The sequence below is a fragment of the Uloborus diversus genome, chromosome 9, assembly GCF_026930045.1.
Source record: "Uloborus diversus isolate 005 chromosome 9, Udiv.v.3.1, whole genome shotgun sequence".
Taxonomy (NCBI): domain Eukaryota; kingdom Metazoa; phylum Arthropoda; class Arachnida; order Araneae; family Uloboridae; genus Uloborus; species Uloborus diversus.
This window is the reverse complement of record NC_072739.1, coordinates 50928855-51000943: the sequence shown is the minus strand read 5'-3', so window position 1 is coordinate 51000943 and position 72089 is coordinate 50928855. Positions and strand designations below refer to the sequence as shown.

Sequence of the window (72089 nt, the reverse complement as noted above, 5' to 3'; positions counted from 1 at the left end):
TGTAGAGACCACCCTGCACCTGGAAATCCCAAAGTGGCAGAAAGGAAAATGAGGATATTGCAAGATCGATGGCATGGTAGGTTTGCGTTGGAAGGTGGAAATAGGTATTTTCACCGTCGTTAAGAACACATAGATCGTTGTCTTCAATAAAGTTTTCAATAATTAGACCTCTGCTGTTAGAGTCTGAGCTCCCCCAGAGAGGATTATGGCCCTTAAAATCCCCCAAGATGACAAATGGGGGAGGAAGTTGATCAACCAATGTCTGCAACTCCACGCTTCTCAAGTCGTAAGAAGGTGGAATATATATAGAGCAAACTGTGAACAGCGAGTGAAGGTGAACACGCGCAGCTACTGCTTGCAGGGATGTGTTGGTATTGAGCTGGCTAGATGCGTAATCATTGTTGATTAGCAATGCCACTCCTCCACAACGACGGTCGCCTGACAAGCAGTCCTTGCGGTATATGTCAAAACCTTTCACCCTCGGTCTATCAACGGGACAGAAATGTTTCTTGCAGACAAAATATGGCCGGTTGGTGATATTCGACAAGATCTTTGATGTCCGTGACATTATGCGAGTAACTCTGACAATTCCAAGAAAGAATGCTCAGGGCCATGAAGAGAAAAGGAAGGAGAAACGGCCAGAAGAAGAAAAAGTAACTCAAGAAGGAGGATGGTCCGTCCACCCTTCATCGTCGGATGGCGGAAGATCTTCAAAATCGACATCCACGTCCTCCTCTTGGGGAGGAGGTTGTTGGAGTTTTTCGATTTGGGACTTTGTTAATTTTACTTTCTTACTAGAAAGTAAAAAGTCCTCTATTATAAAATTTTGGGGGCCTCTGTTTAGAGGCTACCCCAATTTTTGCGCGCGTTTGAATAAATTTCTTTTTTTCTACAGTTTTCTTTTGTTTTTGATCAGTTGGTTTGTTCGAAATTAATTTAGTTGAGTAACTTGTACTTGGGATTTGTGTACTTTGTACTTGAATTTCATTATTATTTTTTTGTGGAGGCTTAGGAGTATTGAGCTGTTTATTTTTTGATTTAGGAGAGTTAGTTGATTTAGTGCTGGTTATTGTAATGATTTGAGGATCTGTTAGATTTTCGTTCCTTTTGATAATAAAGAATTTTGCAGATGTAAGCGATTCAGTCTGACGCTCCCCACAAGGGGGAGAACTGTTCTTTGTGTTTATATCCATAAAAAACCAGAGAACTAGGGGGAAAAGATGGGGTCTAGCCCCTGTGTATAGAACCCCACACAGAGGTAAGGCTGCGTACGACAGGGTTCGCCTGCTATCCCTGAAGTCTCCCGTTTAAGGCACCGACTACCCCCGGTACCACGCAGCCATCGGCACGGTTGACACGCTTTGGCTTAGGGGTTTTCGTCCGCATTTGGTAAGTGTGATGAGGGAAGGAAGGGAGAAAAATCCCCTCCCGCCGATATTCTGTTTGAGCAACTGGGGGTTCACGACTCCTCCCAAGAGCTCGGCTCGAACTCACCACACCGCAAGCCCCCCCCCCCCCACCACGACAAGGTAAACGGACACGGGGGGGGCCCACATTTCTGTAATGGTAAAATCTTTCATAAATAAATTCGTTACCACCATTGTAGAATTGTCATCATGATCGTCAAATGGCATTTTCCCCATCAAGGTCCATCCAAGATGTGTTCCGACCGCTACGAGTCCACATGACAGAACTATGACTTTTCCAGTGAGAAGCTTACCTGCTACATCAGTTCCAATTAATAAATCTATGTCTTCAGATTCTGTTTCTTTTGGAATCAATTGATCTGTCAAAATTATATTTCTTTTGTTCAATTCTTGCGCACATGGATCTAACTTCGAAGTTGGTATTTTAGAACATATTTTTTCTTGGTCAAGTACCTCAAAATTGCAGTGATATTCTTTGTTAATACTGCTGACTAATACTCTGTCTCGGTAATGTTTTTCTATGTGTTCTTTACCACCAAACAAATTATGTATAACTTTCTCTTCTTTAAGACGATCATATTGCATTTCTTCAGCGACTCGTTTGCTCAGATATGACCGTTGGGAGCCAGAATCAATAAGACATCTCACGATTTTCCCTCCCTTGTTGCCTCGTAATCTGACGTACAAAGTCTGTAACATAATGTTGGAACTACAAGTGCGGTTATTTAGCACTGTGTCATTGATAGCATTTTGATCGTCATTCTCTTTCAGCACGTCTGTTTTCACTTTATCGCGCTCTTGGTTTTTATTTTCGTTGCACATTATAGTTGCATGTTTTCCATTACATCGCTCACAATTAATTCTTACTTTACACGTTCGAGTTCTATGACCCACTTTAAGGCAGCAAAAACAACAGCCCTTTTTCATTAATATCTTCTTTCTATCATCTAAATTCATTTTCAGCACATATCGGCAAGCAGATGATTCATGATTTTTCTTCTCACAAAATACACACGTGTTCGAATTTGTGGAACCAAAAAGTCCGACTGCAGTTGGAATCTTCTCTTCCTCCCCTCTACTCGGGCGAGGTGGTGAGGAATGTTTCTTCATTCGCTTCGAATCGAAGCTGAAACTTTCTTTCGCTAAGGAAATTCTTTCTTCCCCTTCAACCTCTGTTTTCAAAAAATTCATTAGAGAGGTCAATTTATATAATTCTTTAGTATTTTCATTTTTTAAAGTCATGCTTCTTTCCCCTATTCTAATAATATCTTCTGGTAAACAACTTTCAACTAATGGATACAAAATCGAAGCGTATTTATCGGAAGTAACACCCGGGGAATTTAATGCTCGGATATGTGATTCTATTTTATCATATAACTTGGCCAGGTGCATCTTCTTTTGACCTATTGAATTTGTCAGCACTAGACTCAATAATTCTCTTATATAAACTTCAATGAGCAAGTCTTCCCTACCAAATCTGGCAGTTAAACATTCAATTGCTTGTTCGTAATTTTCCGCAGATGGGGGAAACGAATCAACGAGTTCCCTGGCACGGGAGCCTTCTACAGTAGCTTGAGTTAAATAAATTTATCTTCAGGTGCTATATTTATGTCTTCATGAATTTTTCTGAACTGACCCCAAAAACTGAGCCACTCCTTAATATCCCCATTAAATTTTTTCAACTCCACTCGCGGTAACTTAAATCGGCGTTTACTTAACTCCGTTTCAGTCACAACAGTTGAAATTTCATTATTAGTACTGCGCAGCATTTTTTCAGCTTTCGTTCTAAGTCGTATGAATTTTTCTTTGTACGACTCATACACGTTATATTCAACATCAAAATCCTCTTGAGCACAATCAGAATCATTAGCTAATATTTCATGAATTTCTTTTTCTTTCATATCAAGTACACACCATTTCTCACTCAACTGGTTAATTAAGACTTCTATTTCATCTTGACTACAATCTGTAGCTTTTAAGTATTCTTCCAGTTGGTTAGCGATTCTCGAAAAACCACTTCGTAATGGAGTGCGTAATTTCTTCAAACTCTCCATCATTTACATTAAGAAAAAACTATCTTGATCAAATACTATTAGTTTTTTAACTTAATTCAATATAATTGCAAACGCCCACCCGGGGGCGCCAAAAAATGTAATAATCGGTATCTTGAGTTTAAATTTCAGGTAAAAATCTTACCATTTTCCGATTCTTTCTGGGCGTTTGCATCTTTTGACTTCATGAAGAGTTATTAAAGTTGACTAAAAAAATCACGGTACTATTAAACGAAAAAAATTCATTATATTAACAAGTATTTACAAATTCAAGGAACAAGCTTTAAAAATCGGACTGTATTAAAAAATCATTTTCGTTGCTCTAACGATTCTATTTAGTTTTTATCTTCATCAGTTCACTTCAAATCAGGAAAGCGGTGGGCGAAAGGAAAAGTTCAAGGCTAACCTTGTTCGCGACACTGTTAACTTAAAGCACCGGGTACTAGATATTAAATTAAATTATAGCTTCAGGCATTTAAATTATTTTTTATAATGCGACTGTCCTTTTTCCCCGGGTAATTAATCCTCCTTTTGTGGAGAAGAAAATATTTTCGTGATAAAGTAAAAAAAAAAAAAAAAGATAAAATGTGTGAGATAGTTAAGTTCGGTACTGCTGAATAACAATAAACCAATGGTTCAAGGAGGTTTTTCAAGTATTTTTATCAAACAGTCACCCTTTTCATTCACATTCATATTGAATGGGGTAAAGATCCGCATTGCGGGGTTTTACCCCATTTTGTGGGGCAAAACCCCGCAATTTTGTTTTCCCGCTAAATTATAATTTTCTCAATTATTACTAATCAGACGTAGCTAAAATTTGGAAGGATTATAGGTAACAACCCACGCAATGACTCTAATTTGAAAAAATGGGAATGTATGCCATTTATTGACCATGGTGGTATAAAAACTGAAAATCGCAGGGCTTTACCCTCACCTACCCTACTTAGTATTTAAGGGTTCGTTGAGGATCAGTGTGATTCGTCCCGACGATGTGTATCTTCTTACCGACGGAGAGGAGTTGTACTTTGCGTGAGTACATAACGTTTGATTCACGTCCATTATGATTTATCTTTTAGGAATATATTGCATCTGTAGGTTGTATTAATTGAAGGGTTCTCTTAAAATGTTAATACTAAATCGTCAATTAAAAAATTGTGCTCTGCAATTTCTGATGATTATCTGTTGTAGCGTCCCACGCGCCATTTTCTTCTAACAATCAATTGTAATAATGTTTGTGAACAACTTGAGTTAGGATTGCTTTGAATCATAATTGTACATGTATATTCAACGTGCGAGAGTTTGATGTGAATAAACATTTATGTATTTGCCAAACAATTTGATTTGTCATGTTTTATTTTGAACCTGTTCTATGAGTTCTTGCATGCGTTTGTGTTCTTAAAATCACATTTCATCAGTGGCACAACGCCACATAACAATTGGTGCCGCTCCAGTTCCCTCTTCTAATTTTTAGAAAGGATTAATAAATTATTTTCAAAATTAATTTTTTGATAATTGATGAAACTTGTTTGCACTTGGAAATATATGATGTGGTTACGGTACTCATCTCAATTTCTAATCGTGTGTATTAATTGTTTTGAACTAAGTTCACGAGGGAAGGGGGTGTTAGTAGATATTTTTTACTACTTTCTCCATCGGGTAAGTACATGCTCGTGTGTAAAATTTTTTTAAATGTTTTTAATCTATTGTCAGAAATAAAGAAATTCTCGAAATAGTAAATATTGACAAGAAAAAACCAAAAAGTACAGTATTTCGCCCTTGATATTACGCCATTTGATGGCGACAGTGACATGACATCCCATATTATAGCACAGGTCGAGGAGTTAAAGGAAATTAAAGGGTTGACAAATAAGAAAGCTATTCTTTTTCTAAAAAACAAATTGAGAGGACAGGCACTAAATTTTTCCTCACGAATCCAGATTTATCCAACAACAAATCCTTTAGCGATTGCACCCGAAAATTTCTTTGATAACTCATCATTTGCCACGATACCAGATTTCAATAGCATAAATAGGTTGCGAAAAGAAAATGTCAAACTACTTTCACATGGAATAACGCCGCTTGCGGCAAAAGCATACTCTGAATTAGATGCGAAAAGCATTGAATATCATGAAGTTTCAAAAACTATTAATGTGCATCGACAATGAAATTCGAATAAAGATCATGGAAGCAAACATCACTAATTATGATGAAGCTGTAACAAAAGCGCAATTTCTACAGGAGATTGCGAATCGAAATCTTATATAAGAAAATGACACATCCCAATCGGAGAAAGTACACACATTGATAAAAGTAGTACAAGAGTTTAAAAAAAAAATAATAATAATTTCTCGAGACCATAGTGTCAATTTTGAAAAACAAAAGATAAGATTAAAATTGTTGGAGGAAAATATTTCTCATAACGAAGACGCTGTCAACCGCGCGCAGCACTTATAGGACATATTTAAACAGAAGGAGGAGTTTTCCACTTCTCAAAATAATACCCATCAATTAATGCACTTTTCCAAAAAAATTGAACAGTTGAAACAAAAGCTAGTAAAAGAACAAACAGCTGATGACGTACAAGCGCATATTAACCAGGTAATGCCACATATTTGTTTGCATCTTTCTTTCAGATGCATTCATTCACATTTTCCGGTGAACGGAGCTCGTGCTTTGTTTTCTCCACTCATCAGCTCAGGGGCTCCGCCGTTCCCACGACCTAATTTTCAAGGGGTGTGTTTATGCTTCTGTCTCTTGTTTTTCCGATTCTCGGTCTTTCCGAGAACTTAGAGAAGGTTCCAGAACGTTCGATGCTTTTCCAAGACTTCTGTTTCTGAAAAAAATAACCCAGACTGAGACTTAATGGGCACAGTTTTGGTCGGTGGGTGTGGCTTTTTCCGGTTTTAAAACCGTGTAGACACCCCATCTAAAATTGTTTCTTAACATGGACTACATTTGGATTACTATTAAGCGTTTTTGGCGAGCCATTTTCTGTTTTTAATTTAGAATTTCATGACGAATAAGTGGGCTTCCGACAATTGGGTTATCTGTATATGTTAATGTGTATTAATAATAAATATGTCTACGGTCCCATGTATACGGTCTAAGTATTTGGTTTGCTTTTAACATCAATTTCACATCACAAAGAGGTGTATGAATGCTTGTAGAATCTTTTAGCCATCATAATCAAGTTCATCTCGCCGACCACCGACCGAATCATCATAAGGACCGTCACCACCAATCTATTTTAAAATACTTCCACAAAATTTCAGCGAGATTTCGCCCAATGATGTTTTAAGATAACAGATCTCGACAAGAACGTCTTCAAAAATGGATGGCGTCATTGATTGTGAGTAGGTTTACTTCTTTTTACTTATAGATATGAGTTTCTACTGGTTTTACCATTTCTTTAAACTAGAACATAAGTGACTTTGAAAAAAAAATTAACACAGTCTTGGCGCATAGTTCAAAAATTGTGAGGTCTTCTGTAATATCTTAACAACAATGTTTGTCAATGTTCCACAAAAAAAAAGGCCTTTCAAACTTTTAGTCAGAATACTTCCCCATATTAAGAATGCATTCTCTTCCGAAACTACTAAAGATCATCAGAACACTCAGTTTGGTTTCAAATTGGGTAAAATGCCATGTAAGACTAACGAAATGATTAAAACTGCATATGGCGACAGTGCGATGAGTTGTACGACCATGTTTGAGTGGTTCGCGAGGTTCAGAGACGGAACAGAATCGACGGAAAATGTTGCGAGATCAAGTCGTCCGCATTCAAGTTTTTGGCGAAATTGTAAGAGATGTGGGTAGACTCACAAAATTAAAGAAGGGTCCGGCTTGAGAAGGATGCAGGAAATGTAATAAAGAAAATCATTATGTGCCACAATGCCAAAGCCGTAATATAAAAGAGGTAGCTTTAAATAAAAATAGTGAAATTTAGGGGTCTACATATTCCGAAGCAAATAAATACTATTGAATGGGCAGAATGTTAGAGTGTAATTAACATGAAGATTTCCTTCACATTAGATAGCGGAGCAAAAGCTGTTTTACCTTTAAAATTAGTACAGAAAATGAAAGAATTTAAAAATTTTCCAGCAAATTGAAAATTACTTCATGTACCGTTCATGAAGTAAAAATTACTCTAGAAAAAGAGAAAGAAAGTCAAATGAATTGGATTCAGGGAAATTATGAAGCACTCTGATCAATAAAAGATGAGATGCAGCTAATTGGTGTTCCAGAAAATAGTGGTGCTGATTAGGAATGTGTCGTTCATGAACAAACGGATCAAAAATAACGAATCCTTAAAATGAACGACCGTTCTTTTGAACGATGAGCAGTTTGCAACATTGTATTGATTTATTTGTGATAAAATAGCACTTATTTTGAAAAGTTACATTCATCTTCAAATTTTAACCCTCAATCAATCTCAAATTTCCTTTTTTTCAATGCAGTACAATTTATTCATTCGAACCTATTTATTTTCTGCTTTATTCATCATTTTTCTTTAATCGTTGCAGTTCATTTGCAATTTTCCAATGTATCCATTAGTAATGTTTTGTGGTACTTGTTTAGAGAACTAACAATGTTTGGACATTCCACTTCCTGTCCCGTGCAACTGCTAAAATTCTCACGCTTTCTGTTGCCAAAATTATTTCTAAAAATACCTTGTCACTTTTCTGGCAAGCTTTCTGTCTTCTATAACATTTTTATCACTATGATCTATAATGATTTGAATTTGTATTTTGCTGATTATTACTGTCTAATATTTTTCTCCATTTATAATATTTTCCATTCCTAATATTTTTCTCCAAGTGTTGCGTTTTTCTCCGAATTCATCAATCAGTACTATGGAATTTGTTTGCTGTGGAGTTTGAAGCTGATATTTTTAGGAGAGTCTTTTTTTTTTTAAATGAAGTTAACCGGTACTCCTGCTGCACTACCGATACATTTGTTATATATTTCGTTATATATGGTTTATTGGTAATACTAAAATTTTATATTTAATTTTCTGACATGCTGAAATGGAACCTGCGATTTTTGGAGTGGAAAACATATCTTGCCATTTTGCAACTGAGAAATATCTTACAAAATGAACTGTAATTGCTTTATACCAGGATAATATTTTTTAAAATCTTTTTTTATTCATATGCATATTTTCTTATGTCTAGATCATTTTAGTTATTTTTTGTACAAAGAATATCACTGATCTAATGAAACATTTCGAATGTACGTGATTACGTCGTGCAGAGAGATCATAAGCAACTTTTTAAAATAAACCATGTCGTTCAAATGAACAAGTTGAATGAACAAATCAAAAGAACGAATGATCCTCTGATAAACGGATCATTTAAAAGAACGACATTGCCCATTTCTAGTGCAGATGCAATAGCAACAAATGCACCCGTTTCATCTGATCTTCAAAAAGCTGAGATGGCCAGCATGAGAAAGGATATTACAGCTTTGAAACAGGCAGTACAAGCATTAGAAATTAGGCTCAAGCCTCTTGAAGACAAAAAAGAAGGCCTCACAAATGGAATGAAGGGAAGGACTTAGTTATTTTGCACAGGAATTTGAAGCTGCCTCAACAATAGAAGATGAGTCGCAGCCATGTTCAAGAAAATAGTGGTGCTGATGCAGCAGCGACAAATCCACCCGTTTCACTTTTCACCTAGAATACAGGGCGATCTGTGCAGAAAGCTCGTCCTCAACACTATGTCCTTCTGCACCAATGTTTGTCAAATCTCAAAACGTGAACTCTCATCCATCTCATACGAATAGGGACACAACCGAAATTTTCATTGCCGATTTGTGACTCCAATTATATCTCACCTAATTGTGACAATATCAACATCTCTCCTTATTTTGACTCAGGGTCATGATCTAATCTTTTCAGTGAATTCGAAAACAGCTCAGTTACCTTATGTCCTAGTCACTATGGCTGAAAATACAGATCTTACTTTTCTATGACTGCGGCTCAACACTTAGTCTCTTAAGTGAGAAAGTTTTCAATTCTTTGAAAAATATTATCAAATATAAATATGTAGCACAGAATGTGTAAATAACTACCATTAACTCGACTATACAGTTTAAAGGATTTGTTCAGGTCACCTTTAAAATACAAAATATGTCATTTTAACACATCTCATATATCTTATTCAGTTTCCTGAAAATTATCTGTGCATCGGTCTTATGGTGTATGACTTCCAAAAAAATATTCGCAGCCACATTGTGTCCTGCTGAAAATTCTGTCCCAATTAAAAATAAGTTAATACCTTTTTCTCAAACCTGTTTTTCATCTATCCAAAACGAAAATTTTGTTCAAAATAATTCTGAAGAATTTCTTTACTGTTGACTAACACACACCAACATTTGAGAAAGCAAATGTTGTTTTTCAGTTGGCATACTCTCAATTTCATCGCTTGAGAGCACTTCTACAGGTTTAGAGACCTTTTCAAAATTTCTGAAGTCAAAGGGAAATTAAGTGAACTTCTGTGTTGAAGTGAGTGTGAAGTGATTCTCCTTCTCATAAAAAGGGTGAATGCTTAGTAATTGGAAATTCAATTTCAGACTTAATTTCTAAATCTTCAAATGAGAAAAATTTGTTCTACGCTGCAGTGATAAAGTTTTTCATCACTGCCTGTGAATACGTAATTAAAATATTCCTATTAAAAAGGGAAGAGTAAAAGCATGCTGAAGTAGCGGACTTGAATAATACTGAAAGTTCTAGATTTGTCAGAATCAAGTTTTTGTTGATTTGTTTTCTATTCTTTTGGAAACAAGTAACAAGACAAAGTTTTAAGAGTTGGATGAGCTTTAGAAACAGTTTTTCCAGCTTCAGTTAGAAGATTTGTCAAGAATAACTTTCTAATAAACAGATGGATATGTAGAGGTAAAACAATTTGAAGGTGCTGATGGCATGTTCAAGCATGAGAAATTAGCAAACATTGTTCTCTCCATTCTGCTTATTCCTGATTAGAATGCAGAATGCGAGAGAATTATCAGATTGTTGACCTATAAAATAGAGAAAAAATGGAGTCTAATAAATTTAAAAAGGAAGGACATTAAGTAACATCATGTAATAAAATATCTAAGAACAGTCAGTTTGTGGATGACAAAACTAACATATGGCATTGAAGAAGGAAAGAAAATTTGTTCTGCTTGTCATGCATACAATTAACTAAGCAAAAAGTCTTCAGTTTCTGAAACTGATGATGTTATGAGTGAGTTAGATTTCAGAAAAGATCCAAAACCAGGCTGTAGAACATAAGATCTCGAGTTTATAGATGAGGAGTCTGGTTTTAATTATACAAATAAAGTGCCAGTTTGACATGTGTTGGAAAGACATTGCAAGGAAAAAATTAGTTTTCAATCATCTTCTGATCAAGGTGATAGTATGTGCAAGTGATGGTTCACAAACAAAATTCTTAATCAGATGGAAAGTAAATTTCTCACTGCAAGTAAAAGTGAAAATTTGCAAACTTTGAGAATTTTACAAAAAAGTTGGTCATGAGCACAAATAGAACAGAACTTTTGTGTCAACAATTACATTGCTACAAAAGCACATCAAAAAAAAATGATGCGTTATCAACTCCAGACCCTAAATCGGGGAGATTTTTATCAGTTGAAACAGATGTAAGAGTAAAAGACATAGTAAATGATGAAGTGAGTAAGCAGATACCTGGGGAAAACGACTGTTGCTATATGTAAGCCTATTTATATACAAAAATGACTCTTATTAAACAAAGTTTGCAAAAATTCTACAGCCTTTTAAAATAAAGTTTTCAAATTCGAAAATTGCCTTTTCAAAATTTGCTGAGCTGAGACTCAAAAACTGTATCATTGCTGGTAGCACTCATTCAGTGTGTATTTGTACAGGGCATCAGAACATTAAACTGATGATTGCTGGAGATACCAAGAAATGTATGGCGAAAATTGTATAATCCCCCAGCACAGTCATGCTTTTTTAACGAGTGGTGTGGGTACTGGCTAAAAATTGATTTCAAAGAAGCCTTGATCAAATTCTTTGAAGACAACATGGTTGATTCAATAACTTACAATGGATTACTGTTGATTGCTGCAATTTTGAAACAATATATAAACCATTTGAAGAATTTGTTTAATCATTTTGTAAACAATTTGTGCATTTAAAAAGACATGATTTTACAGCAAAACAGCAATACGCCTTTTTTTTTTCTAAAAAGTCAACATTGGGAGAAAATTAAGCTGTAGCAACATGTGACTTTGCAGAAAGTTACTCAATTGTTTTGCAGTATGAAGCACGTGGACTTCATTGGAACAATTCTATGGCTCCCATATATCTGTTGTTGTTTATTACGATAACAAGATAATAAAACAGGAAATCGGGTTGTAGTACATTATAGTATTGTATTCATCTCAGACTGCTTGATACTCAACACAGTTCTTGTTCATGTTTTTCAGAGAAACTTGATAGTTTATTAACGCCTTTGCGCGTCCCCAAGCAATAAGGAGCATACTTGGGGTTTTGGCTCTTGGCTTGGCTAAACAACCCTAAAGCCCCCATTGTCAGAGAGGAGTGTGGGAAACCATGCCTCGTGAGATGCTCTTTGAACATTGCTAGTGGATGCAGCCACAAGGCTCTCGCTCCCAATATCAATCTGCACAAAGGATACATGCGTATCCTATTCTTATATTCATATAATGTATTTAAAAATAATGTGTAAATAATTAAATTGTTTGTTTTACCAACGACTCATCAATGCAGTCATCAAATTTTACAATACAGTCCACTGTCGGAAAAATAGTTTCCCCCTGAGCCAGGTGGCTCCAGAGCTTTTAAGGGATATTCTGCTTGATTTGAAGAAGCTACTACTTTTCAGATGGCTCAGCAGTTCAATACAAAAACCGGAATTTTTTTCTAAATATTCAATACCATAAGGAAGATTTTGTAGGATTGAGGCCGAGTGACTTTTATCCATGGTAAAGGTGTATGTGATGGTGCAGGTGGAACAGTAAAAAGTCTAGCTGCTAAAGCTAGCCTCCACAGTCCAACAGATAACCATACATGAAGCATTTGCTATCAAGACCAGCTCATTGCATGTTTTTCTGAAATCCACTTCCTTGCATATTTTGTAAGTTTAGAGGGTCCTTCATAACCTGACAAAGGGATATAGCTTACATCCAGCTCAAAATTAGATGAAAAGGTTGGCCCCCTGGATCTAATCCAGCGCATTCCAAGCTTTTGCTATTTCCCGCCAGGAGCGCTCGAATCCAGTTTTTTTCTTTCTCTCTTTGCTTTCTGCATTTTATTTACAATATTATTTTTCTTTGCTAAATAAAATCATTCTATTTGGTTTTGCAATTTAAGACCTTTTTCACCTTGCACCTAAGTTAATGTCTTAACTGCGAAATCTCAGATCTGAAGAGGATATGATTTATTTAAAACTCGTAAAGACACAAATTAATATTAACTACTGGCAAAATGGAAAAAAAACAATTTCATATAACTTCATTGAACAAAAAAACAGAAAAAAACATGAAAAATCATGTTTTTGCATCAAAACCAGTGCTTTCCAACCAAATTAGTGTAATTATGACCAAGGTAATGCATCTGGAGTGAAAATGAATCGAATTCTAGATGGTTATACCTAGAATTTAAAAAAAAAAAATAGTTTTAGAACTGTGGACATGAGAAGTTCTTTGTTTCTCCTGTAAAATTTCCAAAAATGGAATGAGCTGGTTTTGATAGCAAACACCTCACATTAACACCCTTTTAACTTTTTCAGGAGTGCAGAGTTTGAAATCAATCACTTGTGAATAATGAACAATATGTTGAAGAGAAGACATTTTTAAATTCAAAGTTTTGAAAAAGCTGTAGCAGTTATTGGGACTCTAAAGTTACATGCATTTAATCCCTTTGATAATAATTAAGTTGAAGCAAAAACTCTTTTTCTGAAAATACAGAAACTCAAAGTTCAAAAGAGCCCTCATAACGAAAACTTGCAATTTGAAGAAATTGTGGGCTATAATGCTTGTGCCTATGACAGTGAATGGTGGATGGGATATGCAATTCCAAAAGATACGGAAGAAGAAGAAATCCAGGTTTCTTTTCTTCATCCTAGCAGACCATCATCATTACTCATGTATCCAAGAAAAGCAGACATTTTGACCATTCCTAAGAATTTTGTTTGTACAAATTACATAGAGTCATTGCTACAAGTAGAACATACCAAGTCTTGAAAGAGGAAATGGCTAAAGCAACACAAATCTTGCATACGAAAATATGCCTATACTTTGACTTAAAATTGAGTTAAATAGCAGCTAAGTGAATGTGAAATACATAGTCAAAAATGAACAAATATATCTCAAACTGCTTTTTAATGTACAATTTTAAAAACATTAAAATTTATATTGTAGCAATTAAATTTATTTTCTCGTCAGGTAAAACTATATATATATATATATATATATATTGAAAACATATTAAAGAGGGAAAAAATAGAGTACCATAAATTGGCATCATTCTTGCCTCAGTAAAAAAGTTTTTATTGGCATCATTGTTTCGCAAGCCATCAGAATCAAAAGAATCTGCAACATGGTTACAGCATTCAACCAAGAAATTAATCTACTTAAAAATAATTTGAAAACCATTTCCCAAATAATCTCGTAAATAATATTTTCTCTAGTATTGCCTTTAACCAACAATTCGCTTCACTGTAACGGTCTTACTTGTCACATGTATGATTTTTCTAGAGTAAACCAAATGTTTGGACTCCAGTTGATGATGTTTTTGTGAATTAATTTTTTCGGTCGACCTGGAATGTCTTTGGAACTGTTTTTACGGATGACATATTTATTTATTTAGTTTTTATATTTATTGGGTTGATTTTGTTTTTATCGACTGACATGGAAATGGCCCCGATGGATGCGATTTTACTTTTACACCCGGACACAAAGGCAAGACTTTTGATTTTTGCTGGGGGTACGGTGGAGGGTCATTATTGATAGCCTTGGCTTCTAATTGTCTGAGACGAAACCCCAGTGCTTTTTTTTAGGTCTTGGTTCCAAAAATCTGCATTCATTTTTCACATGTGGTGCTTTTGCCCAATGTAATCCTGAATGTTGGTTTTTTCGGAATTGGACATCCGATTCTTAGTTTTAGTACTAAAATTTTTGGTCTTTCAACCTTTCTACTGCTGAAGAGTACTGGCTTCATCTCTGTCATTTATCTGTGTTGTAACCTTGTCTGTTTATTGTTCTATTGAAGTATATATATATATATATATATATATATATATTTAAAAAACTATGGTAAATTTGTTACTAAAAGATGGTGAAAAAAAAGATTCAGTAAATAAATTTTCAAGTTTAAACAAAATTCAATATTTTCTCAACAGAAAAATAGTTAGCACTCATTTATAAGCTTGTAATACTGCCAAATACTTGGGTTTCTATGCAATAGTCACGGTTTATGCTTGAATTCCTTTTTATCAGTCCAAATGCGTTTTACAATTAGAACTAAAGAAAAAAGAAATTGAACAGCTTCCCTTAAAACAAAAAAAATACAAACTAAAACAAGAAAAGAGTGCCAGCAGAGAGCACAATAATTTAGAGAAAAATTGAGTAAAACCAAAGAGCAATCTTTCTGCGACATGCACACTTAATTCCCCAATAGCGTATAAATCTAGCAGTTCTTTCGGTAAAGCTACTACTAAAGCAAATCGTGCTTCTCCAAGGAAAAGAAAGACGAAATTGTATGAGAAATTTGTAGCAGTGGAAAATGAGGAAGAACCAGGGAAGAAATGTCACAACAAGAGCCAGCAGTTAAAGATGTTATGATAATCAGAGATGATGATGGGACTAAATCAAAAGTGTAAGCAAGAAACCTTCTTTCCATTCAAGAAATGCATCAAATGTTTATAGAAGGAAATGCCAACAGCAAGATTGGAAAAAGCAAATTTTTTGAGCTTTGCCCAAAACATGTCTTACTCAGCAGTAAACTTTCGAGCAATGTATATCTCTGTAAGTATCACGAAAATTTCAGACTGGCTACAGAAGCATTACAAAAATATTACGATGTTTTCATCTCTCACAGATTTTTCATTTTTATGCTCAGAAGAAAAGGACCAGTGCTGATATGGATAATGTGCACATTGCTCCAATCAGTTTGAGCATAGCATGGCTGAAATAATTTAAATAATTCAAATTGGTTTGTTTGGAAGACAGATGAGAGGGGTAAACAAAAAAGTTTTAAATGAAGGAAACTTGTACGATCTAGGTGATCTTAAAAAAACTCATGTCACATTTTTTAATCCATGTATATACTAAACGCAAACACCTTTTAATTCTACATCGGCCAGGTATTTGAGTAACCACAATTTAATGGCTGTTATTTCTGACAATTTGGATCATAAGAAAGAGACAGTTGTGCTATATGTAGTCTGTATAATAGAACAACTGTGTAACTGTGACAAAAGATCAGATTTGGTCTGATGGGCCAAGCAGTCGGTTTAAAAATCGCTTCATAGCTTCAGCATTGCCTGTGTTGAAAAAAAAATCACAGAAAAAAACTATCTAAGATTTATTTTGCCACTTCTCATAGCAAAATCCAGTGGATAGGAAAGGTGGATTGATAAAAGAGTGTGCAAAATGCTGTGTTAAAAACGAAAATTTGTAAAAGTCATAGAGATAACACCTGATGATATCGAAAGGCGTTGTGAAAAGCTAAATTTATCAGATGTATTTTCAGAAGCTCTGCACATTGGCAAGATTAAGTTGGTGCACCATCTCAGAACAAGAGAAGGACAAACTGTGGGGTTTCGTGTAGTAAAGGATTTTAAGGAACATGAAGAAAAGAGATAAAAGTTGGTTATGTGGCTAAATTCGAAAATACATTTTATACTGGAGTTGTGACGATTGTTGAAAAAAAAAAAGAGTTTTAAGTAAAAGTAATGCCCACAGTTTGGAACCTATTGGAAATGGGCAGAAAATAATTTTTCATAAGAAAGAAAACATGATCCGAAAAATTGAACCACCTGAGCCCATTAATAATGGGACAGAATGCATTTAAAAAAAGGAGATGCAATAATTTAGATATTTTTATTAATTATTTTGGACATATTTAAGACATGTTTTGTTAATTTTCAATATTTTGATCTAAACTGAGCGGTAACTTTCATTCATTGTAATAAAAACATGCTTGTAAGTGAATTTTGTAATATAAAAGTTACCCAGTAAAAATTTCCTTAATTTTTTTAAAAAATGTTTATATCTATAAAAATAAAATACTAAAGATAACAAAAATTCGATAAATAATGCTTCAAGCTATGCTTTCAACCTTAGAACCACTTGAAAAGTTATGTCATTCCCTTTTAGTGTAACGCAAGTTACCACTATTTTTGGCTGCTGAATTTTGTAAAATACAATACATCAAATATTTTTAGATTCTAATTTTGCTTTTGAGTGTCATTTTCAAAGACAAAGGAACTTTTGCACAAGGTTTACACAACAATATTTGTTTGCACTGATGTGCTAAATGCAATAGAGTTGGTTCAAAAGTAATGTAAGTTACCATGAAATGCCCTAACTGTTAAACGAGAAAATATTTTTTTTCTTCATACCATAAAAATACCATCGTGAAATTTTGAATAAATGTTGCTAAAAGAAGACTAAGGTGTTTTTTTTTTCTTTTCAAGAAAATTAGAATTTTTAATTTTTACAAATTAAAAATTTATTTTTTTATTATTATTTTATAGCTAGGTTTTGTTATATATTTTTTAAAAACTCATAAAATACTGAACATAACAACATAAATTTAATCTTTTAAGCCAAATAGTTCTTCGACAACTGTCCTTAAAAGATTACTGAACAATACAAAGATTATGATGCTTGTAAAGTTTGAAAAACTTATAACTTTGGAGAAAATTGTTGAAAAAATCTGAAATTTTAGTTTTTTCCCCGGGGAGGAATGTATAATAAAAAGACAAAAAAAAAATCATTATAATCGAAAACACTGACCTTAAAAACTTTTTCTATTGGTTGATTTGACATGGGATGACCCATATAACTAAAACTGCAAAAATATAATGCAGGTGGAGTTTTTACTTCATTTATTGTATCAACTAAGATGTAAGAAAATGACGTTGAAATCTTTCTTTTTTCCCTCAGTCAATGACTCATGCTTACTGAAATAGCACAAAGAAAGTAAGCAATAATAAAGAATTTAAAACTGCAATTTTCACTTCATTCATTGTAGCAATGTAAAAAAATTTCATTTAACATTTTGTTTCTCCACACTTTAATTTTCATGCAATAACTCATGTTTACAAAAATTTCTTTAACTGACTGCTATAGTTAAAAATATAAGAAGCAGGGTTTTTTTTTTTTCAGCCCTACATTTTTAGCAGAAGAAAAATAAATTACACAACAAGCAAGTTTTAGAGAACTTACAGCCCTTTTTTAAAAGGATAAAATTTGATCAGCTTACTTTCAGATTGAAAAAATGACTCCAGAAATTAATATATATACAACAACTTTAAGAACAAATTTCATTTCATTAGCTCAGTTACTCTTTAGTCCTTTTTACACTAATAAAAATTTTAATGAACACATAAGGTAAATACACCAGTAGTTGCCACTTCAAGGATTATATTCAAAAAAAATAGGATTCCAGCACTACTAAGCATTGGCCACTACTGGCATGTTTACCTTATAGTGTTTGTATGTTATACCTAAACTAGCAAATCTGAGAAGAGAACAGAACATTACAAAAAGAGACAAAGTAAAGGTGACAAACAAAATGTTTTAACAAATATAGCATCATTAAACTTTATTTTAAGTTTTGTCTACATATTTCATTTTTGCAACAGCTATTTTGACAATGGTGTGAGATGGTATATAAATATAAGCTTGATTTCAAATTAGTATCAAACTATCCCTTAGCCCCAACATATAAACTTTATATGAACTACAAATGAGAAAATTCTCACGAGTCAAAAATATAATAAACTTAATAGAATCTTTTATATATATAATAGAATATAAATGCAATTCATAATGTTAATAACCAGGCTAGCCTTCTAGTTCAAGCCCTAAACCGATTTTGTGTCCACCTTGGTTAAAACTTTTTCCATCAATTAGAGTAGACAGAGTTAGTTGAATTCCCTTTCGAAGGCGATGAGTAAATGACAGACCAATTTGACTGCTATTATTAACCTTAGCCTAAAAGATAAAATTGCATTTATGTTAGACACTTCTATAACAAGAAGTACAGTAAACTCCCGATTATCCACCGAATAAAGTGGCATGGTAACCGCGAAAATGCGAAAACCGCGGGTAATCAATAGGTAAAAATTGATACTTAGGGTACACAATAGTTAAAAAATATTAACACTCACACACATACATTTAAATTATAGCTAAAAAGATTCCTACCTTGCATCTACTAACATTGAATAGAAAAAATTCTTGTAAAATCTAAAAGCAAACAATACCACAACCATAAGTTTAAAAAACAAACTGAAAAGACCCGCGGATAATCCAACCACCGCCAATAATCGGAAGTTGACTGTATTGACTATTTATTGCAACAGTTCCTATAAGAATTATTAAAAAGAGAAAATTTCTATAATTTGAAAACAATTGCTTTAAATATAACTTATTATGATTATCAGATAGTTATTACTTCCTCACAGAACAGAAAGCTCAGAGAAGTATCAACAAATCAAACACAGGCTTGCTCTGTTATTTCTTAAAACTCTTCTAGATTTTCCTGTTTTTTGCAACAGTGAGGCAAATCTTTTTCAACATTAGTCAAATGTTTCTCAGTCAAATTATTTTTAATAATGTAGAAAACACTTGATTGCCAATTTTTCTCCATGTGTGAAATAGGGTAAAGTCACCAGTAACAGACAAGGGTCCAGTAACAGTTAGGATTTAAAAATAAGCCTTTTAGGTGGGTAAAACTGATGTTGATGTGGCCCATAAATACTGTGCAAACATCTAGTGTTATCACATTATCATAGTGAATTTTATGAACCAGTTGGTATTTACAAGGCAGTGGTGGAAGGTTATGAACTGCTACCAGCGATATCAGCTAGTGTTCATTTGAATTTAACAAGGATTTAGTTCTGAAAAATAAAAAACTTTTGCACATTTTAAAGAAAAAAAGGGAATTTTGTCTATTACTCATCCTTTCCTCCATCTGTCTGTTGCTGGGTGTCATCAGATTTTTTGGTGTCTGTTACTGAGGATTGGAGCTTTTTTTGCAAATTGAGCAAATAATAAGATAATTCAGAGGATCCAGAAGCAGCCTAACGTTAGATGAGATAAAGTCTAAGTACATTAAAAGGCCCAGAAACTTGAGTTAACCTGAGAGCGATGTCTTAAGCACATCTGTGACTGGTGCCGTTACCCTATGATTTTTGAAATTGGTAGAAAAATTGAGCATTGAATTAACGTGAATAGTAAAAAATACATTTTATTTTGAATGTTTTAAATATGATATTATGAACAAGAACAAAGGTTTTTTTTCTCCATTTAATTAGAATTTAATAACTTTTATGATGACGTTAAAAAAAATCCTCAAAGGAAGTTGTTAAATTGGTTACTACATTGTCCCAAATTCAATTACAAAATTTTAACTCTTACTTTCTAAAAAGTTTGCTAGAAAATGAATCAAATCACTTACTCTGACTGAAGTATCATCATCTAATTTATAAACGCAACCAAGTCCAAATTTAGTTTCATTAGTCCCAGCTATCCAAGTTAATGTCATTCCTGATTCCAGTTTGTCATTGACTTTTTGATACATCAATCCATTAAACTCCTGCCCATCAGCTCTAAAAAATAATAAGAAAGAGTAAACCTATTTGGTTGATTAGAAGATTAATACAATTGACAAACCTTACTCTATAGAATCTGCAGCGTGGTTAAAACTCTACATATATCAGTTTCGAAAGACGATTTGTTTTCAAAGCAATTGTGAAAGTAAAACTTAACACATAATTCTGCCACTGCCACTCCCAAGCCCAAATGAGAAAAGAGGAGGTTGTGTGATTAACTTTGATTGCTTTAACTTTTCAAGTGCTAGTTGGCATTGTTTGAAAGCATGAACTTTTCTACAATAATAAAATAATGGTGTGCCTTTGTACCCAAGGACACATAAGCATGTGTACCCACAGACGGTGGTTTTTGTCTCCTTGGGTCACACCCCAGTCTTCTTACAATGTGAAGAACCTCAAAATGGTGCCATGTCATCAACGTCCAAAATGTGCTTTCAACAATAATGATGAATTTGAAGTAAAGATTGAAGATATAGTGTTGAAGTAACTCCATACCTGTTTTCATTTGAAGTCAACTTTTCTAGATTTTTGTTGGTTTAATCTAAACTGAGTTTTTGTAATGAGTTAATTTTGTTAAATGTTTCAATTTGCATATAAATTGAAGTTATTATGTAGTTACATAGAGAGTCATACTATCATGAATCTAGTTATATTTTTGTTTAAAAACATTAAGTATTCATAACATCATTAACTCTCTTAAGAGTAATAACTTCTTTTAAAGTTCACTGACGTTAAAAATTAAGGAAAATTTAAAAAAGGGAAAAAACCTTCGGTTAATTTTCAAAGTTTAATTTCTGTTGAATATTTTATTTCATGTTATTTTCAATGGATGTTTAAAGTATTTATATAAAATGGCTTACGAAAATGTATTGAGTATAATTTTTTGACTCAGATCTATTTATATATAATTTTTTTTATATATCCATGGGTACAAAGGCACCTCTCCATGGGGTGAACGGGGCGTTGTACCCACGGACAAAAAAGATGATTTTTAAGAAATTGTTTTTGAAGTTGAAAACTTTGAGATTTTTACCTGACAAAAATTGCCAAATTAGATGGTAAGTTGTAGATTCTGCCGTAAATATTTTCCGATCTATTATCCATTCCCAGACACCAGCAGAAATTGTATAGTAAATTTTGTCCGTGGGTACAGCAGTTTCCCCTACCCATGCTCAGAAAACTGCATTGACGAACTGCCTCTCAAATAGTTTAAGAACAATTCAATGAATATCTCTTGTATTAACTTGGCACATCTTTCTACTCATACCCCGTTTACGTTTGCATTCATCCATCATAGTTTGATGTGCTTAAAGGCGGGAGACACTGTTGGCAGAAAAATACATGATTTAATCTTCGTGACATCAATGAATGCAACTGATGAACTCAAAATTTTTATTTAATAAAAACATTTTTCTATTTTATTTAATGAAGTTCACAAAATATGAAAAAAATTAGTCTACAATTGCAAGACGTCGTGAATTTTGAAAAAATAGTTGCTTTTGGGCCTTTTTTGACCAGTTCTTATCAAAAAAGTCACTATAGTATCCTGTGGTCAGAAATAGTCACGAAAGTAGCTTTTTTTGTCGCCAGTGGCAATCCTATAAAAACATTGCTTAACTGCAGCTACTAATTTTTGCAAAATTTCCACCTGTCATCAAGATTATGAATGGACAAAATTTGGTTTTATTGAGTCCAAAATAATATTTTTCCATAATGAACACATTTTGTAGATAAATGTATCAGTAGAATCAAAAATACTTCAAATTCATTTATGTTTAATAAAATAAATTGAAATGTGTTTAATTGAATAATTGGATGAGTTTGAAAGCACTTACACACTAGAATGGAATACAAAATCCCCTAGAGAATAACCAACACCAACATTAGTTTTCGTTAGCTGATGTCTTGCCAAATCATGTGAAAATTTCGCACCCACCAACCAGTTTTGATAGCTAGAAATAAAAATTTCAGTCAGTACAGGAATAGTTTACTTTACAGAAACAATTTAGATTTCTTGTGAAATGCATAAAATTAGAAATTACAAATAGATGATAAACAAAAAATATTAAAACCAACACTTAAACAAGGTTCATACTCATTTTTAAAAGTAAAAATTAAGGACTTTTTAAGGACTCTCAAAATATTTTAAGGACATGTAAGGGAAATCATTAGATAACTATAGGCATACCATTTAAAAGTTTTCCATGGGGAGGGGGGCAAAGTACATGATACATATTATATATACACATGCACAAATGCATCATTTTTTCCAAAAAGCAGGGAGAGGGACAATTGACTGGGATGTCCCATTATCAGTGAATAAAATATTAAAATTTCATACATCACAGGGATGAGAGTGACCAAAGAGCAAAAAGGAGGAAATCCCCCCCCCCCCCCCAAAAAAAAAAAAAAATCTTAAAATCAAGCAGAAAAGGGATTAGATAAAAATAGCCCATAGATTCCATGACATTCCAAGATTCAACAAAAAAATGGTGAATTAACCAGAACGAAAGTTTTTCCCTATAAATTATGCTTGAAATGATTGGGTAGTAATTAATTCAGTACATGGCACATATTGTTCTTAAAACATAGTATTTATTTCTCAAATTTCAGTCATAATAAAAAATAAAAAAGGGGATAGCTGTAGAAAATTAGTCGTTTATTAAAGCATTATTTTTCAGCATACATGATTGGAGTGAAAGGCAAATTGAAGGAAGATAACTAGAATCTCTTTTCTTCAAGATATTTAAACTAGTGTTTCGTTATTATTGCTTTTAATCTGTTATAGTTACTAAAATCCCATTTTGAACAAATTTGTTATATTCTACTATTTCTCACAAGTTTGTTTATTTCTATATAAATTTAAATTTTGAAAGAGAGGAAGCAATTTCTAACTCCTGAGTCCTCCAATAAAGGGGTTGATGGAGCCAGATTTTAATCTTGGCTGTCTCACTCAATTATATCAATATATATATATATATATATATATATATATATTTTTTTTTGGGGGGGGGGGGGGGAATATTTACAAAAAACATTTGAAAATAAATATATATATATATATATATATATATATATATATATATATATATAATTGATTATCCTTTCTCCTCATAATTTGGTTTTAAAAACTTCATAATACTATTTCATGATAAAAGAAAAAAAAATGAAGTTTAGTAATTTAATAATGAAATTCCAAAAAATTTCAGGCCATAAAGCCTAACCTAAGCCATTAGAGCTTCACCATAAATGTTTTGAAAGCTTTTTTAAAAACATAAAAACAGTAACCACGCCAATTTTAAATACAGAGACTGAGAGTTGGACCACATTGTTTGGATAGTCTTTCGCATTTTTTCTAAAATAAACTTAGGAAATAAAAAATATTTTTGAAATAATGAAAAAAATATACAGATATGAGGTAGCATATGGTAAAAAACCTTCCATTATTTAAAAAGATTGAAATATTTGCAGAATGCGAAAAGATTGAAATCTCAAACAAGGCAATCAATTTTCGGCGAAGCACGTTTAAACGTAGTTGGTATGTCTCCAAAACATACGTTTGTGGCAGATATTGAGGAGGATAAAGATTTGAAGGAGCAAAAAAGAAAAAATAAGAAAAAAGGACCATACTCGATAGTTTTTTAAAAAATAAGAAAATTTTCAGAAAATTAAGGACTTTTTAAGGGTTTTTTAAGGACCTTAATTTTGCTTGATGAAATTAAGGGTTTCCTAAGGGTTTTTTTAAGGACGTACGAACCCTGTTAAAAAAAAATAAAGATTCATTTCACTTCCTTCACAGCATGCACACGCATTTCCCCCAATCCTCCTTTTCAAATTCCTAGCGTTGGCAACCCCCTATCTGAAATTGCTCTCTCCTTGAGGATTGTGGGAGATAGGCTGTGGTTGTTTCTAATCGACCCCATCTCAAAGCGAACATACTTAAGACAAAAACAAAGAATCAGTTTCATCTGTTATTTTGACAGTGCTACTGTGAGTATAGGCGATACATTGATTTGTGAAAATCTTAGAAAGTTACTGTGCATTGTGTCACACATTGACTGGAATTGGCTACAATGAATGCTTTAAAAGATGAAAATATGAGAAAATTTTCATTGATATTTTAAAAGAAGTATGTTCCTTCTATCAAAGCAGCCTAAAAACACCAAGAACTCAAAGCTGTTGGGGATATTTTGATGAGAAACTTCTTTCCCTTTATGGAATTTATAGCTTCATACTACTCCACAAGCTGTGAAGGAGCTACTTTATAATTTGGGGGAGTCATGATCTATATGGATAAAGCTACTTTATCAGAATTGGGAAAAAACAGTATCAACATAAAATATTTTTGGAAGAAAAAAAGAACAGACTTCAAAACAGCAGCTGGAAATTGCACTAAAAAGTAAAAAATTAGTCGCACACAGATTTAACGAACTTCTATTTAACAAATTTCGCGATTTAGTGAATTTTTCTTTTCCCTTGATTAAAATGAAGGCAAAAATCCCTATTTACCGAATGATAAACCTCAAATTAATGAATTATTTGCAAAATGATTTATCCATACTGTCCAAAGCAGAAAAAGACTTTTCTTGGAATCTGCAATATTTAACGGGCAAGGGGACAGCCAACGAATAGAGATTTTGATGCAAAAAGCCATAATAAAACTCCCATTAAAACTGTTACTTTTTCAAAAGCTTTACATGGCCTGGAAACTAAAAACATATCTTGTGCAGAGGCTGTAAATGACACAGTATTTTCTTCTTCACTCCATAAAGTCGAAAAAGAACTACTTCGAGTCAAGTATCAAAGAAATTTTCAAACATCCATTACTCAGTACTTTAAAATTTCAAATTAACTTGTGTGTAATAAGTCACGGAATGTTGAATAAAAAGTGTACTCTTTCTAATTATGGATATTTTTGCGCAGTTGCTTTTATTAGAGCTTTTAGATAAGGTAAGTGCAATTAAAAAAAAAAAAAATCACACCCCCATATTACGATGAACCCTGATTTAATGTATAAAAGTATCAGTCCCGATGAATTTGTTGAATCGGGGTCCGACTGTATTTTATTCTTTCAACACCATCCATACTACTAGTCTAATATTCGGCTGCAAAATTCCGCACTCATCAGGTATAAAGTCAAAATCGAATTTTTATATTACATTATGAAAAGGGCAATGTGTTTTGGCTAGGTCGCCTAGCAAGAAGTGCATGCAAGTATTTTTTATCAAATTAATATTGTTTGACATTTTGGGGTAAAAATGACGCATTTGTTATTAAAATAAACTATACTCTACTTGAAATATACCTAAGGAACTTGAAAATGTATGGTTACTGTTGCGCAACTGGCCGCAACCTATTTCCAGTCACATGTAAACGGGTATTGGTGCATGTTTATGCTCTCATAAAGTATAGTCATCATTTATACATCAAATTTAAGCTAATTTTTTTCTGAACTTGATTAACTAAGGTTTTCTATGCAAAAATGGCCGCAAGTGGGGGTTGCCACCTGTTAAAGATTGCTTAGAATGAAAGACTTAGCACTTCACAATATTCGTTCGACAGGGATGGCGATGGCCAGCTCTACGCATGGACGTACCCAGAGGAGGGAAAGGTTGGGCAGCTCCCCCCCCCCCCCACTTTAAAAAGAAAAAATATTTAGAATTAAAAAAAAATAGACGGTTGTTTCAATTTCTAAATTTATCAAAGAGTTCATATGTAGTACTTGTTTCTGAGTTTGAAGTGTATACATCTTCTTTGGGAGCTCATTGAAAAGGGAAAGTAATTGGTGTTTACTTGAGTTCATACCGCACTCGTTTTAGAATTTCATTGCTTCAAAAATCTTGGAATAAAAAAGGGAGGAAGGTGCTAAAAACCAGTCTCCTAACTGCCCAAATATTGCGCCTTTTCAGGTGCATCCCAAACTTCAAATTTTATCAGGGTGGAAACTCAATGGACCGAATGGAATTCCGAATCCCCGAATGATGATAATTCACCTAAAGGAACTCCAAATTTTGCCAAATGATATTTTTATCATATCGTCAAACAAAACTTTCCGAATGGTGATATTTTTGCCATATCGTGAAACAAAATTTGCCCATCAGGGCTTCCCTACGACTGCCTCCCCCCCTCTCCTTTCTTGGTTGAGCTGGATACGCCCTTGGTTGTACGAGTTTTTAAAGTCATCGCGCATGCGTCAATTGTTAGTGTTTTCAACCAAAGGTGCAAACAGTAGTAGAAACGAATTTCAAATGCTCCAAAAGAAATAAAATTAATAAATTTTTGTTGGTTACATTAAAAATCCATATACATATAACATGTATATGGTAATAACAGTAATATTAATTTGATAAAAAATACTTGCGGGCACTTCTTGCCAGGCAACCTAGCAAAACACATTGAGCCTTTCATAATGTAATATAAAAATTTGATTTTGACTTTATATTCGATGAGTGCAAAATTCTGCAGTCGGATCTCGTACTATACGAGAAAATATATATTTTTAAATCAGAGCTAAAAACATTTGGGAAAGCTACATATTACCATTTTTCATGAAAACCAGTCAAATTTTTGTTCAAAACATTCATACCACTATACAGATAGGTTCTTATCAATGTAATGTCAAACCCGAGGTACATCTACAGCGTCGACACAGCCCACACCATCGACACAGTCCATACCACCGGTAAATCATGTACAACCTTCACACTCCTCAAAATCAACATTCTTGGTTCCTGTTTCTCCCTTTCACGGAGACTCGAGAATTTTTTTTTGCGAACAAATCAGATATAATTCAGGTTAATGGGTGGTCGGATGATGATACAGTAGAAACTCTAATTTTGTGCCACTAGGCCACAGAAGGACTTGGGGAAATTCTTCCACATTCAACGGAGGGAATCATAACAATGGCAATTTTAGGAATTACAACAAGTCAAGAGGCACATACAACAGAAAAGCTGTTTTTTTTTTAAAGTAGAGCCAATTGGCACAATAATGATAACAATGACACATCAAAGGGAAATAACGAGTTTTTGAATACATCTTTCACAACACGGGACTTAGATTTCCCTATTACTTCACACCAAAGGATGCAAGACTATTGTCAAACACAATGTTCTTCAAATGCATTAAAATTGCTGCATGATTGTCAAAATCAAGGCTCCATTTTATTTAATAAGAATTCTAACCACCTTTGTGAAGACAATTGCTCATTCAAAATTCGGAATGATATTATCGGTTTGTGTGGTCAGATAAATCACAATGTTAGAAATCCTGCTGTTTTTGGGGACATGTCTGTTCCACTGCCACCACATCCACCTTGGTCGGTCCCTTCATATGTGACATATAACCAACCTCCCCCTGTACAGGACTTAGGTGTAAATCATGCTGTCCCATCTAGTGTATCAAAGAGAACTCCTCAGAATTCGCGAGGAAGGATAGTACTATGAAAGACTGTACAAACCCAAACTAGTCCGAAGAAGCATGTTGAGTTAAAATTGTCACCTCATGCTGTCGGGTTTATTCCTTCAGCAAGATGTGATAGTATATCACCACAAGAAAACATTAACTCTCACTTATACAAAGTCCAAGTACCTCTTTTGCCTATCAATATTGGCCAAAGGATCTGTACTTTTCTTGTCGACACGGGGTCCTCCATTTCAATTTTGTCTACTGAAACATTCAAAAACATCAAAGGCCTGACCAAATACAAGAATCTCTCACCTGCAGTCTATCTCAACCGTGAACTCTTCAAATAACTTCAAGAGTTGTGTAGAGTTTTCCTTTAAAATTAAGACAGTATTTTTCAGGCATAATTTTTTTGTTATCGACCTCCAGGAAAATTCACCTTTCCAAGGTATAATAGGTTTTGACTTTTTAACAAAATTCAATATTTCAATCAACCCATCTGATGAATCATTGTCTTATAATGATCAAAGGTTTTCACTATTAGGCCCTGAAAGACCCAACCATTGTGTATCGAACACAACTGCCACCAACACTCCTATCGAAAACAACACTGAAAATGACACTAGTCCGGACTTGGATCCTGAGAAACAATTTCTTGTTTACATCAAATGTAAATCTATCATACCTCCCAATACTGACAGATTCATTGAGGCATACATTGACTGCAAGGAAGACAATGTTGAAGGAAACTTTCTTTTCACTATGACCAAAAACAAGACCAACATTACAATTATGGACTCCATTCTTGCTTTTCCTCATGAAGAAAATAGTGATACTGAGAGAAGACAAAATAAACAAATTTTCTTCCACTTACCAATTGAAAATAAAACTAATGTAAACATACACTTAAGAAAATGTGCCTCGGTAAACTTGAATTGATTGAACATATCAAGGAAATAGAACACCAACTGAAGAGTCGAATTTGAATTTTATCCAGGCGTCACCTGATATTATAGAACTACGCAAACAAGAATTCAACTTTGAGAATTTTCAAATTAGCCACCTTACAACAGAACAACAAAAGGTCATGTGAGACCTGTTACAAGAAAACTTTCAAGCCTTTTCATCATCACTACTACGAAGTCTAGGTCACACTGACAGGGTGCCAGTTCGGTTTAACTTCTTACATGACTACCCTGTCAAGACTTTGCCCTTTCCAATCCCTCAAACACTGCAAGCCAAAGTGCAAGAACAGATTAAACAGTTACAGGAGGCTGACATCATTTCACGACATCTTGGAGATTTGGGTTCGACAATACTTCTGGTCCGTAAAAAATCCGATGGGTCAGGAAAACAAAAGTACAGGCTAGCAGTTGACCTACGCCTTGTAAATAGTCTCATTGCACAGTCATCCTATCCCTTGCCAAAGATTCACATGATCATTGATTCACTTGCCCAGTACAAGTACTTTACTTCACTGGACTTACTTTCGGCATATCACCAGGTCCATCTCCCAGAACATCTTCAAGAGAGATTCTCTTTTGTTTCACCTTTTGGCACGTTTAAATACAAAAGATTATGCTTTGGCGTTAGAGGAGCATCTTCGATTTTTCAGAACCTTTCTGACAGTATTATTGAGGACACCAACTTACCTGGAATATATTCATTTCAAGACGACTATATCATTGCTGCAAATGATTTTCCAAGTATGGTTACTAAGCTCAAGGCATTGTTGAACACCTTTAAAACCTACAACATAACCTTGGCACCTGCCAAGTGTAAATTTTTTTTAGATACCATTAATTACCTAGGGTTTCAGTTAGCACAAAACAAGGTCATGCCCATCTCTACAAATATTGAAAAAATAACATCTTTTCCAACCCCCAAAACAAAGCGCCAACTCAAGCAGTTTTTCGGTGTTTGTTCCTACTATCGGTCACTTATTCCGAACTTTTCAAAACTTACACAACCACTGAATGCGCTTACACATCGTAAGGCGACCTTTCGCTGGTCCGAAATAATGAGCAGTGTTTTCAGAATTTGCAGAAATTTTTTTTTTCAAGCCCTTTGTCACCTCACCAGATTGGTCAAAAGACTTTTATCTGAATACAGATGCGTCCAACATAGTGATAGCCGCAGTACAACTTCAGGAAAAGAATGACATCTTGGTACCAGTTTCGTACTATAGCAAGGCCCTTTCACCTAGTGAATCACGATATCCCGCCATCAAATTAGAGCTTCTGGCTATTGTCAAGGGAATTGAAGCTTTTAAGTGCCACCTATATAACAAGCATTTTTACATACTCACCGACAGTCGACCACTGAAGTACTACAAGAAAACTTCTTCTCCAGCCTCACTGACAACTCGTTGGCTACTTGCTTTGAGTGTCTATCAGTTTACATTCCTCCACATCCCTGGAAAAAGGAATTTCCTCCCAGACTATATTTCTAGAACACCTTTGGATGATAATAAAGAAGACTTAGTATCCCATCCTGCATTGATTTATGATACCAATGCACCAGTAGTGGAGATAGCTCAGGAAGACAACGAAACATTTCTTGAAGTGGTTCAGACAGAAGTAAACACACTCCCTCTAAGTCAAATCCCCCCACACAGCCAAGACTTTTGCCAGGCCAATCATCTCCTGCACAAGGATACCTTGGAATATATGCTAAACATCACCAGCAATGTACAAGACAATCCACTACTTGAAATTTCAGGACATACTTTTGTTAGGGAACAGCTAAAAGACCCACAGCTATCAATCATTTACAACAACATAATTAATAAGAAAAATGAAGATAAACACAAGAATTATTTTATTGATGCTAATACTAAAATACTCATGTATATAAAGAATAATGATGAGAACTCCATGGTAACTGAAAATAAGATAGTTGTCCCTGACTCACTCAAGCCAAAAGTATTAAGAATATCTCACCTCTCTCATCTTGGCGTACAGAAAAATTTTGCTACAATTGCCGCAAAGTTCTTCTGGAAGAATTATTTTGTTGACACAGTTAATTTCATTGCCTCTTGCACTGTCTGTGTGGTTAACAAACCACAGAGAATCCCACAAGAACTTTTTGGGGAAACGATGACACCTACACGGCCCGGTCAATTTGTGACTATCGACATTGTTTCATTATCTAGCAACTTAAACATTCTGTCATCTAACAGGCAACTCTCAAGGCATGTTGAGTTGTATACTCTGAATAATATTTGATCCAATTCAATGGTTCAGAAAATCTTTGACTACATAACCACATTTGGAAGACCGGAATTGATTCTGTCAGACTTGGGGGCACAATTCACCTCGGAAGTTTTTGAAGAATTTAATAAATTATTTAACATTAAATTAAGACACACGACCAGCGGAAATCCAAAAAGCAACAGTCTAAGTGAGAGGATCAATGGCTCGATAAAATCATCGGTGAGATCTCTCATGCAGAATAACTTCAAATTCGAGCATGCTGTAGCAATACACAAAGCTATATACAACGCCTCCAGGCACAAGACACTCGAGTTTTCTCCTAACTCCGTTCATTTCAGAAGACAACTGTCCCTCCTGACAGATGTAGTTAACTTCAACATCAACACTTCACTGAACAAAGCCTTTGAGCTACACCAACTCCTCGAAGAGCTGCAACAAACTTGTTTACAAACAAGTCTACATCATAATTTCAAAAAAAGCAGTGCAGAACACCAGATAAGCCACAAAAGCCAAGTTACGGAAATTCTCGGTTGGAGACTGTATATCTCAGGTCGAAAAATTCTTTCCGTCCCTCATTTTCAGGACCATTTATTGTGATAGAAGTGGTTACACCTGTGTTGGTCACTATACAACTGACTGACAACCCAGCGGCTTCTATATTTAAAGTCCATATAGACAGACTCGGGATTGTATCTACAAGGCGTCCCTACCCGGACAGCCCAGTCCCGGAAACAACGGTTGCCAGTCCACCTGTTTCTGAAAATGAAATTATTGATTCTTGTACTAATCCTACCGCTATTCTAGTTCCCTCTCACCCCTACAACCTTAGGAGAAGGAGGTAAGCTGTCTCGATGTCACCGGCGCGCCTTCGACTTGATGTTACACTACTACTAGCCCGCTTCACCTGATTTACCGGTGGCCATGCCGTATCATCTGAGGTCCGCCACTCCTGGAGCGACTCTTCATGCCATCTTTATGCTGATGACCTTTTGCCAGGCTGTAGACTCTCGGTCCCTGATGTGATCCACGACAGCATCAAGTTTCACAGAGTCCAAGTTCCTGAAAGACACTGCCTACTGGTTCATCATTAGCAGGTCTGCATCTGCTGTTCTGTGTTATATGCTGCACCAAGGTACTGTTCAATATTCATCAGTGATATCCATTCGGACACTCTACCACATCTACTTCATAAACTCTGCGTTTTCTTCTTCGAACTGGTGCTATTTTGAAGCATATATGTATTTTTTATTAATAGGTTTAATTTCTGTGAAGCATATCTTACATCATACAATTAGTTTTAACAGCATTATATCTTGCTCAATGTACGCGGGTGACAACGCGCAGTCCACTGTTGCCACGATACGCTCACTGCTTTTTTAGTCATGATCTCTCTTTTGTCACATGTATGTATTTAATATGAATTTTATATGAACAAAACAGTTTTATTGAAAACTGGATTTATTTAATGTTTGTACGCACTAGGTCTGTTAATTACTGGAGTAACAAAGATTTCTCATCCTAAATGTTATAATTTCCAATTAAGTCATCTTTGGTATGAGTCTGCCTGTTACCAGTATTTTTTGACTTCACTGTTTTCTACTAAACAACGGTATAATAGGTCTTTGAGCAGTAAACCAATTTATTTGCTTGACTGCATTGGTTGATGTAAACCATTGTTGATTCGTACTCCCTACTGACCCATTTCAAAATTATGCGCACTTTCTTCCCTTTTTGGTTTACCAGCCTCATTTGGCGCTTCCCTTAATCTTGTCCCTTTGAAAAAAAAAAGGGTTAGCTTTGTAAATTAATGCATTCAATCTCTTTTTATCCCATAGTGTTCTACGAAATTGATGATGAGTGCTCCATCGATGCTTTCCCACATATTACCAGCAACGTTTGCCTACTTGCATCGTAAAATTTCTTCCATTGCTGGAGGGTGTATTTCACTCTTTACTGAGGTTTACTCGATGAAATTTCGTGCATTAATGTGGAAAATCTGTTTAGAACTACCTTTGAGAATTATCTTGTGCTCCCAGTCGAATTGTTTTTTCTATTTTAAACAGTGGGCTAATCCCACACATTGTGCATTGTACTTTTTGTCGCATTTCGTTGTAAATATCTCACTTCACCCACTGACTTCTGTTGTTTATATGTAATGCATGCTGCAGCTCTATTATGTTGTACAAATGTATTCAGTTTTATTGAAGGCTTAGTGTTTACAATTATGTGGTCCGACCCGCTCTAGTTCAGTATTGCAACTAAAGGTTTGATGTCTTATGTATTTAGCTCCGTTCGATAAGACTGCCTCTGCTCAGAATATCATGTTGCCCTAGCTTTCGCCTGCTCCACCCCTCTTGGAATTTTTTTTTCCAACTTTGGCTTGGCGGAAGAATGTGAGAGAGTGTCTCACATGTTAAATATAATCTATGATACAACCCCCGTAAATTAATATATCCGCCCTTTGCATAATACGAAAGGCAAAATTTCTTCGAGTTTTCCTCCGCTCTGGGTCAAGGTTAAAATCGTGACCGAAGCAAGAGTTCTTTCCCACCTGCTTGGCGAGGGTGCCATTTTCAAAGGCGGGAGGCTATATATGGAACCTGATTGGTCAAGAGTTGGTAGTTTTGTGGTCAGTGACCCAATTTCGAGGGTAGCTGGAATGCTTTGTATGAAAACCTAGCCTCACTGTTTTTCTGCAGTCTGTACTTTACTTGAGTCTTAGGAGCTGCAGAGTTTGGACGGACAAACCGGCCCAAGGAAGTTTCTGATGGCAGTGGAACAGAATTTACCCTTATAGCTTGGATTTTCTTTCTTTTAATTTCCAATTTAATTTTTCTCGGAGCAATTGTTTTCTCATGTGGTATAATCTTTTTTGTTTAAACTCTATTTGCGCGGACCACCTAGAAATATCTAACGCATTCGTATCTTTCTGTGATATTCAAGCGAGGTGCTAAATGCATACTTTTTTTTTGTGATCTGACATGTAACATCTCTTGTGATTTGTATTACCTGGTTAATAGCCTATAAATTGCTAAATCATGTTTAACAGTGTAATTTTGACATGTGTTCATTAAAGTATTAGTCAAGTTAAAACAGCTGTTTTTTCCTTTCCTTTTTAGTGGTCCAATGCTCTCTTTTTTCAGCACGATCTTTGCGGCTAAATTTTTTGGTCATCTGCAGAAGTGTTTTTGGTTATTATTTTTATTATGTTCTAATGTACACCTATTTATAGTACTAAAACTATGTTTGCGCACCTCGAAACCTCTCGACCATATTTAGGTGGGTTTCGGGATCCCGGAGCCAGTGTGATTTTCGCATCTCATTTTTCATCTCCAACGATGAGGTAACCTTGGCCATAAAGTAAGTGCCCTTGTCTACCTGTCGGGTTTTGCGACTCATGTCATACATACTGTAGTTTCACCCCTTTTTTTCTAAATTCTGCCGCTGGGCTGAAACGGGTGAGCTTGTTCCATGTTCTAATTGCACCTTTCCTGTTAACGAAGTTTCTCTTTAACATGAAATGATTTTTGATGAAATGTTGTTGGCTACAAATGTTTTGATTTGTGTCGCACGGCTCAGGCCACTGTTGACCTTGTTTGTGTTTTCTAACACAGGCCTGGATCATCCTTCACGATTGGCAATTCCCCCCCCCCTTTTTTTTTACTTTTTAGGGGTGTAGCATGAGCCTTTGGCACAACTGCTTTGTACTAATTCAAACACTAGATCGCCGCTACACACTCGATCTTGTCATTTTGACCATGACATTAGCCCACTACACCACAACTACAACTGAAACAATGAGAGTGAATAAACTTCATGTTTCCTACAGAAAAACCTTCATTCAAAATTCTCATAATGATTTTCCATTAATATTATTGTTGTACGGCAATGAATTTATGTAACAATGGGTTTTGTATTTAATCACTTAATAGGGAAATTACATAAAGTTTACTTTTTCTGCCCATAACTTTTTTTTTTTTTGAAGAACAAATATGGTCAATCAAAGGTATGGGCCCTAAGAGCATCCTTTACCCCTATCCATTAAAAAAAGAATTATCAAAATTGGTTGACTAGGTGAAACAATGACCCGACAAAAAAAAATACTAGATGAACTGATAAATGCCCCCTGTTTGAAGTCGGATAAAAATTAATAGTAAGAGCATTTGCCAAATTTATTTGTCTTATGCAAGATATGATGAATACATGTCACGCATAAGACTGGCCCATGAATCAGAAAAATTTTAACCGAGATTCATTTCCATAAAAGATTTAATCTACTCTTAAGATACTACTTAAATAGATACCACTTTAGGTACAACTTTATAAAAGAAACTGAACAAGATAATATGTGAAAATGAAGAAACATTGCAGGAGTTTGGAAAAGATTTGAATATTGAAGGCTCTGAAATTAAGCATTGAAGCATAAAATTATGAAAGTATAAGTTACTATGACAAGCAAAAAATAATTTTGAGAAACACTGCTGCAGGTTCATTCCGGAGTAAGGTTGATGACATTTGCAGAGATATTTACTATGAATGCTGTTTAATTGTTCAATACAGTTTTGAATAGTACATTCTCAGCAAACAGATGATTATTTTATTTATTCTCTGCTTGAACTGGATTACCCCCCCCCCCCCCCCCCCCCCCCGTCCCATTTAAGCCTCATGAGTTCCTACTTTTATTATGTGATTTTTTCTTTCTTGAGCAGGTGTACTTCCTTTTTTTAGCAGACTTAATTTACTTTTTTAATTGGTTAAATGCTTAGAATTCAATTTTGAGATTTGAAGGAATGTTTAAAAATGAAAAAGAAAGATTGGTCTAAAGACTTCTTTTAACAAACTCGATTTCATTTTGACAGGTGAACTAATGTTTGAGTGTTTTTATGGGTGGATGTTTTACAATTGGTGCTATTACCAATAAAACTAACCACAACACTATTTGTTGAATTACAGCCATTAGTAGAGTAATAAAAAACTCTCAAACATGTGGTTTTTAAGAGAATAAAAATAATTTTAATAGTGGAACCTATACTGCGCTAAAAAAGAAAATTTAGGCCCAAACTAAAGCAGAGCATACAACTAAAAACTGAATTATTTACAAGAAAAACTGGTGATTTTTAAAACACTTAAAGAAGCCAAGATTAAACCTTGAGCAAAAATTAATCACAATTTAAACAAAAAAAAATCTATCAACAAGGTTTTGAATAGTTCCCCTAGAGAAAGAATAGAAATCAATTTGATTAACTAATATAGAGGGAATAAGGTTACGGTTGCTAAAGCTGAAGCAAATCTTAAAACGCAGCATTTTTCTCAAAGCAAAATCAAACAAAAAATAGGCAAGATTAACATTTCCTTTAAATTAAATAAATTATTTTTTTCAAAAATGCAGCAAATCACTTACTTCAAAACTGCAGCACCATGAAATTGGGGAGCACTTTGATCTATATCCACATCTCCATTCAAATGAACATGATCATTTTTATAGGCTGTTTTAATTGTTCCAGCTTTTTTCCTATAAAAAAAAGTCAATGTAATAAAAATGCTGATTCTAGTAATGAAACTATATTCACGGTAGCGCATGCAAGGCTGAACACATCAGCCATTACTTAATGAAAGAAAACATATTTTAAATAATGACATGTTAATTTATATCATCAGTATCATTTTTAAACATTAGGCTTTGACTATTACTAACTTTCACCTGGGTGACAAGTAGAAACAATTTAGATGTGCATCATACATCGCTCAGTTGAATAACTTTTGGTTAAAAGGGTGTAAATCAATGTGATTCATAAGTTGACGTATGCCATTTCAATAAAAAAACCTATTCAATTAAGACAGTAGTTTTGCTGCCAGACATTTGGAAATTAGATATAATTATAAGTAGTTTCACTTAATTTGGGGGCACGGCAGTGCCCCCCGCCAAGTCAAGCGCGAAGCAAACACTGCCGTACCATCCTTTACTGGAACCATTTCGCCGCATTTTCAGGCCCCTATTTGAGAACCTTCTGATGAGACTAGAACGCAGAAATTTTCGTCATCCAGTAAGCTATAATCACATACTTAAAATCCAAAATTTCAAGTCTGTAGGTCATTTAGTTCCGAAGTTAAGCGAAAGCAAAGTTTCGCATTTATGACACTCACTCACTCATGATCATCAAAATAGAACTAGTACTTCCCATAAACTCAGAGAGGTGAAATTTGGTACAGAGTTAGGGTTTGATGACTACATAAAGGGAAAACTATAAAAACTAGACTAACCGCCTTTACAAAAAATATTCAACTTTGTGGGCCGCTTCATTTGATGTCAAAAATCGAAAGCCTGAAGTATCTAATGAAGAACCCTCAGCTGGTCTCAGCTGTATTAGATATGGTAATGCCCCCTTCTACTATTGGTACATCAAAAAATCGATTGTCATTGCGAAAGTTCAGCGTAGTGAGACACATCTTCTAATTTAATCTAGCCTAACTTTAGTCTACTCGAACATTACAGAAATTAAATGTTTCTACAAAAAGAAGTGAAATCCCACCAAAAACATTCTGTAAAAAACTAGCCAAGTCTCGATGGAGCTGTTTGTTTATCTCTAAAAAGTAATGAAATCTAAACAAAGTCATGACAAGTCGAAGGTTCCTTACTGCGATTTCTTTATTGTTATAGTTAATGTTGTGTGACTTGGCCGTTAAAGGGTACACAAGGGTACAAAACCAGGTGCTCCATGACACGATTGCACCAATCTGTCGCCAGAACCACTACCCATTGACGATGGAAAATTGCCACTTGGAAAACGTGTAAACAAAATTGACTTGTACCCACTAACGTATAAAGAATGTTTAACGGCCAAGTCACACAACATTAACTATAACAATAAAGAAATCGCAGTAAGGAACCTTCGACTTGTCATGACTTTGTTTAGATTTCATTACTTTTTAGAGATAAACAAACAGCTCCATCGAGACTTGGCTAGTTTTTTACAGAATGTTTTTGGTGGGTTCATATTTTTTAAAACAACATCAAATATTTTGCTTGACCTTCAGTGCTTAATAAAGGTGTAAAATTAAAAATATTAAACCAGCACTTCAGCACCAACTTACAGTACTTGAAAGCTTGAATCCCAGGGGTGCCCACAGGGGGGATTATGGCGCAAGTTGCGCCATCAAAGTTTTTGGGGGGGGATTTTTTTTCCAGAGTTTTTTTTCTTTAAAACATAAAATTTTTGATTTTTGGAAGGAAAAAATATTTAAACTTATTCAACAAGAAATAGATGCATAAATACTTTTTTCACGTACTCCTTTCCACAATTTAATGACCGTGTCTCTTTTTCAATAAAGGGAACATCAGAGACAGGATGGATTTGGTGTTCGTTTCAAAGCTGGATCAGGCGATTTGCTTTCTTTTTGATTTACTATAAATTTTCTTGAAGTAGCACAATTCTGCATGATGAATACGTGTAACAGTGAGGAGAGAGGGAGAGAGATAAAAAATGACTAAAATAAAGTTTTCCCCCCTTCTTTATTTACCGTTTGAAATAATTCTGACCACTATGCTCTAGTCATTCGTTGACTCATTTGCACAGCGACAATCGTTAAGAACTAAGTTTTGAAGTTTGCGGATAACATATTTTTAATTCTTCCAACTGACAAGTGCTATATTTTTTTCATAAAGTAGCTTAAGTTTATGCAGAATTTTTCATTTCACTTTACTATCATTGTCTCTACCATTTTAAAACTGATTGTTTCAATTTATGATTAGATGATTTTTGTTAAAACTTTCAATGATGTTGGTTTTTGCTGATAGAAGCAGAACAAACAACTTGTTGTTGTTGTGTTTCGAATATTTTTCGTAAATCATCTTGACTTTCTTCTAATCTGATATGCATAGAAGGATATTTGATTCGTTAAAATTCTTGAGTTCTGATTTTCAATGTGTGCTGAATCTCTTTTTGAGGATTTCCGAAAAATATTTGTCACAGGGTATCTGTGTGTGGTCCATCATTTTTGGCTATGCGACTTCCATTTAGGAAAACTTCCAGAAGCGCCCCCCACTGTAACGCCCGAATAACACCCTCTTGATCATCAAGAGTTATCTAAAACTGCGTTTCTAGAACTGCAATTTCGAAAAATTTATGGGAGAGAGCCCCTGATTCCCCCTCTCTCTTTAATACAATCAAAGACAATCCTTGAATTGCGTTTTTGTACTAACAATTTCGAAAAATTGCAGGGGGAATGGCACCAAAATTCACCTTCCACTAACATTATCAAGATCTATTAAACTGCGTTTTTAAAGCTAGAAGTTCGAAAATTTAACTGGAGCGCCCCTCTCCTTTCCCCCACTCTCGTCAACATTATTAAAGATAGTCTTAAATTTGATTTTCGGGGCTTCAATTTCGAGAAAATTTCAGGAAAGCATCCGAACACTTTTCTTAACGTCACGAAGCTTGGCTACAGTTTCAATTTTAGAGGATCCATTTCAAAAAACTGCCTGTCCCATAACCATAGGTAGCCCAAAATAGTGTTTTTAAGACTTTAATCGCGAAAAATTTTCTGTGCAAAGCCCTGAATCTCTTTATTCCCTAACATTATCACAGATAGTCTAAAATCAGGTTTTTAAAACTACAATTTTAAGAACTTATCGGAGGAGAGCCACCCAACCCGTCCCCTCTCCCTAACCCAACGGTAGTCTATCTATACCTACAATTGCGTGTTTGAAGTTACAGTATTGAAAAATTAATGGGAAGGCGCCACCGAACCTTTTATCCCCCTTTTATACCCCACCAAAGATGGTCTAAAACTGGTTTTAAAGCCACAATTTTGAAAATTTTACTGGGGAGAAACCCCCGGACCTCCTAGCTAAGTGACTTATGTTTACGTTTCAAGGTTCATATTGCATACATCTAGTAATGACTCCATCCCAAATCAGAAAGTTGAATCCACTCTCTCTGTAATGATTCATACTTTTAAAAAAATAATAAAATAGGTGTAGCAAAACTCACCAAAACGTGTCTACTCAAGGACCACGTTGTAAATTTTGGGAAAGCGAGGCGAGTCAACAATATTTCAGTTCAAATGGTAGTTGTTAGCGCTATCCCCCCCCCCCCCACACACACACAAACCCGGATTTTAACTGGAAATTACACTCTAAAAAACTTATGTTGAACCAGATTTGAAAGAGAGAAACATTGGGGGGGGGGGGGGAATTTGCGCCATTGAGCTTGGAGGGGAGCACCCCTGTTAAACCCTAAACCAATTATGGAATTTCATTTATTTATTTTTAATAAGGTTTTAATGAAAGTAAAAAGCAAATTTATCTGCCTTTTAACACTTTGACTGAGAAGCCAAAGCTGCAAATGTTCACCATGGTGGCAAACAAAAATAAAAAATTGTGTAATTTTTATCTTTTTGCATTATAAAACAATATTTTTCAACATTGGTAATTTTGCAACACATGGGAAAATTTTTGATCGTTAAGCACCCTGTGAAAATTAAGAGTAAATTCTTCTATGCTTGGCTATGGCGATTGTTTTTGATAGTCAGCTAACTTTGTCACTTATCACTAAAACCATTTATTTATACATTTATACTACATGGCAAAATTAATCTTATCTCTTAAATTGGAAAGTGTTTAAATATATGAAAGGGTGAGCTCTGGAGATATTTTAGTTTTTCAAACCTATAATTTTTTCTCTAATTTTAATTGTCTATTATTTTATATGTTAAGTATGTTTAATTATATTTAATTAATTATTTTCTATTTTATTAATTCTTGTATTTATCATAGAATTAGCATTAACATCACTTTACAAACCTAACTCATTGTAAGGAGCCTAGCAATCAAACTCCAATTCAATTACCATGAAACTGATATCATGTTTGATAGCCAAGGTTTGAAGAGGGGAAAAAGCATGTCTATCATATCTGATAGCCAGAGTTTGAATAGAAACATCAGTGGCTATCGCACATAAATAGCCTTGATAGTAAAAGTTATGACAAAGCTTAACAAATCTTGAAATGAAAAATAATCCAATTAATACATCATGCAAAAAGCTTACATTTTCAAATTTAGGCACCAGAGAAATTAAAATCTGCAAAAACAGGGACTTTAAAATCAATAATTTTAACATTGCAGTTGAATGTGGGAAAAATGATCAAAATCAATAATTTGCAACATAATTGTTAAAACTTAGATTATAATTAAAAATTATGGAAATGTTTCCCTGATTATGGGTATTTTCAAAATTTCCCAATATTCTACAATATCAGAATTTAATAATTCCATGATTTATGGTCATAGAATTCCTTGACCAGGGGATATAGAATTCCATGATCCTGGTTTAATCCTCACCCTGAACCTCTGTGGATAGGTGAATTTTTCTGAACTGATACAATTGAATTGATAAAAATAGAATTTACAAAATTTTAAGAAAGGTGACAAATGGCGGCTTTTCATGTTTTTTTTTCCTCCAACAGTTTGAATTATTGATTTGTAACAAATAAGATATGCTTCCTTTATATTGGAAATTTTGCTGTCAAAACCTACAAGTTATTTTATCATCCTTATATCAATACAGAAAAAATATAAACTAATACATGCAGAAAATTATGAGAGCTGGACTTTAGATATCCCGAGATATAAATCAAAAGATAAGAGCTTTTTTCTATTTAATTGAAATATTACGATCCATAACAAAATGCTGGTGAAATTACAATCTGATGTTCTAGCATGAGGAATGATCCTATACACTTACCCAGTTTGTGGAGCAAAACTACTGTCTAAATTTAACTTCAAGCCCTTGACAAACTGATCTTCAACAGCAACATCAGTAGAAAGTATATTTTCAGTATTCCACTTTTCTTTAATTGTAACACCTGTAAATGCAAGAATGAAAGAAGTAAATTAATAAATCCGATATTAATTATTGTTTTGTTAGCTATTCTTATTTGAAACTTAAACAAAGGTTATGTATTTTTCTTTTTGCATATGCATCAGAATAGACAAGTAGTTTATGAGAGCTGTAGAGAACTACTTCTAAGTGACAGGGTTGTCCTATTTTGTCCACCCCGGAAAAAAACACTGGAAAAAACCATCCCAGATAAAATGTCATTTTGCCCATTTTTTCGGTAAACTCAAAGTTTGTTTAAAATTTGAAGTTTGAAAATAATAATTCTAGATTCTTCCTATTCAAGTAATATTTTAACCCTAGCGTCAATGACCAAACTTTTCCCTTACTTTCAATAACCGGGTACCCAATGCGAATTTCGAAAGCGTAGAGCAGAAACCAGCTTTTTCCCACCACCCCTTTTACTCAAATGGCACTGTTCCTCACCCCTCCCCCCCAACTCGGAGAATGTGTGTATCCCGTTTTCGCCTAAAAACGAAATGGCTAAATACTTTCCTAGCGTTTTATACGTTTCAATCTTGGTAGTCTGAAAGAAACTAATTGGTTTTTTTTTCCCATTTGTTTTTTACTTTGCAGCTTTGCACTCCAGCTTTATTTTGTATTTTATAGTGCGGTTTAAAATTTCTTAATGAAATTGTAGTAATTTAATTATTTATATCTACATTAATCGCCACTCAAGTAGAAAGGAATGGAGGAGTTATCTGCAAGGCTGTACGCAAAATGATGTATTGTTTTTACTTTATGTTTTACTTATTTTTTTATTATATAATTTACCTTTATAATTTTGTAGACTATTTTTCCTCAATTTAGTTTTTTTTATTACCTTTGTTTCAATAATTAAATACTATTTTATTCATTTTATTTCAATTTTAATAATATTTATAAATTCTGTTCACTATTTTAATAGTAGTATGAAATAGTAAGATTTAATAATATTCGTAACTTAAGTATTAAATTGGAAAATTAAAATCATTAAAGCTTTTGTATTTTTTTCTATTAATGTTTTTTTTCTTCATTCCGAAGACGGACTGCTGCGAAAAAGAGAGAATATATTAAAAAATTGTTTGATGAAGTATCAAGTGAATCCAGTGATCTTTCTGATCAGGAGATAGATGAGGACTATATGCCTGGAAGTGGGGACCAAGAAGAAATATCAGATGATGATCATGATGGTATATTTTTTCTCTTAACTTTTATAGTATATATTTATAAAAAAGAAAGTCCATCGTCACCAGAAATAAGATGTACGTGATTGATTCAAATATGTCATGCTTTCTTCTTTATTTTCAGTTGGAACCCGAGGTGACAGTGAATTCAGCAATGACAGTTCAAATGAGACCGACTCTTCTGGTAACACTGATAATGTAAAAGCCAAAAATGGAACTGTTTGGAATAAAGATCCACCTGCTTATAGACAAACACCAGCTCATAATATTGTTTGTGAAAAGAGTAGATCGCTACAACAACACAAAACTTAAGACAACACAACACAAAACTTAAAGACAACACAAAACTTAAACATTCGAGAAACCTTCAAGTGTATATTTACAGATGAAATGGTTGACATGGTTGTTAGGCATATGAATCAGAAGGTAGTTACTATTTATAAGAAATACAATCAAGATAATCCAAACAAGAAGCAACTAAAGAAGTAACCAAACAAGAAGTTGGTCGAAACTAACAGCTGAAGAATTTCATGCATTTATTGGTATTCTAATCACAGCAGGTGCAAATAATTCAAACACCGATGATGCAGTAGAAATGTGGAAAACGACTTCATATCCACTTTACAGAGCAAGTATGAACATAAATGGATTTTATGATGGATACCCGGGTCCCAGGTATCCATCATTGTTTTCCATCGGTAAATGTTTACCATTGAAAAAAAAACAAAAAAAAAGAATTTTTGAAAACACGGTTACAACTTGGTTTTATTCAGATTCATGTAAATAGCGAGGATTAAAAGAGATTTGGGTAAGACTGAATTAGAAGTGACAAAAATTGTGATAAATCGTGCAAAAAGGTACCCAGTCATTGACGCTAGGGTTAATATAAAAATAACATACATAAATATGTATATAAACATTTATTGAAAAATATTTTTAAATGTAAATTTAAAAATTATTCATTTTACGTTCATTTTGTAAACTGTGGCCATCAAGTGTAAAATTTTGTTTCATTCTGACTGCAAGTTCTTGGTGTCGTATTTTGTGTAGCCAGCAGTGTATACAATAATACCAATAGTGGAAGCCACTATTTAGCCGATATTGGCATGCAATAATGGCTCCAGAGTGTGATTGCAATATTGGCCAACATTGTCAAAATGTATCCCCTATGAGCTTCGGCCAATATTGGGTGCAAATCGTACTCCAACATACAGCCAACCAAGTACAATAGTGCACCAAGATTCAATGCTACTTGGGGATTTTTCCTATTCAAATAATATTTCAATTTAAAAATAACATACATAAATATGTATATCAACAATTGATTGTAAAATATTTTAAAGAGAAAATTTAAAAAAAAGTAAGATCAGTTTATGTGTAAGTGTTCATATAAATCAACTGAGTGTTAAGTTCTAATGCAAGTAATAGCATTTATAAAAACGAACACATTAGCCGTATATTTTAAGATGTTTATCTGTGATGTAGATTTATTGCTCATAATAAATGCATTTATTAAAAGTGGAAATAAAATATTAAATAGGAACACTTTACAGTTACATTAATATTAATCACAATGATGCATAACTTTTTAGAATTTTGTAAAAGTCTTGGGGAGAACCCTCAAAGAAAATAACCATCGGAACAACTAAATATAAGCAACTAATGACCTTTAAAGATATTACAGAAACAGATGCGAAAATATTTATTTGATCCAAATACAAAAGAGCACATAAGATTAAAGTTTGATACATGCAAACAAAATCATACCGTAATCTTTGAACAAGTACTTTGTTTCTAGAGAGGCATTCACTCTTCCTGTATCATTGTTTGAGGTTCCAACAACAGCAAAATTTACACCAGTGCTAGTTTTGGTTTTACAATCCAACTTTGTCACACCAATATCTAAATAAATTTATTATAAAATTTAAACATGAATAACAAGGGAAAAAAAGAGCATATTTCAAACAAAACCATAAGAATAAGATAATATACTATAATTAATTTCTTAACAAAAATAATTACCTTTTTGAGTTAATAAGCACTAAATTTTTCTTGAATATAAATACTTTATTCTGAAGAAGCATTAGTGCTATAATATCTTGCAGAAGTTTTACGCGATTTCATTAATGTGTTGCAATGCATACCAGCTAATCAAGCGTTATTCTAGCACTTTTTGCAATAATAAATTTGTAAAACACTTGCTGAAATTTAGTTTTAAGAAATAAAAAAACTAATATTGACTATAAAAAATAATTGAAAGCAAATTTTACAAATGTGTTATACACAATTCAGAATTATCGGATGTGTCAGGGACCGCGTTAAGCATTCGCCAATGCGCCAAATACGATAAAATTGTAAAATCGGCGAAAAAAATTTGAATTTGGCGAATTTATTGGCGAACAGAAAATTCTCTAAAATATACACAGAGGAAAAAAAATCTCCCTTCAGAAGTCAATCTAAATAAAAATTAAGTCCATTCACAAAATTTAGACCCCTAAAAACGGACCCGTCACAAAATTCTGACCCCTAAAAAAGAACCTTTCACAAAACTCCCAGACTAGCAATCACTGAAAGTTGTTTTATCCTCGGAACACTCCGAGCAGATTGAGGTGCGCGCACGCGCGTTAGCATCGGATCGGAGGAAGGATGACGTTTGCCTCTTTGCATCACTGTACTTGCGCCTCTTGCTGATTCGATATCGCGTGCACAGCTTGGTTACCGCGTACCGAAAATGTTGGTGGATGACTTGTTGAATGGCGCGTTTGTTTCATTGTGTTCGATGTCTGAAACATCGGAGTAAGATGGGAATGCAGTCTTTATTTCGTTAAAAGTTTTTATTTCTACTCTTAAATTTATTGAAAAATGATAAATATCACTTAAAGTTGTTTTTAGCCATTTTTTCATTTGAAAAATTACATATAATTTGGAAAAACTACTTAATTTGCATTTTTTTTTCTCACCAAATTCCTAAAAACGGACAAAAATTCCTGGATATACCCCTGCCCTTATCCTCAAAAAATTGTCAAAAATTAAGTTATACTTCACTTACTGATTAAATATTTCTGCAGACAAAAATACATTTAAAATAAGTTAAAGTTAGTCTTTGACTAAAACTTTTGAAATTTGGCTAACACTTTAAAAATTTGGCGAATTTACTGGCGAACGATTTGAAATCCTTAGCGCGATCCCTGGATGTGTCCATGAAAAGTCACTGCGATCAACAAAAACAATTTCTCTATTTCTGTAACTGGCAACTTTTTGTCAAAGCAGAGGATTTTTAAGAAAAAAATTTAGAATATTTTTTAAGATGGAAGCCAAAAGGTTAATGCTTAAGCAGCTTTCTGATCACAAAATTTTCTTCAGGTAAAATATTTAAGCAATTAAAACACCTCAGTTATAAAAGAACATTTATATATAAGACAAAAAATCGATTATTGGAGACTAATAGCTGTAAAGATCGACCAAGGTCCGTCAACATATTGTTCGTACAAACGAACGTATCAAAAGAATTTGTGAAAAGATACTAAGAAATTCACAACGTTCTGCAAATAAAACGGCTGCAAAAAGAACGTGTGTCACAGAACTATGCAACTGATCATAAATGAAGACCTGGATTTTGGCCTTTATCGAAAAGAAAAGTTCAAGGTTTGACTACTGCACAAATAGTAAAAAGATTACAAAAGATGTAAGAAGTTGCTGAACCGGCACGGTATCAACAGTACTGACAGATTAATTTTCTCTAATGAAAGTTTTGTACAGAGCAACCTCCCAGGATATACTTGAAAATTTTCAAACAGTTAAACGCTTTCAGAACAAGAATTCTGTTATGGTTTGGGCTGCAGTGTCACACAACGGAAAATTGCCTCTGAAATTCAACGAGAAAGGGATAAAAATCAACATGCTGAACATTACAAACAGGAAATATTGGTTACACATATTATATAACGACATGTTGACGGATTATATCCTAAACAAATTGGATATTTCAGCAAGATTCTGAACCGTCCTACCAATGCAAAAAAACTCAGGAATGGCTCCATGCTAATTACCGGAAGTTAATCAAGCAAGAAGATCCACTTTCTGCAAGAAAGATGGCCACTTTCATCACCAGATTCAAATCCTTTAAACTTTAACATTTGGGGGATTATGAATCCAAAGTAAATGCTAAGCAGCAGAGGACTCTCTCAAAGCTTCCATATTGAGTGAATGGGACAAATTATCTTTGAAAATCATTCGTGCCATAATAGGACAGTGGCGGAAGAGAATCTTTAGTAATCCATAAAGATGGCGGCCAATTCAAATAAAATTATTTCAAGGTAAACTTTCATGTATAACGTTCATCACATTGGTGTATTTTCCACTTTCTATTTTATCTGTGTGTAATTAAAGGATTAGATATGTAATAGAATTTTGTAACCACCCTGTAGACATCTCTATGTGACAAACTCTTCTGAAAGTCAGTTGGTTTTTGAAAGCTAACAAAAATAAAAAAGCTGTTGGGTACAGGGTGATATGCAAACAAAATATTCATACTTCACCCCATTTTGCTGCTGTAGCATATCCAGTGCTAAAGCTTACTAGCTCAGGTTATCCAGAAATTCTTCCAGATTGAAAACTGACACAAATCGGACGACATAGGAGGGACACATTTAACTTCCTTGTGCAAAGAAAAAGTAGCCTATCACGCAAAATTAATTACTCAAATTTCAACATAAATTTACGCTTTAATAGCGTCTAAACGAATTAAGATTTTTATTTTTCACGATATCAGTGCATATTTATGTGCAGTTTTAAGCAACCAAAACATGCATTTTGACTGCGCCTGATACCATTTCAAAGAGTTATCTGTATCAATCAGAGTGTTATGTATGAGATGCATCTAGCATAACAAAAATGGTTAGTTGCGAAAAAAAATTTTTTGAAACTAGTGTGCCGTCAAGCTGTGCACCTTTTCTTTATTGCAAGCAGATATTCCAAAAGGGATGTCAACACGTTCTTTGTTAAAAATCAATGTCAATTGTGCATATCAAGTTATTATCTCCAAGGTATCTTTGCATACACATCTTGTAGTCGTAATACATATATTTTAGTTGAATATTTTGTATCTCTTTGGAGCTGTTGAAACAAACTTCTCAATGTATTTTCCTTATTTCCTGTTGGAAGTTGATCAGTTTTACAAAAGCAGAATTTCTATTTTCCGATTTGAATGAAAATATTTTTTGAGTGACTAAAAAATTAAACCAAAAAAATGAATGAAGCACCTCGGATTAAGCAGAACCTTGAACTATCAAGACTCAACTGTAATAAGTAACCTGGGTTTTAAAGGTGAAAAAGGTAAACACACAAAAATCTGAATCTCTCAACATTCAAGAACAGGCAAAAAATAAGCTAATCAGCAGAAATGTTTCAAAAAATACAGAGCTTTTGATGTCGACAGTCATTTTTTGAATAACAGAAAAATTATGCTTACGATAGTTTTTGCTAAAGATGTCTCTTGCTTGCTTTCCAAGATCAGCAAAACATGGTGGTGCCATCTTTTATGTCTAAAAATGAATAAACAAATGAATAACAGTCAATACAAAAAAGTTACTCAATTATTTAAAAACAATCATATCATGCTGCAAAGAAAATTAGAATAACATTTTAAAAATTAACCCTTTCGGGAAGATCGACACAAATAAGCGTCAGTGCAAGATGCTCTTCCAAGCCGAACGACGCTAATTTGTGCTATTGCGAATGCTACTCAGCCGGCCGACTGATGCTCATTTGAGGTGCCCTTCTGGAACGAAATATTGAGTTTCAGAAAAAGGTCAAGATCTACGGTCGCCACATGGTGACCCAGTTTAAAAAATTGGCGTTTTTTTTTGGAGTTATTTTTATTTTAGATCCCAAGAAAGGAATTTCACACCACTCCAGAGATGCATCAGTACAATCAGGCTGCAGAAAGAAATACAATAGATCGCTATGGAAGAACGCCTGGGGATTAACACTGCTCCTCAGCAAAGAAAAGGGAAAAGCTGCAAAAAAAAAGTGGACTAACTGGAATAGCTGTGGGAGGGTAATGATAAACACTAAGTTACCTTAAGTATATTATCAGTAATTTAGTATATGTATCTCATAATTTACAAACAACTAAAGTTACTTAAACGTAAACTAACTACGAATGTTAAGGTTTATGATAACCTAACGAATTCATCGCTTTGCTAAGCAATTTTCGCCTTCACTATCTCTTCACTTCCGGTGAAGAAACAAAACTGATCACACTTTATGCTAATCAGGGCATGCTGTACTTATAGGGATTCAGCCCCCGTTGGCTTTTTCTCCCATTCTAGCTTTTGGTTTTTAGTTTACCTGCTGGTAGATTGCAATAGGGGTGTTTCACTCTCGGGCTTTATTAAGCCATCGAGGTCCCTGTTCATAGTTATCAGAATGTATTAATTGAGACTTAGTTTTTTGATCGTCGATAGGCAGGGCCGGATTTAGGGGAGGGCAGGCGGGGTTACTACCCCGGGGCCTCCACAACAAGGGGGCCCCAACAATAAAATTTTACAAAATATCCTAACTTTCACATGTCGAAAATATCGGACATATACATATATATCAAAATATTTGGATATATATCAAAGTATCCGATATTTTCGAAAGTATGATCTTTTCGAACCCTGATTAGGGGCCTCCACACTTCCAAATCTGGCCCTGTCGATAGGTATGGGTATGATCTGATTAAATCTTTAAGCATTGTCTGAACTTAGTATTGTTGGGTATCTTGAATTGATGTTAGTATCTAGGAATGCAGATTATGAAATATTTTTCGACATGACCTTCAGTAATAGCAAATTGGGATTAGTAAACAAAAATAAAATTGAATGTAGATTTAATTTCAGATGAAGCTTAATATTGAATATGTCTTTGAGTTAGTAACTTTTTCTTTGACTTTAATTATACAATTGTTAACCGTTAATGCACTTGTTATTGTTTAAATAATAGGACTTTTCATCGCAACAGAAAATGAATTTCTAATTGATAGTTAGGCTGCTCTACTTACGCATCACACGTTGATAATTTACTAGCTTTGAAATATTAGTATTCTTAACAAAACTTGGGCTATTACTACTCATGCAATATGTTGGAGCATTATAGCCTATCAATGGTTAAGTGAGCACAGATTATAGAGCTAGTCAATTACCAGTTAAAATATAATTCTGTTATTTTTCAAGTTGGATGATCAGAAATCTAATTTTCATTGATTTTTAAGAATTAGACTAAAGAAGAGCAAAAGAACTTTTCTAAATAATTGGACTTTTTCTACAAGTTTGTTCAAAATTTGATGAATTTTTAAAAATTTGAACTTTTTTTACAAGTGATTTCCTGTTTCAAAAATTTGAGATAGTTAGTGATTGGGGGAGGGGACGTTCACTAATTTACAAAATGAATGGAACAAATTGATGGAGGCTGAGAGTCGACTTTTTCGTCTTTATGACTATTTTAGTTAAAGTTAAAAATTGAAATTTTTTTAACAGCAAGTCCTACCTACACAATAGAAAAGCTGAATAGTAGTAACTACACTGAATGGGTGGTCAACATTGAATTTCTATTAATGGAAAAGGATTGCTGGGAGATATAGTTAATGGTTCTGAAGAGCTTCCTGTAATTTCTAAAGACTCAGACATCACGAAATGCGACATCAAAGGCTTTCTCTACCATAAGAGACTTGTGCTATTGTTAATTTTCCTTAACATTGAGCAAGAATGTAAGAAAATTATTGAAAATATTGAGGAACCTACATTGTCATGGCAAAAACTCAAAGATCCTTTATCCAGACAACCGCTGCAGTCAAATGCAGTTATATGCAGAATTAAATAATTGCAGATTAGAACCAGATAAAAAATTAAATTTGTATGCTGCTCGTTTAAGGCGTATTTTTGAAAAAATAAGAATTACACATAAAAATTTTCCAGAGGATTTTTTAATTTTTCAACTTTTACGAAATTTGCCTTTGGAATATGATCACATCGTCCAATCCATATTAGTCAGATCTGATGAAACCTTTAACTTTGAAGATATTTAATGTTGATATCATAATAGAAGGACGGCTTGCGTTACGAGAAATTTTTCTAACAAACCAGAGGTTGCTCATATTGAAAATAAAAAATGGCTATGCTTTGTCTGTAAACAACCAGGATATCTCAAGGGAAATTGTCCGCAGCTCGAGAGGAAAGTATCTTTTCCAGGACAAAAGAAGTCAAGGATCCCAGAATAAATATAAAAGAACACGGAGCGCATACAGAAGGGATCAACATTACGTTCCATTGAAAATCTTTTAAACAGGGGATAGTTTCTACTTATTAGAATAACTGTAGTAATTTTTTAATCCTCAATGGCATCAGATTAAAATATTTTAAGCCAAATAGCTAGTCCTTTGATAGTTTTCCCTTCACAATCATCCTAACTTGACGGCTGCGAATGGAATGTAGTCGCTATGTTTGGTCAAACTCTTAGTTCAAATAATGCAAAATGCAGGGGATGGGGGTTGGAAATAAGTTTCTTGATAAATGCCAAATTGATGTGTGACATATGTCTTAATTGTAATTGTATTGATTATGTTATGTATTTTGCAATAAGTAAGTTGGCAACATTACTGCTGATCATGTTGTTGATGTACCAGCATGAAGATGGACTCATCAGAGTATTGTAACTTTAGTTTATATCTAATCAAGAATGTATTTTTATGAAATAATAAATATGTATTAAGGAACTTTCTAGTGTTTATAACAAAAATAAGACATGGTGTCAGAAGTGGAACACATCGCTCGGATGTATTGAGATGAAGTAAGAACTCTCATGTTCAAAATGGAAACTTTTAAGCCTCTTGGCGAAATGAACTTTTCTGCTGGAAATGTTGCAGAAAACTGGAATAAATGGTACCAAAAGTTCAATAATTTTCTAGTCGCTTCAGAGAGATCTACTAAAGAGGATGCAACAAAAATAGCCATTCTGCATAATCTAGTCAGCAAAGAAGGTTTTTCGGTCTTCAACACTTTCAAGTTTGAAAATGAGGCTGATGCTCAGAAATTTGATGCGGTAATTAAAATGTTTCAAGAACATTGTGGGTCAATGAAAAACATCATTTTCAAAAGATTTTAAGTTCTTTAATTGTGTGCAGTGACAAGGTCAAAGCATGGATGTGTACTTGACTCAATTGAAAACACTGGCATCTTCCTGTGAGTTTGGCAAACAAGAAAGCTCACTAATCAGACAGAATTGTGATTGGAATACTAAACAAATCTCTCCAAGAAAGACTTGTTAGGGAATCCCAGCTCTCCCTTCAAAAAGCTTCTTTTGTTTGTGCATCAGAAGCAATTGAAGTGCAAATAAAATCCATAAAAAATCTACAGTCAAAGTTTGACACCGATGTGGTTAGATCTCAGCGGAATAATTGTTCAATCAGTGCTAAAAGTAAACAGTGATCTAAAAGTGGTGTGATCGACTGTAATAAATGTGGCAAATCTCATAAAATAAGAGAATGCCCTGCGTACAACAAGTTATGTAATGCATGCAAAGGTAAACATTTCGTTGCAATGTGTAAGAGTTCGAAAAGAAAATCTTATAATAACAAAACACAAAAAGTTCATGAAGTAAATCATGAAGAGTGTTCTCAAGAACTATCAAATCTATATATAGAGTGTGTCAAATAAGAATGATGATTAAAATGTCAGTAATCCAACGTTATTAAGCACAAAACTTGCAAATGATTGCAGACACGTGTTTCGGTGTTACAAGGAACACCTTTTTCAATGCAAAGAAGTGTGAGCTTTTGGATGAAAAGTCATCCGAGAAAAGCAACACGGTGGAACAGGAGGTAGTATAAATATCAAAAAATAGAAATTAAACAAAACAAAAAAGATAAAATGACACATGGAGACAAAATTTTTTATATAATTCCATCAGGAAAAAACCGTTAAGTAATAAATTTTAAAAGAAAACCCATAAACAATGCAAAAAGTCCAAAAATGAAACCACTCTGAATAAATTAGCAATAAATTTACCAGCGGGAAAAACTATGTATGGAAGCAATGTATCAAATGGAGAAATGCAGAAAAAACAGAGTGAAGGATAAACATATTGGAATTAGTTAATCACAAAACGAAATAAGAAAGCAAAAAATGAAAAAATAAAAGTAAGAAATGTACGACGTTTACATAAAAATAATAGAAAATCTAAACCAATTTTAACAAAGGAGTCCACACAGAAGAAAAATAGGGAATTGCAGTAAGATCGTTAACTAAATTAGAACGGTTCCTCAGGATGTGAAAAGATTCCCAAAAATCAAGATCCAACGAATTGGGGCATTTTTGGATAATTTGATAAGAGTTAAAATCAAAAGAGTGATTCGATTCCCAACAGTGTTGAGCAATACTGGATTTATTCAGCTGTTGTTTTCTCACATAGCTTTGATGTTCTTTTAACCGAAATTTCAAAGAACGGCGGGTCTGTCCGATGTATCCGAGTCCGCAATTGCAAACAATTTTATAGATCCCACAGCAATTAAGAGGGTGAATAGAATCTTTAAGAGAAGAGAAAGAAAGTTTATTAATAGGAGAAAATACCACTTGGAATTGGAATCGCTTCAGAATCTTAGCAACCTGAAAACTGATACCAGGGAAGAAAGGCAGAACAACTAAATTCTTAGTGTTAAAAGTTCTATTAAGAACAACATTTTGAGATTTTTTGCAAAGTTTTTTATAAATGGAATCAACTAAGGTGGGCGGATAGTCTCTATCAACAGCCACAGCTCTTATATAGTTAAGTTCCGCATTAAGAAGCTCAGGTGAAGAACAAATATTCATTGCACGATAAACATGTGTTGAAAGCTGAATATTTTTGATTAGGAGGGTGAGACGATAATCTATGTGGGGGTAAGGAAACAGCAAAAGGTTTACGATAAACCGTAGTTTCAAAACCGGACTCAGTTCGAGAAACGAGAACATCCAGAAATGGAAGGCAATTATTCTGTTCTTTTTCACAAGAGAATTGAATATGAGGATCAATGGAATTTAAAATGGATAAAGTATCATCAATGCTTAGTTGACCGTGGTTCATAAGAACAAAACAGTCATCAACATAGCGAACATAGAATTGAAACTGTAGTTTCTGAAACAACTTGACCTCAAAGTAATGCATGTAAATATCACTAAGGATGGGGCTAAGTGGGTTTCCCATTGCCAAACCATCCAACATAGTATAAAATTTACCATTAAAAACAAAGGAACTTTGCCTTAGACAAGTATGAGTAAGGAAAACTAAATCCTCAATTTCCTTAGAGGTAAAATGAAATTCAGACAGTCTACTCTGAAGGCATAACAATGAACCCTCGACCGGAACGTTCGTAAATAATGAGTTCACATCAAAAGAAACCATAAAAGAATTATTTTTTCTAAAATAATTCTTTTAAAAAGAATTATTTTAGAAAAAATAATTCTTTTATGGTTTCTTTTGATGTGAACTCATTATTTACGAACGTTCCGGTCGAGGGTTCATTGTTATGCCTTCAGAGTAGACTGTCTGAATTTCATTTTACCTCTAAGGAAATTGAGGATTTAGTTTTCCTTACTCATACTTGTCTAAGGCAAAGTTCCTTTGTTTTTAATGGTAAATTTTATACTATGTTGGATGGTTTGGCAATGGGAAACCCACTTAGCCCCATCCTTAGTGATATTTACATGCATTACTTTGAGGTCAAGTTGTTTCAGAAACTACAGTTTCAATTCTATGTTCGCTATGTTGATGACTGTTTTGTTCTTATGAACCACGGTCAACTAAGCATTGATGATACTTTATCCATTTTAAATTCCATTGATCCTCATATTCAATTCTCTTGTGAAAAAGAACAGAATAATTGCCTTCCATTTCTGGATGTTCTCGTTTCTCGAACTGAGTCCGGTTTTGAAACTACGGTTTATCGTAAACCTTTTGCTGTTTCCTTACCCCCACATAGATTATCGTCTCACCCTCCTAATCAAAAATATTCAGCTTTCAACACATATGTTTATCGTGCAATGAATATTTGTTCTTCACCTGAGCTTCTTAATGCGGAACTTAACTATATAAGAGCTGTGGCTGTTGATAGAGACTATCCGCCCACCTTAGTTGATTCCATTTATAAAAAACTTTGCAAAAAATCTCAAAATGTTGTTCTTAATAGAACTTTTAACACTAAGAATTTAGTTGTTCTGCCTTTCTTCCCTGGTATCAGTTTTCAGGTTGCTAAGATTCTGAAGCGATTCCAATTCCAAGTGGTATTTTCTCCTATTAATAAACTTTCTTTCTCTTCTCTTAAAGATTCTATTCACCCTCTTAATTGCTGTGGGATCTATAAAATTGTTTGCAATTGCGGACTCGGATACATCGGACAGACCCGCCGTTCTTTGAAATTTCGGTTAAAAGAACATCAAAGCTATGTGAGAAAACAACAGCTGAATAAATCCAGTATTGCTCAACACTGTCGGGAATCGAATCACTCTTTTGATTTTAACTCTTATCAAATTATCCAAAAATGCCCCAATTCGTTGGATCTTGATTTTTGGGAATCTTTTCACATCCTGAGGAACCGTTCTAATTTAGTTAACGATCTTACTGCAATTCCCTATTTTTCTTCTGTGTGGACTCCTTTGTTAAAATTGGTTTAGATTTTCTATTATTTTTATGTAAACGTCGTACATTTCTTACTTTTATTTTTTCATTTTTTGCTTTCTTATTTCGTTTTGTGATTAACTAATTCCAATATGTTTATCCTTCACTCTGTTTTTTCTGCATTTCTCCATTTGATACATTGCTTCCATACATAGTTTTTCCCGCTGGTAAATTTATTGCTAATTTATTCAGAGTGGTTTCATTTTTGGACTTTTTGCATTGTTTATGGGTTTTCTTTTAAAATTTATTACTTAACGGTTTTTTCCTGATGGAATTATATAAAAAATTTTGTCTCCATGTGTCATTTTATCTTTTTTGTTTTGTTTAATTTCTATTTTTTGATATTTATACTACCTCCTGTTCCACTGTGTTGCTTTTCTCGGATGACTTTTCATCCAAAACTCACACTTCTTTGCATTGAAAAAGGTGTTCCTTGTAACACCGAAACACGTGTCTGCAATCATTTGCAAGTTTTGTGCTTAATAACGTTGGATTACTGACATTTTAATTTTTCAGCACAAAGGTATTTATTCTTTATAAGAATGATGATGTTGAAACTAAGTGGTTTACAGGTATTTCTATCCATAATAATCAAATTAAGTTTAAGCTAGACACAGGTGCTGGAGCAAACATAATTCCATTATCTGTGTTTAATAAGTTCAAATTATATAATAATTCTTCTTTAGTGAAAACTGATATTGTGTTATTATCATTAATTAGAAATCGAGGTCAATTTATTATGTTCAACTGATAAGTGCAAAAATGTTAATTTGAATTTTGTTGTTGTTGTTGACGTGGTATCAAAACTTATTGTAGGTTTGAATGCATGTAAGTTGTTGAATTTAATTCAAAGGCTTGATGAAATTCTATTTTCATGTAAAGATGATATTTTGGATAAGTATAATGATGTATTTAAAGTTCTTGGGAAGTTTCCAGGTGACCCATATCACACTGAACTTACAGAAAATTTTACTCCAGTTATTAACCCTCCTAGATGTGTTTGTTCCCTTAGCCATACTAAATGAACTCAAAGAAACTTTGAATGATTTAGAAACAAGCGTTATTATATTTAGAGGTAAATAAATCTACTGATTGGGTAAATAGTTTAATGGTTGTTGAGAAACCTAATGGTAGTTTAAGATTGTGCTTAGACCCTAGGAATTTAAACAAAGCCATAAAAAGAGTGCATCACATAATCCCATCTAGTGAGGAAATAAGTAGATTAAAAGGTCATGAATATTTTACTGTGCTCGACTGGAAAGAGGGTTTTTGGCACTGTCCCCTACACGAAGAAAGTTCGTATTAATTCCCCATTTGGACATTTTAAATTTAATGTTCACCTTTTGGCGTTTCTTTAGCTCCCGAAGTTTTTCAAAAGCGAAGTCAAAAATTGTTTAGTGACATTCAGGGTGCAGAAATTTATTTTGACAATTTTATTGTTAGTGGGAAAACTAAATCTGAACACGATAAAAAGGTTAGACCAGGTTTTAGAAAGAACAAAGGCGAACAATGTTAAGTTTAACCCTGATAAACTGCAGTTTCGTGTGAGAGAGGTAAAATATATGGGTTTAGTTATATTTCAGAAGAAGGTGTAAAGCCATAAATCTGATGTTAATTTTAGAACAGAAAGTGGGGGTGACAACTGATGTGGTTAGTTTGTTGCTAACATATGCTTGAACTACTATTAGCAAAAGTATTTAATCTATGTTTAGGGCCATCCAATTCTCCAGAAATTCCTCTATTTAAAAGATTTAAAACTGTATGAAATGGAATAGAAAGAGATAAATTTGAAATTTTGGAACCCACAACCGATAGTATCGACACTTAAAACTTTATCTGCGGTAAAATTCTGGCCTAGAGATGATTACAAGGAATTCTTAGAACTCACAATGATTATTCTAGGAAACTCACCACCAAAAACACAATGGCAGGCACCCGGTGCTATTCATCATGCAAGGTGGATGGTTAAACTTATCTATGGTATCAAGATATAGCTTTTCCATAATCAGAAAGATGTTTTTAAGCTTACTAAAAAAGAATATGACCTTGAAAATTTTCTTAAGTTTGATGCGCTTTTGTAAGCCTGGATTGAAGTCCCTTTAAGTGCATCACACCCGAGGGTTCCCTGTTCCTATCACAGTAGTCACTTTAAGTACAGAAGCTCCTGCAAATGAATTAGAAGTAGTTTTTTTAATTCAACTGTATAATATTGTGTTGAATGCATTCTATTATTTTTTTTCTTGTGGTAAGACTTTTTTTTTTTTTTTGAATTTTCTATACTGCTTGTTGGTTTTCAGAAATTCCACTATATACATTTTCAATGTCAAATTAGACTATCATCTGCTCCCGCAATTATTGCCGCTGAGCAAGATAGTCATCTCTACCTGCTAACAATTATGATCCAGATGACAAATTTCTTAATAAGTCCCTGTTCTGAGAAGGAAAAGAATCTACCAGCTGCTCCATCAATCATTCCTGCTGAGCAAGATAGCCATTTACCTGTTGGTAATTTAGATCCCGTGAAGACAAATTACAAGAAAGGTAGCTTTTCTAGGAAGGAAAATAGTCGTCAATATAGGGAAGAGTGAAAATTTATAAAGAATGATCAGAAAGCAAAAAAAGACAGAGTTAAAAACCTTATCATTGACTCTACAGATCCTCGGGGTATATGGTGTTTTAGTTGTTCAAAATGGGCTCTTCAGCGTCCAGCTAAATATCTTTCAAATTTTGTTAAAAATGCAAAACATTCTCAACCTCCTTGACATAAAAACAAGAGTTGATATGCACTTTTACAGTGCAACTCATGCTTGATCTTCAGAAAAAGAAAAATCTACACTTTTTCCTATTCCTGCATCAGATGCTGAAATTTATAAACAGTAAGTATTGATGAAAAAGTTCATTAAAAAAATGTCGTCTAAAAAGGACTATTTTATTTTGATGTCATAAACAGACCAGCAAATACAAAAATCATTAATAAAGACCCCCGGGGGGCTCTTACAGAACACCCGGGAAGGTGTGATTTGGGGGATAAAAGTGAGGGGGCTCAAATGGCACATCAGTATACGCAAGATTTCAGCTCAATCCCTCTTTTCGTCTGGGCTGTAGCCCTGTCAAAGAACACGAAAATGTTTTTTAATAGCGTTTTTCTAACTTAAATTCATCCTCCTTCTGGATGGTCTAAGAGATTGTATTTCAGTACAAATCGTCAGGGGCCACTCGAGATGGAATAAACCAAACATCCACTCCCCAGGGATCTTCATGGGGCTGAGATACAGAGGGGTGAAAATCGCAACTTGTTCTGTCACGAAAACTGGCCTTAGTCATGTGTTTAATTTCTTTCGTCTTTCTTGGGGGTGGATATTTGGCTTTGTTGGTGGCCGACATTTGGTTTCTTGGCGGTAGGCATTTGGTTTTCTTGGTAGTAGGGACGCTCCCACGTCCAGTGGTAAAAAATGAACAAGATTAATCTGATTAATATAATTTTTTATTGAAGTTACCACAGTTCAAAAAATAAATATCGAAAATATCAAAATACCATGATGTTTTCAAAATTAATATTGGATACATATTGGCGAACTCTGAAACTGATATAAAACAAATATTTCTTGGATAAAAGGCAATCTAAAAAAAATTGTTTGTAAAAAACCGTATTAGGTAAACTTTCTGAAAAAAAATAATGTAAAATGTGGAATATTTTAATATCAGTATAGCCCTTTTCAGAGATCAGCAAAAATGATGATTGAAGGGGGATAATATATTAAATGGACTACGTAAAATCTGGGCTCCACTGTATTGCAATTTTACATAAGAGAAGAGCCTTTTCTGATAACAACCAGCAAATAATTGAAATTTTAATTACAAAATAAAATTTTTCTAACTTAACCACACTATTAACACTTTCACACAGGCTATACACGATCCAAACGTAGTTATGTACTAATTGTGTAACAATCATTACATACCCTCCTTTTTTCACTACAAACAAAAAAGAATCATACTCTTGCAAAGGTTTTTTTCTTATGCTTCGTTGGGAGGGATAGGATGTTTTTTCCACATTTTGCACTTTGTAACTGCAAGTCTGACTGAATTGTCTTTGTCTCTGCTTTCCTGCAAAGCTTAGTAGCAGGAAATAATAGGTTTCTTGCAACAACTTACCCAAGGGGTAAACTTCATTTAACAACAAAAATAAACCAGTTGAGGATAGGAGGGAGGGCTCGAGCCCCTAGCAATAAATTCGATTTTGTCTTGAAATTAATGCAAGAGGTTGGATATTTTTAAATTTTACTTTTTTTCTTTGAGACATCCCAATGCAATGGTTTGTCCTCAGTTTCGCCATTTCTAATTTCCTCCGCCTCGTCCCTTTAATGTATCAAAAAGGTATGATTTAAAGTGAAAAACAGGGGGGGGGGATGAAATGTCTGCGAAACTTGGGAGACATCATTGACCATTCCAATAATGCCGCCGGCGGACGATGCTTCATCTATTTAATTAGATTTAAGGCATTCCTAGATTTCTTTGCTTCTGTCTCAAACTCAATATCAATCAACTAAATCATAACGGAGCCAATTTAATTTTCATTTATTACGAAACAGAGGTCACAGATTCTGCTAAAGTTTAAGAAACAAAACTTCGACATATTTTGATCATAGGAAAACGGAGCATCATATTTATTTCAAATTAAAACTCAAATCCAGAACATAAACAACTATTTGAAACCGAATAAAAGTGCAACAAATATGTAACGAATATTGGTGGTAGCTGAATTTTTGTTTATTTCTCTTATTTGAAGCGGATGATGTAGAAATAGATTGGAATGTTGACTAGATATGCGGACGAACCACGAGGATAGATCAAACGTAGTTACATTAGTGCATGAAATAACGACAGAATTTAAGAAAAAAATACAAACAGAGAGAAAAGAAGGACTCACCGATTAAACAATTTTACTACAAAATATTTGAATTAAAACAGTATTATTCTCCAGATAAAACGAGTATTTGATTGAGAGGTTAAATGAAGGACTGAAAGACTGAAAACGCCAAGAAAGGACGGTTGCAGTTATTGGGATGTGGTACGTTTTCATAGGTTGCGTTCGATGAGCGATTGGTAGCTCACCGTTGAAATGATGACGTCACCTCCGATGCTTTAGCATTAGCTGACGTCACTAGATGTCATATGATCAATCAACCGGTCGCTACCGGTTGAACTCGTCGAACGCAAGCATAAAGGGACTCTAGAATAACCCAGCTCGTGGGAAGATCTTTAGGAGGCGTGGTTTAAGCGTTATACCGCTTGGGATGCACTAAAATGCTTATAGCCCATTAAGCAAGACACTACGGCAAAATAGGGAAACTTCGTTAAAAATGTGTTGAAGCGAATCAAATTCGCAAAACGCATATTCCAATTTCAATTACAAAAATTGATGTCGCATAAAGGTTTTGACATTGACAGCATAGAAATTTAACACGTGTTAACCGATTAATTAAAAAGCACGAATACTGAAATTAGAGGACAATTCATAGATGCTGGACCGATATTTATTTCTTTTTTATACCGATAAGAGTTAAATGAAAATTTTTTATCAGCAAAATGCGCAATTGAAACTCCGGTTCACGATTAATTCGCAACTCCAACGAACTATAGGGGGCACTGCAGTCACTGTCTAATGGCCGACTTCGATTCGATTCGATTCAGAGTCACAACTGACTTCAACTGCATTTATGTCGAGGTCTGCATACTGAGTGCCTTACCTATGGCCGACTTAAAAACTAAAACAAACGCATGTGGTAACGAAGAAAATGCTAAAAGTGTTGTGATTTTTGTTCGTATGTATGATTTTTTCGCTTTATTCATTTGAAAAGATTTTTCAAAGTCTTTTGGTTATTCTGACCCATATAGAAAGAGATTAGAAACCAAAAAGTATTACGAAAGTAAACAATTAATGCAGAACACACAGTAAGTTGTTCTGAAGCAGCCATTTTCACGATGTTGAATTCGGAATTCATAAATTCTTGGTTCGCTTCGAACGGCATTTTCATTTTGTACCGTTTTTTCTATACATTAGTACATATTAAGTTCAGTTCCGTGACATTTCCGGCATTTGTTGACATTTTTGTCACATAGTGCACATACGTGGCAGACTGTCAAGAGTAACGTTTAACACTAGATAATTTATTTCTATGACTATATGATTGGATATCCAAAGAAAACATGCATTTAATTCATTCGACATGGAAATGTTACCTGATATGCGAAATCTTGTCAAGATACATGATTCTTTCACACAATTTTAAAACCATAACCCTATACCTATAAACAGATTTTTGGCGAACTTTTATTTTTTATTGTTCAAATTCTTAACGTTCTTTCTGGATTTTTCAATCTGTTCTGCGATAAATATTTTCAAGAAAATTTATTTGCATACTGTCTATTTCAGTAGGATACTGTAGTAACAAAGGTTATTTAAATCATTTATGTGGAATTAGGTTAAGGAAAAGTGTCCAGTCAATGTTGCTAAGTTCGTTTTTTTTTTCATCGAATTGAAAAACTGATATTTATTCAAATTCACTCAGAACAAAATAAATAAAATGTGTATTCACAGTTTATATATGGTGGTAGTTTTCTTTTCAGTTGATTGACCATTATTTCTTTTTACTTATCGAATTCTGTAATCTTACTATCATTTTATTCCACTCATGATAAAAATTAAAAATGGTTTAACTAAAAACGCGAAATCTCGCCAAGGCTACTTTGCTCGCACAATACTAACACTATAACCCTAAACAAATTTGGCGAAACCTTTCAGCTGAGAATAAAAGGAATAAAGTAAATTCTTTCTCGGTTAAACATTTTTCATTTTGTTCTACGATAATAAATTCAAGAAAATATTTTGCATACTGTCCATTACAACTAAATGCTGCTGTAAAATATGATTAGTTAAATTAATTTAAGATTAAAAAAAACTCATATTCTTACAAATTCATAAAAAACAATAAAAAATTTTACCTTGTATACCGTTATCCAATTTTGTTAATCCAGAGTTTTCTTGTTTACGCGTCCACCATTTAATACTTTTTTGAAAGAAATAAGGAAAACTAACATTATTTTGAGAAGCTCGAGAATACTACTAAGGGACGAATTAATTTCTGTAGCTGAAAGCAAACTAAGACACATCGATTGCGTTAATAAATACTCAGAACAAACTGCCTGTGTTTACGTCAACAGACACACGTGGAAACGTGGAATGCAACGTGGCAATGTTTTAGTTTCATTTGCAGTTTTGTAAATCACCGCAAGGTAGCGTATTCGAGCGCTGGAGTTCCGAATCATAATGCCACGGAAATATGAAATGTTCGTACGGTGGCGTCTGGGGACTCCGCCCCTTATCTCCGGGTGCGATGGAGACACATTTTATTCACCAAATATCCTAAATAAACAAACAAACCACTGACGTAGACCGGAAGTAGCGAGTCTTATTTCCGGTTAAGCGCCAATCTCCATTGCTAGAGATAGGTGTTCATAGCGAAAGCGATTTTGTTGTGCTTCTTTAAAAAGCAGAATAATGTCTTCTGCGTATTTCAATGCATTAAATAAGAAAGACAAACTTAGTTATTGTTAAAAATTATCTTTCAATGGCTGTGACCTTACCGATCCTTTAGTAGATGGATGGCGAATCTATTGCTAACGATTGATGTTTACAGTGTTCAGGCAATTTTGTTTTCTTTCAGTTCTAGGTAGAATCATGTCTTTTGCGTATTTTAATGCATGAAATGAGTATAATAGGCTTTGCTATTCTCAAAAATTGTCGATCAACGGATCTGATTTTCCTGATCCTTTAAATACAGAAATAAGAAGAAAAAAAAAAACGAGTCTTCGTTTGTCGATCATTACCGCGATTTCAATGATAAGCATTTATGAATACCTCCTAAACAGAAATAAAGTTAATACAAAGTCTGCTTTCAAGAATCACAAATCTACTGGATTGCAAGTACGTTGTGAATTGTAATTCCCATTCTTAAGTTGAAGCTATTTTTTCAAAGATGGAAGCTTTTCTGCACTGTGTTCACACAGAATGGCTATGATAGGGAGTTTTGGTGTCATATTCAATCAATTCTCCTGTTGTAGCTTTTCAGTTCACACACACTTATTACAGTTGCTATCTAATTTTCAGGTTTGATATTTAATATATTTTATTACATATTTGTTCATCACTTTTTTTTTTTTTTTGTTTAAACAACTTGCTTCTGTAGCAAGATTGATAGGCATAAAAAAAAATTGAAAGATAACAAAATTTAAATTTAATCTCCGAGTGCTTTCTCCTGCGTTAAAATTGCTTTGAATGTAATACCAATAGCTATACTATGATACTATACTATAACTTTAATTAATGTGTTTGTTTACCGATTGTCGAATATCTAAATTTGTTTACAATTGAGCACCTAATATTAAAGTACCGTCAATAACTCGAAGTCCCAAGAGACGGGTAAATGGTTCGAGTTATTGATAGTTCCAGCTATGGGAAGTTTTTTTCTCATGAGGTAATGAATAGTGGTTCTTTATTTTAATCACACAAATCAAACTGTTTGAAACCCGTCAAAACACTCGAAACTTTCAGCTTTGCAGGAAGCAAATAAAAAATTGTTCAGGTTGAGTTTTTCTAATAATCAATTTAATATAGATCAATATAGATCTTCACACATTACAGTAAAAATACAAAGCTAATGAAATTAAGGTGAATGTTTCCAGCTCGTAAATACCTTGCACAAAGTGTGTTTACTACATAATATTCATTAAGATTCAATCCTTTCGCTTTAAAGCATTGGCTTTGATTCGACGATCAGGACCTTTAGAAATTTGAACATCTTTATTTCTGACATCTTATTTGCTCCTGTCCTCATGCTGTACCGAAAGCAGAACAACATCCCCTCTTTTTACGAAAATTTTGCGCCTTTGAAATTCATGATTAATTTAAAAAATTCAATCAAATTACAGATACGTAAACAGAGCAATTCGTCGTAAGAAGCAATGCAAATAAGACTTCCGCCGGAAGTTTTGAGTGACCCCGTGCAGCCCTGCCACCTAGTGTTCAAAAGAGTAAGCGTGGCTTGGAATTTGGTGAATAATTACCACAAGTACACCCACGATGGAACGAACAATCTGTTTGTTTCCAAAACACTCGCAGAGAATGCAAGTGTTTCTTTGAACAATATTCACAAGAATACGGTTTTTCATTCGAGGTACACACTTAAAATATATTTATTGCATAACCAAATTTTAAATTACTGGTGGTTACAATTTTCAAATACTTTCAGGAGTGAAAATGTTTAGTTTGTTCCTTCATCATAGCAATAATTTGACTCAATAATACTCTAGGTGATGAGCAATGAAAATATTTTGTCCAAGATTTCAAAGTGCTGATATTAGGCAGAGGAAATTTAATTTGACTAAGCAAATAATCGCAAGCTTTAGAAAATCTAGATCTCAAAACAAGAAAACGTGCTAATATGTCATCTGACGACAACGACAAAGGTGTTTTGTTACACCTATTCTTTAGTCATTGCAATTGCCCTGGAGTCCGAGTAACTGACAATTATAAATGGATTGAATCATTTATTTTCTGTTCCATTTTCATTTTGATTTCTTCTTCCTTTTTGGAAGCTTCTGTTAATAATTCCTCAAGTTGTACATTTTCTTCTCTTGTAGTTTCTTTTCTTCTTCAATACATAAAATGAATAACAAAATGGCTACTGTTAATTATTCCTTAAGTTGTGCATTTTCTTCTCTTAGTGGCTTCTTTTCTTCTTCAATGCATAAAATACATTTATCTTTTTTTCTCTAAGTTTGTTTTCAAAGAAAACTTTGCTGCCTAAATTTTAATTTAAAAAAAAAAAACAATTTTTTGCTTTTAGGGCTCCAAAAACTCAATTTTAGAGATCTTTGATAAAGCCAAAAAACAAAGGGGTTTTCCCTCGGAAAAAAAATTAGTGTTTGAAGTTCTGAAAACGCAGTTTATATGCCACCTTTGACGACGCAGCAGAAGAAATGGGATTCAGAGCTTCTTCCCCCAAAAATTCCGATGTAGAAGTTCTAGAAACAGTTTTAGACTACCTATGAAAGCGTTATATGGAGAATCTGAAATTTCCGTTTCCAGATCTTCAATTTCGCAAAATGTCCAGGAGAAAAATACTCAACATCGAAAATCGCTAAAGATTGCTATTTTTGTAGCTTTAATTTCGGAAAATTACTGACCTTACAAAAAATATGGTCTTACAATCACGTTTTTAAGATTTGAATTTCAGAAAATATTCGGGCAAGGGTTCCCTTACCGCCTTTTTGTAATATCATAAACACAATTAGGTTTTTTAAACTATACTTGCAAAAAAATTAATTAGAATAGCCCTTGAACATGAAACATTGCTTAAGTTTTTAGGATCATAATTTTTAAAAAATTTCCAGGGAAGAACTCCAGAACCTGCTTCCCCCGTAAAATCTTCAAAAAAAAAGCTATATGAAAAAAAAGCTCCTTTTCCAAAATTGTGTTTAATGCGCCGTTACAAATCTCGCCCGGGGCGCGGAAACACCTTCCGCCGGCACTGTTTCCAAACTCACTTCAGTTGAAAATTGAGTTTGCTGTAGACTTAGTATTAGAGCTCAAAGGTTGATGGTTGCAAAACATATCAGTAAATTGATCATCAAAGGCCACTTCGGAAGATAAGACCTTTAGTTCAAAAAATACTATAGTTGCGCCATGTAATGTGCGCTCAAGAACCCCCAGGTCATGGGTAGACCTTTAGAAGGCGTGGCTTAAGGGTTATACCTCTTGGGATGCACTAAAATGCTGCTTGAATCAACAGTTAACGTGAAATGTTTACAATTTTAATTTTATTGCACAGTGGGAAGTGGAGTTGGTTCCTTTTTATTCCTTTGAACAGGACATTGAGGCAAAATAGGGCAACTTCGTTTGAAATGCGTTGAAGTGAATCAAATTAAACTCAAGACTTTCAATAAAAAAAAATTGATTCAGCATCAATTACAGAAAGGTAAAAAGACCTTTGACCTGGGAGTGGACAGGGTTATCGAATAAATTTTTTCAAACGCAAATTCTAACTGCGCATACTGATGGCGGGTTGAGTAATGATTTAGCCACTTGCAACATAGAAATTTAGTTAATGTTAACCGATCAATTAAAAAGCACGAACACCGTAATTAGAGGACAATTCATAAAGGATGGACTGATGTTTATTTGTTTCCCAAACTAACGGTAAGAATTGAATGAGAAATTTTTGTCACAAAAATGCGAAAGTGAATCCCTTATTCACAATTAATTAAAAGGAAATTAACAGTACATTAAATTACCACAGCAGCAACGATGAGACGCACCTGCTTTTTGCTCTCAACGAAATCCGCAGTTAATGCAAATGTTTTTTGTATTAAATTGTTGAGTGTACTCTTATACTAGTGAAGCCTAGACTTACATATATTTAAACATAACCAAATTTAAAATTACTGGTGGTTTACTATTTTTCACCTAATTTTAGTAAATATAAGAACTAACAGCTGTGTCTTAGTTTATGAAAAGTCAAAATTTCAATGAAATTATCCTGTGTATCAAACACATGAAGTTCACTAGCGGGGATTCTATAGATCAATCATAGCGCGATTCGTTCAAATATAGACCTCAGTCCCGGTCCTGCCGCGTGGTACAGTCATAGAAAAAAAAAACGAAACACTGGTTCGTATTCAAAGACTAGTGACACGTGTAAGGTGTTATTTTTTTCAGGAATAATATGTTCTACATAATTATTTTAATAAATTGTTTTTAAGGGGTCGTCTTCATATTAAAACGAGCATCAATTTCAAAATTTTCAACGAGAACCCCCTTTGTTTATCACATATTTGTGATCAGTATCCTTTTTTAGCTTTGAATACACAATTTTGTTTAATTTGATCCAGCCGTTACTTCAGAATTGAGTTCTGAAAAATCCCTCTCGTAATGTTAAAATGTATTTTGATATTTTTACACATAACACATAAACTAGATTAGCCGGAAAAAACAACCACTCAAACACCCGCTCCGATCCAAAATGGCTGAACTTCAGCTGATGCGTCGGCCTATCCATATAGTCATATGGTTCAACTACACGGGAGGACAGGGCTCTGTCGAAACCAGATATAATTTAAAACTGGTGTCTTAAGACTTGTAAAATTTAGCATCGATTTTGGTTTGAAATAATAAGTTGTACGTAATAAAAAATGAATTTCTCAGAATTAAACTTATTTAAGTTTTTATGAATTCTCCCCTTTATGCGTTCAAAATAAACAAATAAAACTTGATGAAAAAAAATCTTGAAGGAAGATAACTTGAGTAACAATATGAAGAAGTCCTTGTCTTACCTCCTAAAAATAAAAAGTCTGGTGTTGTTGCATCCCTCCAAAAAAATTCAAATTACAAAAAAAAAAAAAAAAAAATTTGAATTTTGACATCTAGAATTCAAATTATGTTTTTCGCAATCACGAGTGTGTGTTTGTGTCTGTGTGCAGGCCTGTGTCTGTGTAGGTGTGTATGCCTGTAGGTGTGTGTGTATGGGTGTGTATGTGTGTGTGTTGGTGTGTATTTGTAGGTGTGTAGGTGTGGGTGTGTATGTGTAGGTGTATGTGTGTAGGTATGTATGTGTAGGTGCATGTGTGTGTAAGTATGTATGTGTAGGTGTATGTGTGTAGGTATGTATGTGTAGGTGTGGGTGTGTAGGTGTATGTGTGTAGGTATGTATGTGTAGGTGAATGTGTGTGTAAGTATGTATGTGTAGGTGTATGTATGTGTAGGTGTATGTGTGTAGGTATGTATGTGTAGGTGTATGTGTGCGTAGGTATGTATGTGTAGTTGTATGTGTGTGTCGGTATGTATGTGTAGGTGTATGTGTGTGTAGGTATGTACGTGTAGGTGTGATTGTGTGTAGGTGTGGGTGTGTAGGTGTATGTGTATAGGATATGGAGACTGTTTCCTCTGGAGGAGCAGCATCGTGAGGCCGGCCGACGGTGGTGCTGCAAAGGGAAACGGGGGGAAAATAAAATCATAGGAACATCAAAACCGTCAAGTGAGAACAATAAGCAATGTGATTGCTCAAACAAAAAAAAAGTGTTGGGGGGAAGGGAGGCTAAGCTTGGTCACATTAGCCCCATTCAAAATAAAACATGTAATGCCACTGAAAAGAGCATCCCTCTGGGCAGTATCTGTACGATTTGTATCTAACGAAAAATCATGCAGGATTGAAATTTCATACGTTAACCACCACTAAAATTTTACGTATACTGCTAATAAGTAATCTGTACAACATTTCTAAGCTGTCATTCAGTAGGGTCAATTCATGACCTGAACTAAGACCAATGATGACATCGGGTGATGAAAATCATGAATTAAATCGCTCGATGCACGGTAGTTCACGCAACGGCTGCCGTGCATATTGTCTGAGTCTTATTTTCGGAATGACTCGTTGATAAAATATGGAACTGAAACGAAAAATTAACAAATATCGGAGCTGCAGAAAACTGTTCAGCCCTGGATGGTAAGCTGTTTCAGAGTCATTTATTTCAAATCTGGACAAAGTGAATAGGGGCCTGATATTTGACACCTTCAATTTTCCTGAAATTTTCAGGGTATTTTACTAGTATTGTGATAAGAAAAAGTGAAGCTTATTTCCTCTCTAATTTGACTTGTTGGCGCTCGAGTGGAGGTCAAAGTTTAGGGTCGTGAGAAAAAAGGATGTAATGACTCATTGCATCCTTCAAAAGCAATGAGTGAACCGAGCCAATTCTTTTAAATAAGGATACTACTTGATACTAGGTACATTTGAGTAAAAATATTTTGGTGACTCACTCATGGCTTTGAGGGCAAAGGTCAATTGAAAATGCAATTTTTAAAACTTTTTTTGCCTTGTTTTGGCCCGGATATCTGCTAAAGCCGTGAGTAACGCTCGAAAATTTGTATATGATTAACTAATCACCTGAGAATAGTACTAAGAAAAATATAAAATAGCTTTCATTTGCCTTGGCTTTAGTAGTTAAACGGTCTCAAAGTCAATGATTTTTTAAAAATGGTCAAGTTTAGAGGTCAATATCTTTGATCGCGACGGGTCAACAACTTTGGGACAGAGCTGTAGTTATAGTCCGAGTGGTGTAGTTTAAGGTCCAGTTTAGAAACTAGTGGCAACTAATCAACTTTATTAACACGCGGTCTCAAATTTGATAATTTGAAGCAACAAGAATCAAAGTTTTAGGTCAATTACTCTATAACGCCTGAGTCAATAACTTTGAGCAAGAGCTGTAATTATGCTCTACGTGGTGAAGTTTTTGACTCATGTCAGAAAACCATGAGATCCAATCATATTACTTAATTAAACAGTGTCAAAAATGATGTTTTCAATATAAAAGAGCTTTTTTTCACGTGTTTATATGCACGCTACTCAAAATCTTACGAGCTCAAACTCACATAAATACTAGAACGAATTAAAGCGAAATGTACTTTAAACTCCCAAAATTACATGCTTCCAGTGTAATGAAATTTTCTGTAACCCTGACCACAACATGGCAATTCTTCTCACCAAGCTGATCCGCCATTTTGGAGCACTATATTTTGGAGATCCTAAATCATCAGGATTCGGATCTCGGAAGCTGAAATTTTGCATAGGTTAGTTCCTATGGTATACCCAGATATCCGGCCAAAAACAAGGCAAAAAAAGTTTAAAAAGTTGCATTTTCAGGGCCGTATCCAGAGGGGGGGGGGCCTGACGGGCCCGCCCCCCCCTCCCTAAATCCGAAATGTTTTGTACCGTAAAACAGAAGAAGGTTTTTTTTTTTTTTTAATTCCTAATGTCAGAAAAGAAAAATGACAAAGTTTTTTTTTTATTCTTAATTTTGCTATAATTCAAAATTTATAATATTTTGAAGAAATACAGAAAAAGCAGTTCTAGTTCTCATTAGCTGCAAGGCACACTTGAAATTTAGACCTTTAATTAGGACTTCCTGCTCTCTTTCCCAATTCAATTCAGGGCAGTCCAGGGTTAAGGCAGGCCCTTTGTCAGTTCGGAAGACTTTTCAAGTCTACCAAACTGACTTCTGTGCACTTCCTCCTCCAGGGGCGTGCACAGAAATTTTGGGGCTGTCACAAATGCTTTTTTTGGGCCCCCTCTATATTGTTTACCCATATTTTCAACCCTAGGTTTAAAAATATTGGGCCCCATTTAAGCTCGGGCCCGGGCCAACAGGTGTCCCTTCTCCCCTCTGTGCCCTACCCTGCCATCCTCCCCCTAAAACTCTTATAAAACTTACACTGTTCTGATTTCGAGCCGGGGACTCCCCAAAGGCTGGACCCCTAGTTTCCGATGAGGCGAGTATCTTGTTACCAAGATGTGCCAAATTCAGCTCCTTGATAGATCCTGTGTAAAAAATGCAAAAATCACGATTCTCGCGTTTTTGTAGCATAATTTTCAAGATCATTTTTGTGACTGATATGTTTCTTGTCTTGCATTTATTTAATGCCGAATTCAGTATCATGGAAGTTCTTTTGTTATTGCTTGTTTTTTTTTTTTTACTTCTACTGCATACTGTTAATACCTGTAGTATGAGAAAAAAATAACACTTACTCTATTCTCTTTCATTTTCTGCACTACTTGTGATTGAAAAAAAAAGTTTGTTTCAAGAAATATTTCGTTGCATTTATTTTTAACTTAAAACGTGTGTGTCTTACAAAGTTATAATCATTTTGTAAGACTGCCATCAACTTCTAAAAAGTGTGAATAAAGAGCTTCAAATAATTTCAACTGTTCGAGAGTCTTTGAAAATTATTTAAGTTTTTGAAATTCCTTGAAAAGTTCTTCAACTTTGTATCTTATCAAGAAAATAAAGTATAAATTGTCCAAATGGCCAGAATATTACTCTTCCGTTCTTATTTTCTGAATATCTACACCATTTCTTTTAAACTATTTTGTACAATTTTCATACTGTAGGGCATTTAATGAAAAAAAAAAGTGATCAAAAACAAACTTCGCTAAAAGCCGATATGAACAGATGACGAAGTGCTTCCTTTTCTCCTTTCTCGTTTTTCCTCTCTGTCCATTAAGTTCCATGATTTATCGAACAAGCAATTTTTATTTTGTTTGATCTTGATTTGCAAAAGAATGTATAACTTTTAAAAGACTTTTTTTGCCTATTTTTTTTTCATATTTTTGTAGTCTCAATTACCTAATATAAGGACTCAAAATAAAGTTTTTTTTTCGAAAATTTCTCGGGGGAAAGACCCCCGGACCCCCTGAAATTATGGATGTTCTACATCCGACTTAAAGGGACACTCTCCTGTTATCCTTACCACAACAAGGTGAATAAGAAAAATAATAAGAAATTAAAATAACAACAGTCGAAAC

At 34.1% G+C, this 72089-nt stretch overlaps 1 protein-coding gene across 1 annotated transcript; it reads right to left on the bottom strand.

Moving 5' to 3' along the window:
- Positions 1 to 18263: 18263 nt before the first annotated feature.
- Positions 18264 to 60750, bottom strand: LOC129229352 (voltage-dependent anion-selective channel protein 2-like). Its single transcript, XM_054863642.1, has 8 exons — positions 60605 to 60750; positions 48455 to 48527; positions 44752 to 44886; positions 41666 to 41786; positions 36325 to 36435; positions 22140 to 22256; positions 20151 to 20301; positions 18264 to 18682 (listed from the first exon to the last, which is right to left on the bottom strand). Exons 2-8 carry the CDS (start codon positions 48516 to 48518, stop codon positions 18533 to 18535), a joined length of 849 nt encoding a protein of 282 aa, XP_054719617.1. The 5' UTR covers positions 48519 to 48527; positions 60605 to 60750; the 3' UTR covers positions 18264 to 18532.
- Positions 60751 to 72089: the final 11339 nt, after the last annotated feature.

Coding starts and splice junctions, on each gene's coding strand:
- LOC129229352 (XM_054863642.1), bottom strand. CDS start 48,518: ATGGCACCACCATGTTTTGCTGATCTTGGAAAGCAAGCAAGAGACATC. Junction 36,436..41,665: donor AGTTTTGCTCCACAAACTGG/GTAAGTGTATAG, acceptor TTTTTTTTATAG/GAAAAAAGCTGGAACAATTA. Junction 20,302..22,139: donor TTTGTATTCCATTCTAGTGT/GTAAGTGCTTTC, acceptor ATTATTTTTTAG/AGCTGATGGGCAGGAGTTTA.